This window comes from Athene cunicularia, assembly GCF_003259725.1.
Source record: "Athene cunicularia isolate RWA chromosome 4 unlocalized genomic scaffold, athCun1 chr4_part1, whole genome shotgun sequence".
Lineage (NCBI taxonomy): Eukaryota > Metazoa > Chordata > Aves > Strigiformes > Strigidae > Athene > Athene cunicularia.
The window spans coordinates 7,741,949-7,813,518 of NW_020799098.1; the positions used below are offsets into that span (position 1 = coordinate 7,741,949).

The 71,570-nt window shown below is 42.9% G+C and overlaps 1 protein-coding gene across 3 annotated transcripts; it reads left to right on the plus strand.

Annotated features, from left to right (window-relative positions):
- Positions 1 to 4,439: 4,439 nt before the first annotated feature.
- TACC3 (transforming acidic coiled-coil containing protein 3) lies at positions 4,440 to 20,240 on the plus strand. Of its 3 annotated transcripts, XM_026846763.1 has the most exons (15): positions 4,440 to 4,619; positions 4,759 to 4,901; positions 7,336 to 8,424; positions 9,512 to 9,596; positions 10,055 to 10,244; positions 11,260 to 11,306; positions 12,148 to 12,278; positions 12,363 to 12,474; positions 13,173 to 13,325; positions 15,668 to 15,744; positions 15,832 to 15,875; positions 16,903 to 17,063; positions 18,401 to 18,507; positions 18,716 to 18,836; positions 20,073 to 20,240. In XM_026846763.1, the coding sequence occupies exons 1-15, from the start codon at positions 4,440 to 4,442 to the stop codon at positions 20,136 to 20,138; spliced, it is 2,706 nt and encodes a 901-aa protein (XP_026702564.1). In that variant the 3' UTR covers positions 20,139 to 20,240. The 3 variants fall into 3 exon arrangements, with proteins under 3 accessions (XP_026702564.1, XP_026702566.1, XP_026702565.1); XM_026846765.1 differs by lacking the exons at positions 4,440 to 4,619; positions 4,759 to 4,901 and adding an exon at positions 6,261 to 6,324; XM_026846764.1 differs by lacking the exons at positions 4,440 to 4,619; positions 4,759 to 4,901 and adding an exon at positions 6,285 to 6,392.
- The last annotated feature ends 51,330 nt before the right edge of the window (positions 20,241 to 71,570 follow it).

The following is a 71,570-nucleotide window of genomic DNA, read 5'->3' on the forward strand; positions in this document are numbered from 1 at the left end:
CCTCTTGACTTAGTTCCCTGTCGGTGGTAGTGTATAACATTGCGTGCTGCTTTCTCCGCTGTGCTTTTCCAGTTATGCAATTTCCCCTTTCTCTAAAAGAGATAAATAGGGCAGTTTCTGGTTATTACAGGGTGCAAGTACATGGTTTGTTGTATTCTAAGGGAAATGACAATTCTTGTAGCTATTAGTTATTATTTGTACTTTGATAGGAACAAGAGATCCCTGTCAGGCCTCTCCCTTTACTGTGTTTGGGAGTGTACAAAGATATCTCGGAATCCATTTCCCCTTAAGGCCTTTTAAGATATTACGTCCCTGTCCCGATCATTCCCTGAAGAAATTATTACATAAGGCACACCAGCAAAAACAAAGCCGAGTTTTCCCAGACTATTACATAAACCGGGCCATTTGCCTACTTCAGAAGGATGCTGCCCTCACCCAGGCCAGCTCTTTGAAGTCTAGGACAGGAATTAGATGCTCTGGCCAGGCCTGTGGAAGTTTATAAAGCGTGAGGCCAGGGGGAGGCAGCGCCACCGGGAGGTTCGAGTCCTGGCCGGCTCCCGGGCGAGTGAGGGAGGGGGGTGGGGGGAGCTCCGGGGCGCCCTCTTTGAATTTGGGGGTGGTGTGGGCCTGGAGGGGAGGGACACAGGCTCGGGGGCCCCTTCTGTGAGTTTGAGGGTGGTGTGGGGCTGGAGGGGGAGGGAACACAGGCTCGGGGGCCCCCCTCAGTGGTTGTGGGGTGGTGTGGGGCTGAGTGGGGAATACGGGCTCGGGGACTCCCTCTGTGAGCTTGGGGGTGGTGTAGGGCTGGAGGGAGGCAGTCTCGGGGACCCCTCTCTGAGCGTGGGGTTGGAGTGGGGGACACGCAGGCTCGGGGACCCCCTTTGTCAACGTGGGGGTGGTCTGTGGCTGGAGGGAGACAGAGGTTCGGGCACCCTTCTCTGAGCTTGGGGATGGTGTGGGGCTGGAGGGGGGGTGCACAGGCTCGGGGACCCTTTCTGTGAACTTGGGGGTAGTGTGAGGGTGGGAGGACCCCCTATCAAGGTGTCTCGGGGCACTTGTGTGAGTTTAGAACTAAGAGACTTGGGGGTGAAGCTTCTGTGAGTTTGGGGATCAAGTGGAGCTAGGAGCTTTGAGTAATGAGACGCGTTGGGCATGATGGGTCTGGGGCTCAGGGGCTCCCTCATGAATTCGGGGATAGGGTGCGGCTCTTGACGATCTTGGGAGCATCTCAGTGTGTTCTGAGGATGATATGGGGCTGATGGGGGACTGGGGGGCGGCGAAATATGCGTGGGGGCTCTATGGGGCAGCGGGAGGCTCAGGCAGCCTAGGTGGCTGGAGGGTGTTGGGGGCACCCCGCTGCCTTCCGAGGTGGGTGATGTGCGGCTCCTGTGGCCTGAGGTGACTCGGGAATGTTGGGGACACCCCAGTGAATTGGGGGGCAAGGCAAGGGGTGTGTGTGTGTTTGTGTTTCTTTTTTCACTTAAAGCATGGCTAGGTGCAATAATGGGCAGGGACAGTGCTTCCCTGGAGAGCTTGGAAAGCCTTCCTCGCCCTTGCTGCCCCTCCTCTCCCCTGCCCGGCGCGGAGGAGTCCCCCCATCGCCGGCTGCCTCCCTGAGCGGCTGCTTCTGACTCAGCCGCTGAAGGCCAAGGCCATCTTTTGTTCCCCTGCAACGAGCTGCGGGCCCCGAGTGCCTGCTCCGGGGGTTACCGAGGCCAGCTGGGCTGGGGCTTGGCATCTGCTGCCTCCCAAGCTTGGTTTTGGCTAAAACTGCAGTGAAACCCCTTTTCTCAAATGGTCTGTTGAGAGTCGGGTGACTTAGGTAGTCAGGTCCTGATTAAGAAGGAGCTGGTTAACTAAGAGTGTTTATTTGTTCTGAATTGAGATCTTTGCTCTAAAAAATACAGAGAAGTCAGCTCTTTTATCAGTTTGTATGGAAACATTCACAGCAACATACGGAGTTGCTCAGATCATCTGAGCTGCTGGAGGAGGTCAGAAGGATAATCAAGTAGAAAAATTCCATCTTTGCCCTGCATGTTCAGTGGCTTTTGAGACTACATGGTGTTCTGGATATTGTACCCCAGTGATAATTAAACAACAGGTAATTGCAGTGAAGCCCTCAATTTACAAATGCTAGGTACCAGAGGTTTAATTCTCTGATGTCATTGAATTTATGTTCATTCTCAAATACCGAATAACAAACTGCTGCTTGTGTCTGGATAAATATTATTCTAAAATGTAGAGCTACTTGTATTGGCCATAGTGGGAAAACTTGCTGCCTGTCAGTGCTTTCATGTACTGCACACTGACCACTTTAAAAAACCCCATGTATCTAACAAAGCCTCCCTTCCCCTTTCACTTTATCACAGCAAGTGGCTAATTAACTTGTAAAATAGAATTTAGATCAGATCTTGGTTGAAAATATTTTAAATAAATGCTTTATTACTTCTAATGATTTAACCCTAGAAAGACGTTTGATTTTTAGATTTAATATCTAAAATGCTAGGCGAATGTGGTGTAATGCATATATCAATTTAGTGGGTATTTTAATGATCTCAATTTGTTTTTTTAGCAGTGGTGCACGAGTAGCTCAAAGACAAACCTGAAATGAACCTTCCCTGCTTATGGAGCTTATTTTAGACGGTGTTGACAACTTTTCTGTGTCCTAGGCTTTGTTTCTAAAGCAATTATAGTAAACAACTGCAGTTTGTAAAGATGCACTTGACCTGTTGGTCTCAAGCTTAGTTTGGAATGAAAGAAAGCCATGAAGTTCACTTCAGGTTATACAACTTGTTCATGTAAAAATACTTCATGTATAAAACAACTTGGGCTAAAGCACTGCATATGAAGAATAAAGGAGTGAAGAAATAGCTAATAACAGGCATGCTTTGCTTGCCATGGCATCTGCAGCCATTGTTTGCATTCCATTGATGATTTAAAGTGCTGTTGTCGGGCTTGCAGACAAAGCAGCTGACTGCAGTGGAGAGTATGAAGCAAATTTTCCCATAGGATTAAAATTAGAGTGGGGAAATGTGTTCAGAGGCTTAAGTACAGGAATTTGAGTATGTAAGGGCAATGAAATTGAACATATGACTTAACAAGAACACTCCAACTGAAAATTTTATCGCTTTGACAGTGAAGACATTCATTTGTAATCTTCCCCACCTGATTTTCTGAATTAATCTTGCTGCATGATGAAGGATGAAAAAACAAGTTAAGGATTAGCTGTTTGGTCAAATCAAGCATTTGAGACCACTTGGAATGGTTATCCATTGCAGAAAGCTAGCATCTCTTCCACTTGATGATACTTACCTTGCATAAGGGGTACAAGATAATGCCTCAGTTCCTATAAAAGAAATTGCTTTGTTAGTAGCTTGTCTAGCTGATTCTCTGGTCATCCTTCATAGACAGTGATTATACCTGATCTTGCTTAACATGCCTTTTGTGCTCTGGTACTTTTTGGGTTTTGTCAGTTTCTGTTTTAAAGAAACAGTAGTAGCATCACTGAGAATTAGTGTTAAACCTCTAAGAACAGGGGAGGCTTCAATGGGAATAAAAGGCAAACAGAGTTTAAGTACCTGTAATGGGCTGGCTGGCCTGACATACTTGAAATGTGTTCTTTCTCTGTTTCTAACTTACTTTCATTCTTAATCTTAGATGTGATGCAAGTTTTAGTTTCAAGTCTTTCACAATTGAAATACTTGTAAGACTAAATCAGTCTATATGGTCTACTAAAGCTTGTGCATGTCCAGTGTAAGAACAATATTTAAGAAATACCTTTTTAATTACAATTTCTTTCAGATTTGTATACCACTAATGTTTATGCTGCAAAGGATTCTTAAGTAGTGTCTGTCTTACAAAAACAGCACTTCTCAGACAGCGCAGGAAAAACGAAATAATTTTCTTCAGGACTCTGATCCTAAACACACTCTAATTAACCAAGTTTGGTTTTCCTGCTTGCTGATGTACAATGTAGTAATGAGACTATGTGAATAAAATAGAGAAATGATTGTCATCTGTCCCTTGCAAAAGCTGTAATTTTGCTTTGCTAGGTGCCCTAGTACAAGACACATGACTGTATTTCACTACTGACTTTAAGGGGCTGGGAATGAAGAAAACTGCAAATGACAGAGCTTCCTTTAAAGGATGGGCAGCTTAATTAGGATATAATATTAATAGGAAAGTGTAATATCAACAGTAAACTTCTCAGATCCTGAACAAAAGCAGAGAGGCTGTGCAGTGCTGCATTTAGATATTTTCAGTCTTCTGAGATCTAACTTGTTGTATGAAGATTTTCAATACTTGTAAAACTTATTTTGAAGCTGTTAATCTTTGCTAGCCAGTGCCAGGCTTCCAACTTTTTTGATTATCTGAAAGTGCATCTGGCTGACCACACCCTCTCATTCATGCTGTGATGTTGTATGTGTTGATGTTCTAGAATGAGTCTGCAGATTTTAAGTGCAGAAAATGAAGAAAATGGAGGAAACGTCAACGACGACCTAACAGTGGAAGATAGTGACTTTTTCTTCGCACCACCAGAACCTACAGGGAGACCTTCCATTCTACGGCTGTCCCAGAAAGAAAACTTGCCACCAAAAAGTGTGGCAAAGGCTATGAAGGTAAACTTTTACTTTCGTACTGATAATAGTCTTTCGCCTTCTATAATCTCTGCTGCTGAATGCATGTGCTATTTTGAGCTTGAAAATATTGTGGTGTTTATGTTGTTCTTTTTTCCTCCCCCCTGCCCCTTTCTTAAAGGTAACATTTCAAACTCCTCTAAGAGATCCTCAGACTCGAAAAATCCTAAGTCCCACTATGGTGGACAAACTTGAGTCAACTTTCATACTTGATTGCAGTGAAGCCTTGGCTGATGATCTTCTGCCTTCACCCGTCAATGTCGAGTAAGTAATGTATTCACTACTCTCAGTAGTATTAGCAATCTGAGACATACTCAAGTCAATTTTTTGCCTATATAACCTGTATAGTTAAAATGTAATTTTGTATTTTATAAAAAGATGTAAACATCACAAAAGGACCAAAATTAATGCAGACTTTGATCCACGAACCCTTTCAAAGATAAAATTTTCTTAAAAGTAATGACAGTCATCTTGGTTGTAATATTGAATACTGAGCTCTATTTCAAACTCCTCAGTAACTGATTTCATAGAGATGACTTACAATATGGATAAAAGAGACACATTAGGCAGAGAATACAAAACTGTTTCCTTAACAGTTGCATTAAGGTTTTCATGGGAGACTGCAACTATTCTAAAGCTAATCCTTAAAGCTAAGCCTTAAAATTTCTTCTCTTGTATGTTAAGTGTAGTTCTATATCTTTAGATTTTTTCCTTAAGATACATCTTCTGAAGAGTTAGCTTGAATTGACACCTTGAGTCAATGAGTACTAAGATTAAAGAAAATCTAGCAACATAAAATGAGTAGAACATCAATCCTAACTACAAACAAGTCTGTGTGCCTTTATAGTCTAGCAGCCTGGGTCTCAAAGTGGCTCACAGTAACTGTCTAGAGAAGACCATAAAGTCTGCAGCGTTCTAATTTGAGGTTCTGCAACCCTCCTTTACTAGAAATATTGTTATAATGGTATAATAATGCAATGTTATGAGACAGTGTTTAATAGGCCTCAATGCCTGTTTTCTGTTACAGACTTTAGCTCCTTTTTAAACGTTTCTAAACATCTGACATCTGTAATTCCCAGTGGCAAGAAATCTCAGATTTGCCTTCTGCAAGGATATACATCCTTTTGCTTGTTTAACTACCCAGTACTTTCATTTGACCCCTATTTTTGTTGTAGGAAGGGGTGAAGGAAGAAAGATGCAAACACTTAAATGTTCTTGAAATGTAGAGATTTGGTTCAACTGCTGACTTAAATGTATGCTCTAGTTTAGAAAAGTATTTCTGAGCTAGCTGCCACAATTCAATGATTTGGTTGCATTTATGCCCCAAACTTATTGCCCACATGAATAAATGAAGATTTAGTGCATATAAGGTTCAAGGAAGTTTAAAAAAGGACTAGCACTGAATTGGTTTTAGTGAGGGCATAATTATGTGTCAAGACATTGCTTTTACTGTACATGTCTTTTCTCCTTTTAAAACTTAAGGATTTGTTCGTAGCAAATAAGCTGAAGGACTAGGTGTTGCTGAAGGGTGACGCTTTTGACTAGCATCAAGTAATTCAAGTTTTAAGCAGGTGTCTTGCTCTTGACTGGCATTTATTAGGTTAAACGCTGAAGGAGAATGGGCGGGGCCTGAGTAGTTGAACGAGCCTGGGGCTGAACTGTTGCAGGGAAGAGGCTCTCAAACCGGGTGAGAAGGACTCCCTGAACTCTTATCTCCCGCCTTTGCTTTCGGATTTATCGAAGTGGTGTTTTTTAGTGAGTGGCTTTTAATCATGTTCTGTTCTACAGCAGATACGGAGGGCACATAGAAATAATAACTTTCCGAAGGGACAAAACAATGGGAGGAAATCCCGTTTCAGGAAGTAATGGCTTAACTCTCTGTAGTCTGAGGCTAAGCCTTAAAAGTTGGGTAGTGTTTGGGGAAATAAAGTGGGGAGCAATAACCAGTAGAATGCTCAGCTGTAGTGAATACACAAACTCTTTCTTTAACCTGTTTCTTCTGCTAGAGACTCTTACGTTGCTCTTACTGGAGAAGTATTTTCTTGTATATGTCTTTGCTCTTCAAATCTGCTGTTGTACAGTTTAGAGTGTCTGAAGTCCAGGTTCTGTTTTGATATGTAGGCCCTCATAGATGAAATGCTGGTGCGTACTCAGGGGAAAAATATCTGCCAGAATAACCAGACAAAATAGTGACTAGAATGGGAGAGCCTGAATCAGGACTCAGTTGGTCCTAGTCTTGTGAGTCTGTCATGACTCATAGATGAATACAGGAAGATGTACAACTAGTTGTGCCTGTGTTTGAGCTCTTTACTGTTAATAACTCATCCTAAGCAATACATATTTCACTGTCTACTGAAGGGCAAATATCCATGCTGTAGTGAGTAGAGCAGTAGTCTCCAGTGATGACTGGCGTAGGATTATGTAGCTATGTAAAACAGATAGTTTTAAGAATACTGACGAGCTTCAGGGATTGATCTCCATATAGTTCTTGTGTACCAGAGCTCTCAACTTCTGACTGTTTAGGTGGCAATTGAATTCTTGCTGTTATATTTTTTTGCTGTTATCTGCCTCAGGTTAAAAAAAAATCATGTTACTCTGAGCATGCCGAGCTACTTGTAGAAATATCTTTCTAAAGATGACTTCAAATGATGTCTAAAAAAATAGCTACAGCCTGTATGTTCTCTTTTTTTTAATGCAGCACATATCAACAAAAGACTGAAGCTGAATCAAACAACACAGTGATAAACACACAAATGCCAGAGAAGGTCAATGCAACTCCTTACCCAGATGATGAAATGCCAGTGAAGAGTCGAGGTTCCTACAATATTGATTTTGATAACTTAAATGACATCAGTCCTTTTCAAAGTTCAGTACAGTTGCAGCATTCTCCTGGAAATCTGCAAAATTCTCCTGTAAGAGTATCTAGCAGCCTTGAGAAATCTTCTGAAAAAAGTAATGATTCTTTTCTGCTGGATGATACAGCTCCTTTTGCTTCAACCACAGCAAGTACAGAGCACTCAAGCGAAGAGAAGGCTCTCTCTGGAAAAAAACCTGTGCTGAGAGAGCTAGAGTCTAACAAATCTAAGCTGTCCCCTAAGCAAGCAATCAGTGACTCAGTTCAGGATGTGAAGTCTCCTTCCACAGATGTGAACCAAATTGATAGTTCAGTGGGATTAGAAGAAGCACCTACACCTGTACAATTATCTGGGAATTTAGGTCCTAGTAGTTCTGATGTAACTAATTCTTCTAAAACTGGGGAATCAAAGCTTCAGAATGTTTCAGTAGCAGGAAAATCCTCCACAGAAGAGTCAGCACCTGCAGAAGAGATGGCTATCTCCAAAGGAGGACCTGCAGAAAAGCCTGGTGTCACCAAGGCTGGACCAGTGAAACTGGAATTTGACTTTGATAATACTAGTGCTAGAAAGCCACCTCCTAAGAAACTAGGTAAAAGACCTGGAATTAAGCCACCTTCCAAGAAAATTCCTATTACCAAAACAAAACCAGAGAATACTGAAGTGCAAAATAAAAGTAATGTGGAAGATGAAATCCCTGTTGCCAAAACATCTTATAAATTTGACTGGGACAAACTTGATGATCCAAACTTTAATCCATTTGGAGGAGGCTCTAAAATTTCCAGCTCACCCAAGGATTCAAAACCTAGCCCTCAGAAAGCTCACCTGCAGGAGGAGCAGGATAGTACCTCATCAGGAAGGGATCTTCTTTCAGTGGAGCAAGATAATAGACCAAGTACCTGTGAAACTCTTGAGAAAAGAGAACCCCAAAATCTGTAAGTAAATCTGTAGCTGAATGTAGAAGCACCTTGAACTCCTTGTGAGGGGGAAAAATAGATGTTTTCTCAAAGTAGTTGCTTCCTACCTCTTTGACTTCCTATCTCTGAGGTTGGCTGAGTCTGCACATGTAACCTTTAACGTAGTACCTTGCAACAGAAAGATCTCATTGCGGAAAATAGCTAGTTCTGGGCAAAAGGTTTTCTTAAATCTGGAAGAATGGGAGGAAACAGACGTACATGGGAAGAACATTAGTACCTTGGTCAAATGGCTCTTTCCACAGTCCTCCAAGATTAGAGTAAAATATGGAGAAACAGTGACTGCTGCTGTCTTTCAAAACACATGTAAGTAGGCAGCAGCATTGCATATTATGCAGCATGTGGAGGGACTAGTCAATTCTGTTCTCTTAGTGTCCTGGCTGAACTCCGAGGTGCTGTTGCTTGCTTTTATGCTTTTGGTATCTGAATGCTATTGCCAATAAAAAGGCATGTCATTAAAGCTGTGGTTTTTGGCACCACATAGAACTTTTTATTTGAGAATGGGAGATATTGTCTTTTCTAGAAAGTCTCAACTATTAAAATCTCAGCATTACTATAGATAGGCAGGTGCTTACCAGAACTAGACTGGCACAAGTAGTTAATTTGACAGAAATGTTTACTCTCTTGCTTCCTGTGTAACATGATCAGCTACTCTTTGCCAAGGTGAAAAGGTAAGTTTGTGCTGTCAGCAGTAAGTAAAGTATTGGACTTCTGTAATGAAGTTCTGTGCTTTACACCAATAATCACTGTATTTGGAAAGAATAGCAGACAAATTATGAGTTTAACATACAGCAATAAGAGAATGGTGTTAAATGAGTTAAGAATAAGGGATACTGCTGTGACTTTCTGCTTCTCAGATAGTCCTCCTGATGGGAGAGCTTTCTGTCATTTAAGTTGTCACCAGGCAAGACAGTGAATTTACATCCCCACCCTCTGTAAAGCTTCCTGTACTGTGGCAGTAGAAACTCTCAAGCTTACTCTGAGCGCTTCAGTATATCTGAACTGCCTGTGTGACTTGAATTTTGAATTTTTTTTTTTTTTCTTTTAGGGAAGTCAGCAAACAGAATGTGGTAGAAGACAAGCCAAGAACTCAAGAAGACAAGCCAGGAGTTCAAGCAGGAGAGAGAGCCATGGTAAGGTATAGGGAAGATAGCCAGTGATAGCCAGCCACAGCTTCTTACCAAGTTATTCCATAAAACAAGAGTTATTTACCTTGTCAAACACATTTTTGATATCTTGTCTAAAAGTTAGTGTTTCTGTGTATCTTCAGCAGCTCTAGAATGAATATCAGCTGTGCAGACATGTCTTTTGAAGGTAACATCAGAGACAGCCAAATTGGTACCTTGGTATTTAGTATCTTTTTTGATCAGCAGTTGCATATAAGGACAAACATAAGGGTGTGGACTCATTAAAAAAAAAAAAAAGTGACTCCCATATAATGTGAACTGTACTCAGTGTTGGTAGTTTAGTTTCTGTGCCTGTGAATTCTTGGTTTATTATGCTGGCCAAACCAATGTGATCATTATTGTGATTTTCATTGCATTTAAATCATTATTTTAACAGTAAAAAGGATTGTGTGTTTTCTCATCAGGAGAAGCAAATGAGCCCATCTAAAATGTCTCCAGCTAATGTCCCCTCTCAAGATAATTTGGTTTCTGCTGACAGTGGAAAAATGTCAGTGTCTGCAGAAGAAATTAAACTTAGTTCCTGCAGAACTGAAATAACAGATGAGCAGACAGCTAACACTGAACCTGAAGAGTTTTTCAGACCATCATCAGAAGGTAAGGACTGAAAAGATATTGTTACAATAACCTCTGTATGTATTCCTCTACTTCAATTTTGGCACAATTTAGATTTTTTTTTTTTCTCTGCTCTTCTTAAAGGACTGTAAAACCTACAATGACTAGCAGTGGTGGGAAATGTACTTAAGTGTATTTCTAACTTTCTCTGGATTAAGCTAAATTCAGAAAGCTGGCTAGTAGGCTTCAGCTGCACGGAAGGGTGAAATTTAGGCTGGTACAGAAACAATCTTTTTAGAGTTTCAGTGGCTGAAAAAGTTTCCTTACTGAAAAAAATGCTCCCTTAAAATCACTTCTGGTATTGACTTCCTAACTTGGGAGCACCAGAGCTATGCAACTGCCTGTATTTGAGTCCTGTAGATTACTGCAGGCCTTAGCACTACTGTAATACTGGTTTCATACTGCAGTGTGGATGGTCTTCCTGAATTTACATGCCTGTCTTAAAAGTTTACTACATAGCTGTGACTTAAGCCACCTGGAAGGGTTATCCTTTGTAGGAGCATTGTGTGGAAGGCTGGACAAATGACTGCACTGCAGTGCTGTCTGTCCTTTATCTTCATACTTGAGTGTAATCAGTATATTGAAAAATTGCTGTAACTTCACTGTTCAAATCTGAGCTGTGTGCTGATTTCAATGGTGAGACTGCCAGCAGATCTTACTCTTTCATGGGGTGTTGTATAAAAGGGTAGAATATGTGTGCTTACCACTTTAACCATAAAATATCAGAAGTTCTTCAACTGTGTGTTAAATTCTACATATTTTTACAGTTATTTGAGGACAAATGGGTACTAAATTTGCTTAGCTTAGAAATCTTTGTCTGATTTTTTTTTTTTTTTTTTTAGGTCCAGATAGAAATACAATATTTTTAGCAAATGAAATAGAGTTCATGAGATGGGAGCAGGATTTACTTTTTACGCTTACCTATTTGTTTCTGTTCATGGGTGCTTCACTGTGAGACAATATTGCATCTTCATTGCATAATTTCCTTCTTTTCCAGTTCTAGGAATGGGCATAGACTATCTGGAACAGTTTGGGACTTCATCAGTAAGTATGACATCAAAATGTTTTGTTTTCTTCCCTGGCAGAGGGGAGAAGAAAGGTAGATGAAACTGTCAAGCCTTAAATATTTTCATGAAATCGCTTCACTTTGACCTTGCCCACAGAAATATGGGTTCTGTTCCAAAGGAATGTATTGTCAAGGCTGGGCAGGGGGTGGTGGTGGAAGGAAATGTTAGTTATAAGCAATCCTGCTAAGGGTCAGGGATCTTTTGCTTTCAGTTTGCAAAGGTGCTATTTTTCTTTAATAGCAGTGAAATGGAGATGGATGACGTTTCATCCCCCCTGGTTGCCGAAACTGCAGGAACATAATGCTTTGAAAGTGCAGGATCATGGTTTAGAAAATATTCTCTTCTGAGCTCTTTTGTTTTCTGGGCAGTTTCAGGAAATCTGTCTCTAAATTGGGCATGGCATGTTTTAATCTGTTCAGCTTAGTTATTGTTTTTCCTGCTTTCTTCCAGAGTAGGAGTGACTGAATACATAGTGAATACACTGAATTGAAATTGTTTTTTGATTGTGCTGTGTTTGCTGTATGAGCAAAGACAGAGAATGACATACTCTACTCATTCAGCTTACAATACTATTCCTTTCAGCATCTTCTGTTGGCTTTACATAGTTCAGAAATGTTTGCCCTTTTGAGCAGATTGAGTCCACTTGATATTACATAAGGACTTAAGCGTGTGGGCATGGGTTCTTTTACGTAATTTTTCTCCTGAGAACAATGCTCTGGCCACTGGAGAACAGGCTCACCCTCTCTCCAGAGTATTACTTGTGTGTGTGTTATGCTATGAAGCAGCATATCTGCCAGTTTATGCCTCTTTCCCCTCAGTTCAAAGAATCTGCCTTGAGGAAACAGTCGCTGTATTTGAAGTTTGACCCTCTTTTGAGAGACAGTCCAAGAAAACAAATTTCTGGTACTATTGAAACAAATATGAATATGACAGCTCCGCTTCAGTGTGGGTAGGTATTGACTTAGTCCAGGCTGTAGTACATAGCTTTACAAAGAAATTGTATTGGATATAATGGTGTATGTTAATTTTTTAGTCCTGTTGCTGATTTAAGTAAACCGCCTGAGGAAGCTGAAAAGCCTGCAGTGAGTCTTCAAAATGAAGAAAAACCAAAAGGACTAGATCTTCTGGGAACATTCACAACTTCTGTAAGGGTATCTGGAATGGTGTCAGTTTTCATGCTGATATTTTGGGGAAGGGATAGACAAGGTTCTGAGCTTAAGACTTTTATGCAGATATTCTAAAGATTGTAGAATACTTAATGCTTGTTTAAACTGTTATCTTAAAACCCAGGTTGGATACTCACAGCAATGCTGAACTTCTCTAATACTTAAGAAAATTAAGTCCACTAAAATCTTTTTTTTGTGGAAACTGGTGGTGTTGCACATGGTCTAGGAGAATTTGAGCTGTTTTTAAGAATGCTTTAGTCAAGCAGACTTTTTTCATGCAGCTGAAGCAACAAAATTTTAGTTGAACTGCTGGGATGAAAAACACTTATTTGGTTAAACTTGATGCTATGCAGTCTAAGGCTTATAGTTTGAACAGCCTTTTATGAACAGATCTGCACACAGTGCTTTATCCTGAAATGTCTCTTTTTACTGGTGGGGAACAGTGTGGTGTCATCTGTTTCTGATAGCTATAATTGGTGGACAGCGGATTCTGTTATACCTTTAAAGATAACTACATAGTTCTAAAAGATATATGAAAGCTATGGTAACAAAGTTATGGAGGTAGTTTGGGTGTTTAAGTAAAATGTGTTTACTGAACATCAAAAAATCTGTATAGCTAATCAGTGGCATGAAAATAGGAACCTGTTGAAACTCTAGGGTTTTTTTTCTCCTCACAGGACACAGGTTCCATAATTCCAGACTCCCTGACTAACGATGTTCCTCCACTCCCTTTTGCTGCTTCCACAAACACGGCAGTGGATGCTATTATAGATGTGCTAAAATATAGCCAAAAAGACATGGATGCAGCTGTTGAGCGAGTTAAAATAGAGGTATGATGATTCTTCCAAAGTAGAAATTTGCATAGACTTGAAAGTTCTCCGTATTCAGATTATAAATCTCTATACTTGATAATTCTTTCCATTGTACTTAAGCATCTTGTTCTGAAAACCTTGCTGTGATCTTGATAGGAGCAGTAGGTATAGAACTTTTCAGACTCAATATCTAGGGAAATATGGTAAACTTGACTGTTAGTCAGGTTCTATCTTAGAACTGGTCAGTAGTGAAAAGCATTATCAGAAGGAATGATTAGGTTTAATATTAGTGATCTAAATAGTCTATATTAAACTAGGCAGGAAATACTTGTTCTTGCCAATGGGAGGGAGTGGCTGCTTCTGTTTCCTTAAAACAAGATAAAACTGTAGTGCCAATTCAGTGCAGTGATCAATCTCTTGTGTGATGGGGAGGTGCAACAGCATGTCCGGTTAATAAAGTAAGTGAGATCTGGAGCTCAGTCTGGAGGAGAAAAACTTTAGTGGAGGAGGGTAGTAGTAGTTGGTGGGATTTCAAGCATATTCTGTAACTAAATAAATCATTAAAGAAATTATTTTTGATCTCCAGTTTTACCACTGTGTCAAGAAGAGTTATGTATCCACTCACTTCTAAAATGTGAATACTTGATTCCTGACAGCTTCTGCATTATGTAACCTTACAAATACTGAATAATGTAAGAGGAATACTTAAGCATAAATGCCCTTAAAGCTAATTGTTTTACTTCAAAATTAACGTCAGAAGAAAAGGGAGCATTCAGAATTCCTGACTAGCTGTGCTGCAGGCAGTGACACCAAGGACACCAAACAAAGATGACCTGGGATTATTTACTGCTTAAGTTATTCTTTCCCTTTGGAGTACAAAGATACCAGCTTTTCTAGGAATAACTTTTACTGTCATTTAGGAGGACGTTTTTTACCTAACATATTGTCTAGTACAGGAAAGCAAGCGTACTTTTTTGACAAGGAACAACTCCTAGTGCATTGATTTAAAATGAAGAATTTATATAATAATAGGGGATAAAGCTTGTAATATCTTAAAATTGGTGCTCTAATCTCTTGTTTCAAAGAACTATTTTAAACATGTAAACAGTTGTAGCAAGACAGGTGTGACTGGATGACTCTGTCATTGTGTCACGTAATAAAAATTCTTGGAATCACTATTAACCTGAAAGGAAGACATACTAAATTTTAAGATTACTTTTTTGGTGAAGCAACTCAAGAGTGGGGGGGAGAGGAAAAAAACCCAACAAACTGTTTTCCTTCTGGACAAACACAGCACTTGATGGAGGGATGCTTTTTTGGGTCTACTGAACCATTTCTATTGAATTTGCAAATGAAAGTTTCTAACCTGTTTCCATCCTCACACATTTTTGCTTCCATATAATTTGTTTCTAGCCTAAAAATTTGTAATTCTTTCTCTTATTTTGCTACTTTCTTTTTTCACTTCTGCCCCACTTCCTGTTATCTGAAATATTACAATACATTTAAAATTAGTTTAATCTAAAATACTGACAATCATTGTGTTACAGTATACTGTGCAACTTTGAGGGGAAATCAGCAGTAATGTGATTTCACCATCTCTTGTTAAAAATTCCAGGTTGTTCTATGTATTTTGGGTCTCTGACATTGAAGGCCTGCCACACTGCAGTCAGTTGTGAGGCTTATGGTTCTTAATAGAAAACCAGGGACAAAATAAAGTTTATGGAGTCTGCACAAAGCACTTATCAGAGGTTGCTTATACTGTTTAATACTGTTACTGTGAGCTCTGCTTCAATTCAGCTGATGTGAAATAAGCATCGTTAGTCTTAAATGACCTGAGGTGTCTTTAAATTTGCAAACATGGTAGGAGGAAGATTGGGTGTTGAATATAAATTACTCCAAACAGAAATTTGATCTTTACTAGACTAGACTTCTGGTATTTGCTCTTTCCTGTGATAAGATTAGCAAATTTTGTGGCTTTTTTTTCGGTCTGTCTTGTAAATAAAAGGAAAATATGTCACCTGAGAGGATATTACTTCTTAAAAGAACATAACTGGGCAAGGAACGATGATCTACATATATGATGGGTAAGAGTAGCCAAGCAGTTGCCTGAGTTGGCTCTGATCTTGCCATTTGAAGAGATGTTGTTAGCATTGAGTGGGAATCATGTATGTGAAATCTCCATCTTATTTGTCTCACATTTATAATTAAACACTTTATTTTGATTTTGTTAAGCAGTTAGAACTTATTTTTCTGTGTATCAAATTACGCATTCCTAAGCTGCCCTTCAGACTCTTCTGAGTATCAAATCTTGTATCTTTTCCTGTGCAAGAAATAAAGGTTTACGTTTTGTCCCCTCAAAGGTTCAAGAGAAACAGTTGGAGACTCAGGAATGGAAAAAGAAGTATGAAAAGCTTCATATGGAATACAGGGAAATGGGGTATGAATCTGTTCTGATTTTTATATCTATTTATTTACTCCAGCTGCTTTTTTTAACTTCTGTTCAACCTTTTTTCATGTTTTTTAGAAAAATAGTTGCTGAGTTTGAAGGTACAATAACACAAATGATGGGTAAGTTCCATGTTTACACTCTGGCTTTTGGGTGGGGCGTGCTTAGCCTAAAGTTACTAACTGAAGTGAGTACTATTTCAGTGTTGATGGCATTAATATTTCAAGTGCTTCTAGGGTGAGTGCAAGGTTTCAGACAAGGTAGTTAAACACTTTTATGCATATTCATACAGACATGATAGCATGTGGTAGGTAATGATGACTTCCTGAATCAGGCATGAACATATCTAACCTTTTTCTTATTATCTAGTGGTGAAAGCTGTTGGCTTATTAAAACTGGTAGACCCAGTTGTCTGCACCTTGTGTTTAACTGTTTATTACCTGACCTCATTTAAGTGATAAAATGTCAACACATTGGTTCTTGCTGGACTTATCTGGCCTTTGCTTCAGTCAAGTTTGTGGCTTCAAAGCTAGGAAGACATTGAATGTAACTCTCGTTTATTGGTACATTCTTTTAGTTCGAAGCTGAATAGCCAAATCTGTGCCTTCCTTAAATTTATTTCTTTAAGGAGACTGAATATTAGGTCATCTTTCTTGTGCTTCTTTAAGCCTGTAGGAAACATAGCTCAGGTGCTAACAAAAACTTGTCCTGAAAGTTTGCTATGCTAGTTTGGCTTGTTATCCCAGTCTCTTTCAGGTCTTCCAGCTATTGTATATATTTAATGAAAACAAATATTTTTTGGATTCCTTGCTTCTATAACAACATTTGAGGCTCCTGTTATGGTAAACTCAGGTGTAGTATTTTGACTACACTGCAGGAGAAACAATGCTTTGGGCAAGCACCTTCTAACTGGGTCTTTAATGGCCTTAGGGTTGATGTGAGGTAATATGTAGCAAATAAAGAGAATATGAATGCTTCTTCAAAAGCAAAGATATAGTGTCCTTTCAGAGGAAAGGCTGCATTATGACATCCATTTTTGCTTAAGAGGAAAAACTGAAGGTGTGTGGATTGTATGTCTACTGTGGAACTAATTTTATGCTAATGCAATAACTATCATGAGTGTAAACCTGTTGACTCAAATTTCTTTAGAGGATGCGCAGAAACAGAAGGAATTGTCAAAGAAAGAAATGCAGAGGATGATGGAAGAGAAGCAACAAGTTATTTCAGATCTGAACTCTATGGAGAAATCTTTCTCTGAACTCTTCAAACGATTTGAAAAACAGAAAGAAGCACTAGAGGGTTACCGCAAAGTAAGATGCTGTAATGCAAATGACATCTTTCCAAGATAAATGAGACTTAGTGGAGAGGAAATGATGGCTTTCTAGAGTAGCCATTAACTAGCTAGTTTAGGCACTACCTGTAAAACCAGGTGCTAAGTTGTTTACTTAAAAGATTTTAAAAATTACTGGCTTGTTGTATTTAGTGGCTGGCTTAAAGCATGATAATGATCTCTCTATTAGAAGCCAAAGTTTCTTCAAACAGAATGAGCTGTTTCTTGCTCCAAGCATATAATTTTTCTGTTCATCATAGAGACACTCTTATGTAGCAATTGCTACACAAGGGCAGCTTGTTTCCCCTACATCATGCTGAAGGGGATTTGCTATTACAAGTCAAAATTATAAGTTTATTGGGTATTCTTTAGCTTAAAAAATGCCCAACTTGGTAAAGTCAGGTCTTCATTCTGCAGTGTCTTCAGAGACTGGAGGAATGAAGCTAATGAGGAGCATAAGATATGGTTTCTTACTGCATGAAATTCGTAAAAATTTATTCAGTTGGTGTTTTAAAAAGTACCTTTAGGTTTTTTCCTTCAATTAGTCTTTAACATATCCTATTTACTCAAGCTTAGGGCTAGCCTGTTACAAATTTTGTGGTGGTCTAGGTTTGAGAAACAGGCATAATGTTTATGTTATGGCTTAAGTTTCTGCTTCACTAATCATGTCAGGCTTCCTTTGCCTCGTGTCCCTCCCATCTCTCCACCTTAAATTCAGAAGCCCTTTCCTTAGCACAGAGTTAAATCATGACTTGGAAACAGAGTTGCTAAATTGAAGAGCTGGAATTAGTCTTAGCACTTGTTTCCAATAGCTTGACTTGCTGTAATAGCTAATAAGGTGTCAGTGTACATGCCTACCAAGGTAACTTTCTCTCTGTTAACGTTAGATTCATTTATGTCAGGGCCCAAAGCCTGAATCTTTCGATGGATTCTCTGAGGTAGCTGGTTTTCTAGCTGTTCTTAGGACAATTGCAAGCTAAGGCAAAGCTGATTTTTTTTTTAAAAAAAAAAAAAAGCAACACACAGAGAACTGGTTAGTGGCCTTAGTTGCAGAGACCTTTACACTTTATTAAAAAATTTGCTACTAAATTAATGGTCTGTTGGGAGGAAAATTGGATGGATGAATCTTGGTTTGCAAAGTTGAATTGACAGTGGGAGCTTTAGTCCCTGTGTAGGTCTGTGGGACTTAACAGTTGTTCCTGTTATTGTGATGAGCAAATATGGCCACTTCAGTATAGTCTAATAGCCCGCTTGTGGAGAAGCTCTTCCAACTCCTATCGTATAAAAAGCTGACTAAGCTTCTTGGTTTTGGAACAGAATGAAGAAGCTCTGAAAAAATGTGCTGAAGAATACCTGGCTAGAATTAAAAAAGAGGAGCAGAGATACCGGGCACTAAAGGCGCATGCTGAGGAAAAGCTGCATCAGTGAGTACCATGGCAAGAGACCAAGTACTGGGAGTGAAATATGTATTTTTCACAGTTGCTGCAGTATGTAGTTCATTAATACCAAAACTTGGCTTCAAACAGTTTTATTTGGCGATTAGTCTAAACTGCAAGCATCTAGTGTGGTTCTGTGAACAGCTTTGCTGTTCTGTCTGAAGGGGATGTAAACACCATCGTGCTTCCATTTCAGAGCAAATGAGGAAATTGCCCAGGTACGAAGCAAAGCTAAATCAGAGTCTGCAGCACTACAAGCCAGTCTCCGCAAAGAACAAATGAGGATCCAGTCTTTAGAGAGAAGCCTTGAACAAAAGGTTAGTCTCGTCAAGGTATTGCCTTAGACTAGGCCAAGAACTACCTTGTGCTAGTGCTAGAAATAACCATGCTAACTGTGCTGGTTTTGATGCCAGGGTTTGGGAAATAGGCATTGAAACTCAGGGCACAGCTCTTGTCAAGCCTCATCTGTACACTTAAATTTCTTGGAGCAAAAGGTTTGTTTGCATAGGTAGGTCACAGAAGTGATCATTGCAGGCTGCTGTGTCAGGAGGTTATCTGAACTACTGAAGGAGATGGTGATCTAAAACTTAAACATGTTCCAAAGCACAATCTGGGTATGAATCTTGAATAACTGGTTCAGCTGGTTCATAAACATGATTTGTAAGCTATTAGCACTAATACAGACTCTCTTATATTGACTAAACTTTCAGTATTGTTCAGGCCACTAATCCTTGTATTTGATATTGTTTCATATTGCACAGGTAAACACTTAGAATATTTGTTGAGGCACATAATTTTCCTTTTAGAACCCTTCAGAGGAAAACTTTATGAGGGTTAAAAGCCATTCCTGGAAATGCATGCTATTAGTCTTACAGAATCATGGTTGTAGTTTTGCCAGCACTTAAGATTCAAAAATAGGTAATGCTGACACATTTCTGTTAGGGGGCAAGTCCTGTATTTGTTAGTTTTCAGGCTTATGGCTAAGGCTTTGCATAGCTGAGGAAACAGTAGGCCTGTAACTGGAGAGATGAAACAAGCCATTTAGCACAGAACTAGTTTTGTTCCTGTTATAAATACAGTAGCATTTTATATTAAGAACTCTTATTAAAATGGCTTGACCATGTGAGGAATTACAGAAACTGGAAATTATTGCTGCACGTCAGTAAAAGTGTTAAAGCAGCATCCGACCAGAGTTGTCTGTCTTGTGACAATTAAAATCTAAACTGTCAATATCTTTCACTTCAGTGTATCTTGCAAAGACTGAGTCTGAAAAGCCTTATTTCCCTAGATAATTGGTCCCCAGGTATGGGAAAGTTTGTGAAAGATGCAGAGGCAGTATAGTGGATTCTGGCTCATTTCCCAAGGCTCTTTTAACAGTGCCACATGACCTTCTGCAAAATAGACTGTCCTTTAGAGTAAATTTGCATGAGTCACTGGTGGTAAATGGCCTTTCAATTCCAGGTGTTGGCAAACATGACTTGTGACTTGGCTTACTACATGGATCTAGCATAGTTTAGACATACCTGAAACTCACTTTTTTCTGTTTTCAACAGACTAAAGAAAATGATGAACTAACGAAAATCTGTGATGACTTGATCTTGAAGATGGAGAAAATTTGATATCTTAAGTGTCTTGTAAATATGTCTAGTCTCCGAGTTCCTGTCTTGTGTGTTCACTTTTTAATTATGTATGAGGGGAGGAAATAAAAATCCTTATTTGCACTTGTCTTGCATCTTATTGCTGTATTGTTTGTAGGAAATGTCAGTAAACTTATGTTCAGTTGCTGCTTCCGGTAGGTAACAATGTCTTTCATTTCCATGTGTAAGAACATCAAGGTGCTGTACTCATGACCTGGCTTTGCTGGTAAGGGCACCATGGGCCATGTCTGTTTTGCACTTCTTGTTGCCCCACTTAAATCATTCCAGAGTTACAGGATTGTAATAAATCTTGACCTGTCACAAATGCTGTATTCAGTGATGTAAAATAAAGTTCAAATTCAGATTTGTGGGTTTTTTTTAAAGAGGACCTGGAATGATTTTTTTTTTTTTTCAGATGAGCTAAGCAGAGTACTGAATAGCAGGGCTGATCCCTTGCTACTTTCTGTCCATGGGTTTTTTGTGTGTCATTAGTCTGTCTGATGCTATTGACTTTTCTGTTGCCCTGCTGCTTGCCGATGCTGGAAAGCCTTGAGAGATGTAGGCTGCAGATCACAGGTTGTAATGAGGTCAGCTTTAATTGGGGCAGTAACAGACATCACATAAGCTGTTTATACGTAACAGACATTAACAGGATTGTCTCAGTGTAAGCTACAAATTTTTGTTTCTAATGCTACTGGGATGTTATTCTTAGTAGCTGCATATTTCTTTCTGCAGGGCTGTTGCTGTTTGATGTGCCCTTAGCTGTACTTGGGGCCCTTCCCTTGTATGTAAACGTAGTTTGCAAGGGCAGGTGGAAAAATGAGTAGCAGTACTTAGGAGTCTGGGGTCTACTCTTTGGTAGGTAGCTGCTGAGCTCTATTATGTGCATTGGCAACTGTATGTAGCAGGAACACCCTATAGAGCAGGTCAGGTCTACAATTAACATCTTTCAACTTCATGGTATGTGATTTTTTTTTTTTTTTTTTTTTTTTTTTTTTTTTATTCCTTGATTTCTGCACTAACCTGAGAGTGTCAGTATGACATCAGTAGCAACAATTATGAATGCCTAGCTCCTGCAGAAGTTGCACTGCCGTATATCTTCTTTAACTTACAGCTTATAGGTACCAGATGGTAGCAGGGAAAAAAAAAATCAGTCATGGAACAGTGTATTTTACTCCCTGCTTCAACTTCAGATAGCAGGGATTACTCCAGGCCCTGTCTTGGGATGCTCCTTTGTATGCAGAGGTAACCATTCAGATGAGAGATCTTGTACTTGGTCTAATTTGTGAACTGTCTTGCCTCTGTGTGTGTTTAATTATGGAAACTGAGTTCTATTAAAGATTATTGAGGTTGCAGGCTGATGTTAGCCTGCAATTAGATAAGGCTCAACATACAACCATGAAGGTTAGACTTTCCTCCCTGGTGTTGAATCATCTCAGTGGTATTGATGAATCAAACTGGTTTAGGGGAAAGGGTGGTGACTGGACAAAACTGCTGTTTTGCAGTGGATCAGTGTGCTGGGCAGGTTCACTTTGTGCATCTTGCACGAAAAGGTGGGTAGAAAAGGACAGAGCATTTAGGCAGAATCCCTGGCTAGATTAATGCAAAATTGAACTTCTGTTACCACTATAAACTCGTATTATTAGGGATAGGCCTGCAGTGCTCAATCTTTCCACAAGATGTAGCTGCTGCTCTTTGATATATTTGCTATACTGTACAGGGCTGTGTTTCAGCACAGTGCAGAGCTGGAGATTGTCCTCTACTTTCGCTTAATGCAGAGAAGACAATTGTTTTCATAGATTCCTGTTGGAAAGGATGAAGAGCTGCAAAGTGATGTATGCCCACAGACTGTATGTAAATAGTGACAATGCTGTCAGGAGTTTTTGTGCTATACCTGCCAAAGTATGTGTGTGCCTTTAGGCAACTGCTGTGTAAGGGAGCACTTCCTTATCTTTATTCTTTCAGGGTAAAATGGCTTTCCACTATTCCCTTTGACTTCCTACTATTTATGCAGAAGATCTCTGGTCCCGTAATTTGCTGGGTGAAGGGCAGGGACCCTTTCAGCCTATTTTCTTCTGTTGCTTGAATATAGAGACATTACAGACATCACTGTCCCCAGTCTGCGGATGGAGGTGGATACAGAAGTCTTCCAGTAGAGACCAGTGTACCAGATACAGGCGCTATGTGGATAGGGTTGGTGCCTGACAGTTTCCATTGGGTCTGATATCACACACGTTATCAAGAATTACAAATTATGTTATTAAGAATAACAAAGTAACATGCAATAGGACAAGAGGGAATAGCCTCAAGTTGTGCCAGGGAGGCTTTAGAATGGATATTAGGAAGTATTTATTTTCCAGAAGGGGTTGTTGGGCGTTGGAATGGGCTGCCCAGGGAGGTGGTGGAGTCCCCATCCCTGGAGGGGTTTAAGAGTCAGGTTGACCCAGCACTGAGGGATCTGGTGGAGTTGGGAACTGTCAGTGTGAGGTTCATGGTTGGACTGGATGATCTTCAAGGGCTTTTCCAACCTTGATTCTGTGGATTACACCTTGTGTGGCCAGTTATTGTCTGTTGATATTAGATAATGGAAATTGCACTTCAGTGTAATGTGGGAAGACAGCACACTGCACTCCTCCTGTAATCTGTGACCTCTGCCTGTGAAATCTGCTTGGGGCTCCTGTTTGCTGGCTGTGTCAGTACTTAGAATAAAACTGACAGTATGTGAAAGCCAGTGCTTGAATAGAGATTGCTATAGATGCCTTGGCACTGAAGAGGATGAGTGAGCAGTTTTTGAATGTGGAAGTCCCCAAGGCTTAACTTCAAGGCATTGCTTTGCTTTCAGCTTGGATAACTATCGTGCTTGCCAAAGGTTGGGGGGCTGGGGGGGACCTCTGCATTTTAAACTGCTCAGAAGGGATAGCTTATTTTTCTCTGCAGGAGCGATATGTACCTCTAACTTAAGACTCACACCTGTCAGAATTTAGCATTTTGTCATTCCTAGCTGGAAAGTATGGTTTAAATATTACCTTATTTATTTTAAAGAATTGTTCTTGTTACTATTTTTCTGATGCTGGGCAGTCTCTTTTAGAAGAATTCACCTTTATGTCATACAATATGGGTGGCCGCATGCACATTAATGAACTTCTGTGAGCTGTTGCATGCAAAATACACATGTGTTTTAGTGGGAATACTGTACACTTACTGTGATAGAAATCAAGCTGGCTGGTTTGTTACCTTATTGCCATTTACTTATTGAGCCTCCTCTGATGTCAATTAGCCTCTCTGCAAGCAGATAATAGGAGGGAAAACTGATAGTGCTTAGTGTTTCTGGTCCTTTGATTTTATTTATTATTTATATGAGCAATTGCTAGGTGCTGTACAAACAGAGGATGACAGTTCTTGCTCCAGACTGCCTGTTCCCAGTTCAAGTATATGGGATGATGTATTTTATTTCAGAGCTGATTGGGGTGGAACAAAGGTATTGAACCTGCTGGTGTGATCAAATAGCATTGGTGTGGATACCAAGGGCTTCCCGAGGTCTGTGCTTTTAACACCTTTTCATGTCACTTCTGGGTTCTCAAGGAAGTCTTGAGGATACACATCTATCCTTGGAATCTTCATAACCATGCTACTGTGCAGGCAGTCTGTGCCATGTACCTGCACTGATGTTGGTCAATCTCTTCTGTGATGGGATTTTTTTATTCTTTTAGGCTTTTAAAGCAAACATAACTGTGTAACCTTGCCTACATGGTCCAAAGTCACCTTCTTTCCAGCCATTTCCACTCCCATTCCACAAAAACAGATTTTCAGCAGAACACTCGTCGTGGTCCAAGCACAGACATTAATTTTTTGCATGGTTAAAGGCTTTGCTTCAGAAGCCATAGCTTAAATCCTGTTGCAGTCAGGGAATGTCTCCAGATTGATCCTAGAGTCAGTGGGTTGGATTCTGACCAACTTTCTAGTCCTTTTGTGCTGCTCTGACAGCACTGAGTAATTAAAGAAACGTCATAGTTTGACATGGGGGAATTTCAACAGAGTCATCATGGTGTGAAACTGGAACCAGGCAAGGGCTGAATCAAACTCTGTAACCTCAGCTGGACATCTAAACATGTAGCTTGTAATTATAGGTTGTAATTTATACTTCCAAAGCAGGTATAACTCATCTTTTTTCCCCTCCCTGATGTAAAAATTTAAATTGCACAGAAGAAAACCAGAGAAATAATGGACCATCTCTTGTTTTTCATCAGTTTGGAGGACACATTTATTACCTGAATGAGAAAACAGAGCTTTTTAAAGCAAAAAAGGGTAATTAATGCTATTCTTCCATTAGAAAACAAACTTATAAAGCATTTAACTTCTGTATGCTGTCTTAGGTGGCATGAGGAGCTCTCTGTCTTTTCAGAAGTAATTAGATTGTGACATGACTAATGTTTTTAAGGTTTCGAAAGACCTGCGTGGCTTTTGACTTTGTCAAATGGATCAGTCACATCATCTACTTTCTTACAGATTTCTTTTCCTTTCCAGTATGCCTAATGCAGACAAAATAAATCCTCTGTAGTAGTGAAGGGGAAGGAAGTTCCTTGCGAGTTTTGTACTATATTTTATGATAGTGCCAGTAAAATTAACTGCAGTTTACATCAGGTATTTGCTTTTCAGTGCTTGCTGCCAGGTTTTTGCCAATGACGTCTTGCTTTTTGAAAGTCTCTAGTAGTCTGCAGACTCAAAACCTGTCAGACCCTGATTTTTCTCTCTGTTGGGAGACAATTTCCCAGTGCTGAAGAGTTTCTGCTGTGCTTAAGAAGGTTATGGTGTAACTTTATCCATCTCCCCAGAGTCTCTCCTGGCTCTAGGAGTGTGAGAGGACAGTCCCTTGGCTAGTGTCACCTGTCAGAGCACTACATGCTGGGGACCAGCTTGTCTGACTGTGTAGGTCTCTGTGGCCCAGAGCAGCTGTGACCATTTAATGGGGCTAACACATGTTATGGATTGCAGCAGAGCACCAACTGTGCTCACGTGTTAGGCTTGAGGAAAGAGCCACTGGAGACACAAACATGTGGTGAATCTTCCTCCCTTCCTCTCTTTAAATACACGTAGACTTGCAGTACAAGACTTGGGGGGGAAGGTCTGCAAACCCTTCCAATATGCACTTCTATATTGCCTTAGTCCCAAGCCTGGTGCCTAGCCCTTTTGTACAATGCTACAGTCAACTTCAGACTCTTCTGGAGGAAAGGGTGCAGGATGGCATGGAGCTGTCACTTAAATGATTCATTTAAACCTTTCCTTTCTGTTTTTCAAGCTTGCTGAGCAATATAGCATCCTGGAACCCAGTTAACTGCTTTACCTTCTGTTTTTTCATTTCTTTCAGTGTCTTAAAAATAAGATTGCTTTAACTTGATAAAGAAATAGTTTCCCTGCAGTGCCATGTCATTTTAATTTTTTTCAAGTCAAGAGCCTATATTAATCCCAACACAAGTAAATGTTGTGCTTGTCAAATTCAATCAACCTATTCCCTTTTGTACAAGTTTTTCAAGCCAGTTCTCCGTTATTTCCTCTGGGGAATGCACCAGCCAAACAGAGAACAAAGCTAACAGAAAGGTGATGCTGGTTCTGGGGACCAATCAGCACATATTACTCAGTGTGAATGGGCTATGCATCCTGGAGTGCAGGAGGGTGCCATTCAGGTGCAGGTGGTGAGGGAATCCAAATGTTTTCCATTAATTTTTTGTCTGGAATTTGTCCCCAGTGCAAGTGAACAAGTACCATTAAGGAAAAAAAAATCCAGCAATGGATGGTAGACCCAGGAATTGAACATTTTTTGGGAAGTTGGTTATGCAATGTTTCATCATGCAGAAAATTTCACTGCTTGTCTTTTAGCATTTAAAACAACACCCCCTGCCTTTCTTTCCATTAGCAAAGCCAACAGAAAGTGTTTGGAAGGCAAGTGACAAGTGTTTCCCCATCTTACACTGAAAAGTTGTGTGGGAGCCTGTGCCCAACAGCTGATAATTTTATTTATAATCGTGGCACCACAATTTGCTGTTCCATTTGAAAGCATCGTTGGTATTACAAAGGAGAACTATTTTGGTTGGAAGAGAATTAAATGCTGGTCTAAAAATAGATACTCAGCCTAGCTCCTAAACTGTACATAACAAAGCTGAGGAGACAGGGATGGGATGGCTGCTTTGCTTTGCCCATCAGTATCATCTGCTGCTACCCTTATTTTATTGCTGCTATTCGCTGTGGCCCTGAGAGCCTAGATGCAGAAAGTCATTTGATATAATCCATAATATCAATCAATAATGTTTATACTGGATTTTGGAGTAAAGATGGGCTTTAGTCCATTGCAGGGTATAATGGCCTAGGTGATGAGATCTGAATTTGAGTGGTGGGATCTGAGTGCTGAGCAGTAGCATGCTCTTGGAGAAACAACTTTGGTACTCTGCGCCTCTGTTTCCATGATGGTGGCTAGAGATTAACAATGTCTGCTGCTTTTACACAATGCACATGGATGCTTTCAGTTCCAAAAGCTGACTGTGTTACTAATATTTTCCATCTGATGGGCAGCCCAGAGCTAGAACTTCAAATTTTAGCTGCCCAGATCTCATGATAGGAAAGCTGTTGTTCCGATAGATGAACCAATTAACAATGAAGTGTCACATCTGGTCGAAAAATTTCTGTTGTAGTTTCTACGGAGATTTCCGTAAATAAATAAAATCCTTTTCAAAACAGTGTTTTGATCAGCAGTTGTTTCCAAACAACGGAACTTGTATCTGGGTCCCAAATCTGAAGTCTTCAGCTGAGATCTAGTCCCACTGGAATCTGGGATATCAGGGCTGAAGAATTTGCTGTGGATTTAACTCTCTAATGTAGGTGATGTACAAGACCTCTTCCAAATAGAAACCTGATTTAAACACACCTGGTGCTTTTTGCATTACCTGTGACAAGCGATGTAGGAGCTGTCTCTGTTCATAGCACAATGGTACCTCTAAACCAGACAGCGCAGTTAACATCACCCATTTATGATGAGAAAAACATGCTGCTTCTAAATGAAAATGGAAACACCCCCATGTTTCCTGTAAAACGAGGAATTTTAAGGAGTCTACAAGTGGTGGCCACTGTTAGGACCCCAAGCGGTCAGTGCTGGGAGCGAGGCAGAAGCACCTTGTGGGCATCCCAGAGAACTGGCCACTGCAGAGCTCACAGCAGCTGGTGTGTAATTGCGCACTGTTTATTTAGCTGGCACAGACAAACCCATTGCTCAAACTTGTGACATTTCAGTGCTTGGAGTGACTCAACACAAGCACTGAGTGAGTGTTATTCTCTTTCTGGTGCCCAAGGTCCTTCCAGTGACAGTTATGCACGGTGGAGCCTGGAGTCAGTTTGTCTGCCAGGGATCCATAATTCATTTCTCCACACACTGCTTTCATCTTTTACCATAAAGCCCGTCTGAGGAGCCCTGGGAAAGCATTTGTGCTTTCGGCTTAGATAACAACAGAGTGCAGAGACCAAAGGAGGATGCTGGTGGTGACACTAGCTGCTGATGTGGAACAAGGTGTCAGAGAAATGTGTGTGACTGATCAGTAGCTGGACCAGATGTGAATGTACCATGAAATGTCCTTGGTATGGACTGAGAATATTATGTCCTTTCAGACTGCATGAAAATTTAGAAAGTATCTGTATACTTGAGAGTAAACTTTGATTGTGTTTGGCTGGCTCCTGAAAAGGAAAGACTCTCATCTGGAAGCAAATGAGCTTTCTTTGGAGTTAAGAGTACCTAATCCTAAATTCCAGGATTAGATTAGATCTGAGCATCCATAGTAGCCTGAGCAGGAAAAGAACTGCAATTGGAAATGTTGGCAGCATATTTGTCTTTTTCTCTTTACATTTATGTTTATATATGTATATATAGAGAGAGAGGTATATGTGTGTCTGTGTAGATGCACTTCTCTGTAAATGTCACTTCTTGCTTTCTGATCAAAGCTTCCTAGGACATCAGCAGCAGTATAGATGATGCCAGCATATGTTTGTTGGGAAGCACAGCTAAGGATGATTTTTAATATCCAATTCCTTTTTATCCCAGCAGTCTTTGGGCAAGCTACTGCCTGTTGCAGCAAGTGTTATTCAAAGCTGGAGCTGGTGGTGGTCCCTGGTATCCTTGTTCTATAGGGAATATATGAGGATGAGGCTGGCTGCAGAGAATTGACTACACCCTTGCACAAGAAACATAACTCCCTCAAAGAGAGATCTTTGAAGCCATATATGAGAAATAAACATGAAACATTTATTGCTGTGCAATTAGAGTCAAGTTACAACTGTTTTCTGAGTGCAGAGAGCAAAGCTTTTTGGCCCTACAGGCGGTATCCCAAAATCTTCATGTGCTGAAAGCCACCAGCCTTGAGCTGTGTGCCGTGGAGGAGAGGAGAGTAGTTCACAGGCAGGTGATGATAAATTTATCTCAGAGGTCCCATTAGAAAACAGAAGTGGTCCTGTCATGCAGCTTGGTCTCAGCCACCCATGCCCTGCCCTGCTGGGGATGCAGAGTACCTCTTGCAGCCCCCCTGGGGTTTACCAGCTCAGAGAAATCCTGCCATAGCTAAATGAGAATTCCGATCTACTGAGAGGAAAACACTTTGTATGGCTGCCAGGTGTTTTTCAACTGATTTGCTTGGATGGACAGGGAGCAAAGCAGTTTGATTGCTATAGATGAGGAATTAGGCTACCTGTACTGCCTGTCCAGGCGTGAAACTGCTGTGCACTTAATTACTTGCTTTGCTCACAGGGATTTTCATTTTCTCAGCCTTGTAAGGAATATTATTTACGGGAACTTCATCCTGCTGGCAACCAACAAAGTAATTACTTCAGACTACATCTTTCAGTTGGATTTTGCTGTGATTTGTGGCTGTGAAATCCAGAGGATGTTAAAGAAATGGATAAAAGGGATTCACATTTACATTTTTGCAGGTAATATGAACTGCAGCTTGGGTTTTAGTTTGATTAATAATAAGTAAAATATAAAGGAAAGGGCTGTAACCCAGAGATTGCATGAGAAATTAATTGGATGGGCCAATTAGAGTATCAGGTCTTCTGGTCTGGCTCAGGCAGGGTTGTGAGTTGCTATGTTAGCAGCGAGCCTGTCTCCAGATCCATACAAGTGTGCTGAGAGGGATCTGAGCTTTGAAGTCGTGTAGATGATCGTGATAAACCCCACAGAGCTCAGGGAAGGCCACTGGCAGCATGCTGTGTGTTGGACACAGGGCAGAATGAGCCAGCATGAATTCCAGCCTGTGGTTTGCAAAAGGTTGGGGGTCTATGAGAGGTAAGTACATGCTGCAAGTGGGTTTGGATTCTCCAGTTACTAGTTCATGTCTGCCTTGGTATTCTGGTGGAGGTCTGCAAATAAGAAAAGTTGAAACCAAGACTGCTGCTTCCTCCTTCCTTAGAACAATCAAGACAAGACAGACTAAACTGCAAGGTAGTGTATCCACACCATCTGTAGCAAGGTGGAGGAAGGAGTTTGGTTTTTGCCTTGACTGTAAAAGTGTACGCTCTCAACTTGCTTTATTCCCACTGCAAAATTTATAGGACTGGGTTAGCACCAACAGAAACCAGCGTCATCTCAATAATAATGACAACTAGATCCAAGGCATGTTTCAGCAGGACTCATGCATGGGAAGTTAGAAATGTCCTGATGCTATAAGGTCAGATCCTCAGAGGGGTTTAGACATGTTATTCTCATGGATTTCAATAGGAATGAGGCACCTACTTCTGATGAAGACTTGAGCTGTCTTGCTGCTTTACACACTGTGCTTTACCCGTGGGGAGGTTGTAGAGTTGAGATGCCCCCTGCCATTAAAACTATACTCTGCTGCAATTTCTGTCTGATGAAATATGTTTTAATGTAACTTATAATTCTTAAAGTATCTTTATATGACTGAAGCAAACTGGTGTCACTCCAGTGGGATCAAATGTTTCCTCTGGCTGAGAGCTAACCTGTGTCCCAGCCGTCTCCTCCAGCACAAATGCACTTCTCCAGTGTGGGAGGCTGATGTCACAGCAAATTGTCTTTCCTTTCCTTTTCATCTCCCCCATCACAGCTCTGCAGCTGGATCAATAGACCACGTCCAGCTCTCAGCTTTCTTTTGGGGCCAGTGGAGAGATGATCTCTCCTTTACAAAGAGAACTAAGGAGGTGACACAAGAAATTCTCCTGGATTAGAGCCACTGATGGGCCACAGCAGGAGTGGAGAATGAATTGCAGGAAGGAATTGTTAGGTTTTAAGGACTGTGATTTTAAAGACTGGCAGGTTGGGGCCATGTTAAAGGTCTGCAGAACACATCCAGGACTTTTCACTCCGAACAGTCTCACCTGACTGAGGGCCCAGCACATGAGCCATGAGCTCCATGGGGGGGAAGTCTCAAATCTTTCCCTCTATCCTACTCCAAGTCACACCCATCCTGACAAGAGCAACAAAGAGTCCACACCTTGAACAGAAATAAATGGAGTTAAGAAACCTGCCTTGCTACAATAAGATAACAGCATCTCTTTGAGCCACAGAATGGCTCCACAGAGCCACGTGTGTCCTGGGGCATGTCCCTTGCAGAGACACCACCGGTGCCGGGGTATCTTTATCTCCAAGGGTGGAGAAGACCAAATTGCAGCAGTAAGGGTCTGAGGCACTGTGGTCTCCAGCCCTTGTCCCCATGTCCCTGTGGCTGCCCACAGTGCATGGTGTGTCCCCTGGCAAAGGCAGTTTCTGGCAGGAGGCTCCCAGCCAGGGCAGTCTGGCCGTGGCTGCCATCCACAGGTAACAGGCAGAAGTCCTGATGCACCTGGACTTGCTGAGCCAGGGTGGAGTAAAGGTGGAGAAGCTGGTCTGGCAAGGAAGGCAGACATCTCAGCTCCTGCTTTCTGTTGGAGGTGGGTATTCAGACATTTCCCGAGCCCAAGAAATTCTTGCAAATGAGCTGAATTTTACTTAGACTTGGAATTTTCAAACTTCTTAAACAAGTTCTAAGAGTTGCTCTCAGACCAAAACTTGCTGAGTGAGAGGGAGAACTAAAACAGGGATTCTATTTCCTCCCTAATCTCCTTTTTGCAACCACTGATGAGGAAACAAGAAGCTTTTTTTTTACCCCTTATTTTGCTGTCAGACTTTTCTGATGGGAGAGAGAGAGTGTTTTTTTTTCTTATGCCCATTGTGACTTGGGACTGTGCACACCAGCAAGTGACTGACTCTGCATAATAAATTGGAGGTGACCTGAAAAAAAAAACAGATAAACTGCAGTTTCTTGGGAGTTCAAAAAACATATGCTCCAAAACCTCTTTTTCTGTATATTGACTGTTATTTCCAATTGCCAAGGAACTGTATGTACACTTCTGCTTTTTCAAAAGCACATTGTGTGTGTTGTTGACAGGAGGCACTTTGGCTCCAAAATACTGCCGAATAGTCTTGTCAAACAGGGAGAGATTTTCCTCTCCCTTTCCCTTCTCCTCCTCTCTCTCTGTGTCCCTCTCCCCATGCCTCCCTCTCTTCTGTCCTCTCTGCACCTCTCTCCCTCTGATAGAGATATGGGGCAAGAGGCTGCTCTGTGCAAAGGGATGAATTTCAGACTGTGCGTTCGTCAATGCCATTTGTGTTTCTGACTTTTTAATCGTTGAAGGACCCAGTGCAATGGCAGTGACCTTAACAAGGTGACAAGGCCCTCAGTGTCATGCATGAGCAAAGATTGCCTGCAAAATGGCACGAGAAGGTAGCAGCCCTGATGCAGAAACCCCAAAGGCCAGGAGATCAGCACATGCATTTAAAGGCAGGGATTGTTGATGGGGGCCTTAATCTTTAATTAATATAAAATTCTGAATTAATATTATTGTGCTTAAATAATTTAAATACAAATTTGAGTCGTGATCAGAAGCAGCAAACCTTACTGAGAAAAGAAAGGAGCTGAAATTGTTATTTTGGCTCAGGAAATGTAATATGAAAGGCAAAGGTAGATACCCTTTTTCCCCTGGATTTTGTGCCTCTGGTTGATTCTGGTTCAGGAATGTCTATTAATATTAAATAATTCACTTGGGTGACTTTTGTAGGTGGAAACCAGTACTGATTTCAAAGGAGTCCAAAGGAGGTCCCTCATAAAAGAAACAAATAATTACACATTGTTTTTTTTATTTTGTTATGTTTTTAGCTTATTTGCGTCCAAGAAACTTTAAATAGGCTTTCTTTGTTTGTCCACACTGGAGTAATATAACCAGGGAATTTGGCAGGGTCCCAGATCCTGGCAGCAGCTGCCAATAAAAGCTCACTGAGCAAGTACAAAAAATAAAATCACACAGTATCATTTTTAACTTTGATTAAGTTGTGCTGAATTACTCCAAGGGAGGTAGTGGCGAGCTCTAAGGGGTTAGGACCAGCAAGGGATGTGAAGGATGTTTATCTTGCAAGTGTTTGCTTTGTTGCTGTATATGTAGTTCCCACTGCTGGGGAAACACTTTGTCAAAAGCCCACTATTAAAAGAGTTTGGGGAATAAACATTGCAACAACAGGAACAAATAAAAACCTTTATACTGTAATGTGCATAGCAAGCCACTGTCAAATAAAAAAGCTGAATATGCTTTAAAATGCTCCCTGCCATCCAACGATGGGGCTGCCTTAGATTTGCCAGCAAGTGGCTGAGCAATGCCAGGGACAATGGTCCCTCGGTCTAATGTGCTGCAGTTGATGTGCCGTGAGGAGCAAATGGGTGAAGGGCACGCTCACAGTCTTGCTTTAGGATGACCACAGGGATGCCTCTGCTCCTCTGCATTGTGATGCTATTTAGTGTGGGATGCTAGTGGAACTGGCACCTGCTGTTCTGGCTTTGTGTGCTGTGAAATGTGGGGGACGTCTTCTGGAGCGAGCAGGAAGGAAGGAGTCAGCCAGCTGAGTGATGGGAACCACCGCCAGGTCCTTAGGTGATTATCTGTGTGTCCCTGAGGAGCAGCGCCGGGGACATTTGGCTATTCGTGTCAGCCAGGCTCGTGTCTCATGTTTGACATGGTGGAGGGTTAACGTGGGTCCATGTTCATGCAGCCAGCAGATTGAACTCATTTATGGGGACGTCCCTCAGTCTTGAGGCACTGGGGGCTGCTGGCTGTGCACTGAGCTATCCTTATGCCTCTTCCCCACCCTGGTCCTTGGTTGCTCTGCACTGTTGCAGTAGTTTAGGGCTGGTCTCTTGATTAGGACATCCTTTGCTGGTCTCTCTGTGACACCTTTTTGGGAGTTATCTCTGAGTATCTGTTCAGAGAGCTGCCAGCCTTCAGATGCTTCCCATTTACATTTTCTTCAGGGTGCAGGCTCTTCCCTCAGTGTCCAGGATGCTGGGGACGTCAGGTCAGCCTGTCCCACTCTGTTCTCTTCCATGGGGGAGCAGCACAGCTTCAGAACCATGGTTCAGGATTGCCTCTCCCCTGGCTTATCCTTGTCTTGGAGTAAAAACAACTTTACATGGAGGGGAGAGGACTGGAGGGGAAAATCCTCTAATCCCATCTAAGTCCAGCCAGCCTTCAGACCTGCTTGGACACCTGCCATTACACTGGAGAGCCCCAAAGCTTCAGTCACCAAAACTGCTTTTTTCTTGCCTGACTTCTGCCAGTGAAGGACTCACTGGGGACACAAACTAAGCCTCTTTCCCCCCTGTGCTGCTGTCCAGACTTTAAGTACGGTTTTTTTTTCTACATCACTGGACCGCCCTGCGATAGATGATTTCCTCATTCATCTCCTTGTCCTGATTCCCAACCTCCCTTTATTTGAAGCTGTATATTTGCTCAGCTTGAATGGTTGCCAGTTGCATCTTCTCCCTAGACATTTCTGCTGGCCTTGGTGTTTGGAGGTTTAGCTCTGCTGCCTTCAGTAATTCCTCCTGAAAATCTTGGGTCCCACAAAGCGCTTGCTCTTGAGCCAGGAAGTGTTTGTGCTTCCTGGATCGTGTGCAGATGCCAAAGTTCTCAGCTGTGGAGCAGAAGTCTCTACTCTGTCCTCCATTCCTTGCAAGTGAAAAAAAAAACAAAACAAAACAAAACAACAAAACCAAACCAACCCCCAAATACTAAACAATTGTATTTCTTTTATTTCTTCCAGTTGCTGGAGTCTCAGTGCTCACCAAATGACCCCTCAGCCTTTGCGTTCCTTTGGACACTATTCTCCAATGCCCCGCTCAATTCACATGCTTTTCATCACAGTGAGACAGTAAAAATTGGTTATGTTTTAGTTTCCTCCAATTTATCTCATAATCAGCCCATTATATGCATTGTGCTTGCTTCCACATTGGTCTGAACATTTTTTTTTTCTTCTCTAGAAATGTATCACTCTCAGGAGTCCTGGCACTGGTTTGCTTCATTTCCACATGGTTTGTCTGCTAACACACCGATTCAGATCATCTCTGGCCCAATCTCCATCACCATGTCTCACAGACACACAAGCTAATGTAACAAGCGTTTTACAGTGGTCATTTTTCTTTCTAAACCCAAAGGAAGAGAGTAAAAATTATGGTGAAGACACAGATATTAACTGGGGTTATATTTCACCTTTCTGCATGTCATGAAGATGATTGGGGGGCTGCAGAACCTCTGCTGTGAGGACAGGCTGAGAGAGTTGGGGTTGTTCAGCCTGGAGAAGAGAAGGCTCTGGGGAGACCTTATAGCACCTTCCAGTACTTAAAGGGGGCTACAGGAAAGGTGGGGACAGACTTTTTACAAGGGCATGTAGTGATGGGACAAGGGGTAATGGTTTTAAATTGAAAGAGTGTAGATTTACCTTAGATATAAGGAAGTAATTCTTTACTCTGAGGATGGTGAGACACTGGCAGAGGTTGCCCAGAGAAGCTGTGGCTGTCCCCTCCCTGGCAGTGCTCAAGGCCAGGTTGGACGGGGCTTTGAGCAACCTGGGCTAGAGGAAGGTGTCCCTGCCCATGGCAGGGGGTTGGGACTAGATCATCTTTAAGGTTCTTTCCAACCCAAACCATTCTATGACTCCATGTGTCCTGGCCATAGTAGGACACTCCATGTGGGGCTGCAGGGAGTGTCCCTGCTGACAGCAGGAGAGTGATCCCGTCCCCAGACATGGACATCTTGTGCTGGTGAGATGAACGGGGGTGCCAGCAAGGTCCTGAGCAACCTGCTCCAGCTGACCCATCTTGAGCAGGGGGTTGGATGAGAGGGTCTCCAGAGGTCCCTTCCCAGTACAGTTGTGCTATGACAAGCAGATAGCAGAGGTTAAAGACTATCACTGGGGTGCCAGTGGGTTAGGACTAAGCCTTGCCCAAGCTTCAGGGATCCAGTTGTGAGGAAATAGAGTCCCACTGCAGCATAGAGACAGGAGGTTGGTGAGAATGACACTGCTCGGGACAGAAATCATCCACATCAGCTCATCACTCATACAAACGTGTGTTATTGCGAATAGGGAATGGTTGTACTTATCCCTCTGTTTCTGAACAGACTCCATTCTGATTTTACCTTAATTTTATATCTTAGGCTACCTAAAATGACCTGAACCTCTTTTTTAGTCTTTTCTAGTTGTGGAATTGGAAAGCTCTTTTCTTTTCCCTCTGCCTATACCCATTTCCTTGACACTTTATGCCTTGGCCTCTCTTTTTGACCTAACTTAAAAAGTAAATCTTTGAAATTTTGTCACCATTTCTATATCCTACTATAGCCCCTGTGTTCATTTCCTCCTTATTCTCTGTATTAGGAGAAATATTTTTACTCTGTTGGTGCAGCACTTGGTCTCATCATGTTCAGGACAGAAAAGGAGGGAGCTCTGTGTGGTCACACTGTGTTTCTCAGGTTTGGGGTGGTTTATCACCCAGAGGAGTCATGGCACAGAGCAAGGTGGCCAGCTCCAATCCGGCCCTGTGGAGCTCTCCAAAGACATAGTAAACCTCTGGCTCTAGGCAGTACTGTCCAAGGACTCAGCGCCATGAAAATTGCTGCCAAATCATTATAAAGAGAATTAATTGTCAAAGTGCTGGTTGTAGCTACAACAAAAGGCTTGTCCATGCATGTTGAGTGAGAGCCACCAGCAAGGCCATCAGTGGGTGCACGGCTCCAGGATAGCCCGTGATGCCTCTTGTCCATTGAACCTGGCCAGGAGAGCAAAGGAACTGGGGCTAGTAGTGCTCAGCAGACTCCCATTATTCCTGTGCTTGAGCAACAACTTCTTTTAAGCCTTCACCTAGGGCTTGTTTAGACAAGATGGGTTACGAATGTCTGGCCAGCCTGATGTCTCTGTGGGCAGCCTGGCTGGAGATTTGCCAGCCGAAGGGTGAAGGAGGCACCTGACATGAAAAATTTATCACAAGGGTTTGAATGCAAAATTCTTCTTGTGTGAGCACCGGGGAGACGAGAGACGTTTGCTCCCACTGGTTTTCTTTATGAAAACGCACAGGGTTTTTTTGGCTGCTTCTGTAGCACATTTGAAAACAGAAGAGACCATTTCTTAGGGAGCAGCCAATGTCGGGCAACGAGCCCTTCAACTCCCAATGCGTTTCCATTGACTTTCACATATTTTTGTCATATTTCTTTTGGCCTGAGCTATAATTTAGGCACTTGCTTCTATACCTCTTTGGTAAAGGTTTAAATGAAACTGAAATCCCATGGTGCTTTGCTGTGTAGAGTTGGGCCTGGCTATGTCTTTTAGGATCTTTAGCTCTGCTGAGTGGTTTTTGTGTGCTGCAAACTGCTGTTGGTTAAAAGCTCTGCTATTGCAGTAAGTAGCAGACTGTATTTATTGTGTTTCCTCTTGCAGAAGTGCCAGTAGCCAAGAAAAAAGCTTCACCTGCAAAGGTTTGTGTGGTTGGTAGTTTTGTATATTGGTACTTCTGCTTTCAGTAGTGGTGGATAGGATGTATATGTGTTCAAATAGCATCATTCCTGTGCCTCCTCCAGTGTATCTGTGGTAAAATAATAGCAGAGTGGAAATCTCAGAGGAAAGCCCTCAATTTCATTGCAGAGATCATCATCACAGGGGACAGACACAGGCAGATAGAAATTAAACTGACTTAAAGAGGTATAATATCCTCCAGTACAATACGTTACCCTTGGGTGTTTATGTTGAGAAACATTACAAACAGCACCTGGTCAAGTCTGTGGCTTTGAGGAATCCAAAACTGCCAACCCATGAATATTTAAAACTAGAAACCTATGGAAAAATTGCCCTCCTCACATACATGTATTTCCCATGACTGCAACCAGAACGCAACCAGTGTCTGCCACACATGCCTTGGTCCCTCTCCCAGCCTCTCCCCAGAGAGAATGCTGGGCACACCGGTGAAGGTTTTGTTCCAGCAGAGATTACTCATTTGTTTAAACCTGTATCACGGTTCAGGAAATTTCCAGATGCATCTAAAAACTCTAGAGTCTAAAGAAATAATCAATCTCGGGTTCTTACTGTATTTTTTTGAGCCTTTATGCCCCACTGTGATGTCCTGAAGCTTTTGCTGTTCATCACGAGCTGAGTGTCTCACACATACTTGACTGCAGGGGCTGCATCTTGAGGAGCAGAGCCCCATGTCAAAGTGCGTGTTAAACTAGAGAGCTGGAATCAGTGCGTGGCTGTGAACTGAACATAAATCTGCAGGACTGAAAAGCTGGCATGTTAACCCACCTTGCCACCCCCTTTTATAACAGTGACTGACAAAGCTTGAAAGGATGTTTATACTGGAGCCAGCTCCCATTATGCAAATTGAACTTCTCCTCCCCCCTCTCCCCTGAATCTGGCATCAAAACACTTCAGCATAATAAATATAGCAACTATCTAAACCCCACTATTTACTTTTGACCCGCTTATTTGCTACTTTACAGCATGCTTGCCCAGTTAAGTCACTGGCCACTCAGGGAGCTCAGCTTGTGCTTTGCTGGTGGAGAGCTCAGGGTACGTCTGTGTTGTGAACAGGTCCTGGAGCTGCTGAGGGGGCTGGGGGAAGTGGGGGGCTGAGTGCCGGAGGGAGCCTGTTCTCCGGCTGTGCCTGTGGCAGGGCGAGCTCTTGAAGCTGTGCTTGGAGCTGAAGTCCTTCTGCTTAATGTTTTTTGGCAGCTGAAGTTTTCCTTTGATATGTTGGGAACCAGACACTTTTCAGCTGATGTTGAAGCCGAAGCATGGAGAAATGTGCTAACCTCCAACTGGAGTCAAGTGATATGTACATCTTCCCACAGTTGTGTAGGGACTGCTGGACCTGGGATTTACTGGTAAAGACCCCTCCTAGTGCTAAAAACCTCTGTGGGCTTGTATTCTCACCCAGAATTTGACAAATACCTCCTCCTTTGACATCTCTCTTAGAGGGTCCTTGCACACTCACAGAGATGTGAGGGGGGTTAATCTTGCTGGATGTAGCTTTTTAAAAGTGGGGTACCTGCTTGACATGAGTTAGTTGTCTTGTCCCTTGCCTGGTCACTAGGGAGGGAAAGACATTTCCAGAGGGGGACTCATCCTGCTCAGCATCCTTGTTTAGGATGGGATGAATCACAACTCCAGGAGGTCTAAGGGGAAACTTAAAGCTGTTTTTTGCAATCCCATGCTCCAAGTCAGGGCTGACTCCCATAATCATCTGAAACATCCCTGCAAATAGTTCTTGGAGAAAGTTAGACTGGTGGTGGGAAATCCAGAGCCATCCCAGCCCTCCTTTTGCCCTCTGGCCTTTCTATTCTTATGTCCCCATGGGGCTGTGCCCCATGTACCTGCACCAGTGTCACTGAGCACCAGTGTCACTGAGGACCACTGTCCTGTGGTCCCTGGGGACTCTCTGGTCCCACCTGGATGATTCAGCCAGCCATAATGTTTCTGTCAAAGAAACAAAGCCAGACTCTGCATATACCTACATATCACAAAACCAAAGAGCAAGTTTTCCTATGCATGCATATCTAATGTATTAGAAAATACATATTTTCATACACTGACATCATCAGTGATGTAACTTCCCACCCTGACTCTACAGGGCAAAAGGCTTGCAGAGATTTCCCTGAGCTGATTCAAGTGCACAAGCCTGTTCATACCCCAGTGTTATTACAGGTCCCCCTTAAATAAGAAGATAAACGCTCCATTTGACAGATCTTGGTATGACAACACACCATAAATTAAATTAAGTATATAAGGAAGTATACGCACACCTGGACCTAGTCTCTGAGCCTTTCTGTTAGGAGTAGAGCAATATCCTAAATCAAGATGCTATAAGGGCTCTGGGCTTTGCCACAGTTAAATCATCTTCAGGTTTGAGCTGTGACCTAAGACAGAAGCTCCTGGAGCTTTCCACTCTCCTGACCAAAGCCCCAGAAAGAAAGGAGAATAGGCTATAACAGGGAAACTTGGCAAATTGCTTACTTTCCAGGCAAATGTTTTGGGGTGGCTGAAGGTATGAAGTGCCTGGGACATACAGAAAGCCATGAAGAAGAGACCACATGCAGGTGGGAGAAGAAGAGATTTGGAGCAGTCTCTTGCTGGTGGCCATCTGGAGAAATCAGAGGGAGTAGCTTTGGATGATTCTCCTGTGCTAGTGAGACAAGTGTCTGGCCTTGGGGCTGAGAACTCAGGCAGCCAAAGGCTGAAAAGGACCCGAGTGAGGTACGTTGGAGACCTACAGAGGGTTTAATGGAAAGACAGAAGAAGAGGAAACCATGAGATTAATTAAAATTACTTCCTAAGGGCTATCACAGCTTCTCTGTCTCTGGAAATAATTCAAGCTCAAGAAATACTCAGTCAATGCAAATTCTGATATTATACATTGACAGATGAGAGTTGTGTGGCTTGATTGGTCTCCAGTGGGGTACACCCTCACTCTTTGGGGAATGGCAACCGTAACCAATAAAGTGGGGGAAAAAACTACCGGCAGGAGGATGGCCTGATAGGAGAAAGCAGACTGCACACTTAGACTACACCAAGTAAAATCAAAGCCTGGGAATACTTTATGCAAAGCAGTGGACTGAATGAGGAGTTGTGGTATGACTTGTGGAACTCATTGCTGCAAGACACAAGAAGCAAATGAGCAGATCTTGGAAGGTGGGAAAGGTCCAGAGTGTGGTTTCTCACGTCTGTTCTTGCTTTCAAAAGAGCCCTGTAAGAGACGTTAACCTTCATAACTGTGGTTATAAATCATCCCCTCCTGAGACAGGCTCCCATGAGGGAGAGATCTTTGATACTGGCTTGCTCATACTGTCTTCAGTGGTACCAGATGCAAGACAAGGCTCTGGGCCATGTATAACACTGTGGGTGTGAGGGAAAGTTTCAGTTCTTTTAAATGTCCTTCATGAAGCTGCCTAAAAAGAAAATAAAAAAGTTAAATGCGTTTAAACCCCATTGTAAAGCCCTCCTGGGTTGGGGAAATTGTAATGGGAAAACTAGTAACCCCCCAGATTCCTCTGAACAGGGAGGAGCAGTAATGAAGCAGCACATATATACACACTGATATGTAGGGATTGTATAGTTACAGACACTTCATGGGTTTGTGCTCACTCAAGAACATGGTCACTGCACACAGTCATTGAAATGCCAGTTACTTATCATTGTAGCCAAGGAGAAATGGGAACACAAGTGTATTTCTGCCTCTTATTAAATAAGCACACTTTCAAATACAGGGCCCTAGTCTGACCTCAGTTACTCTGAACAGCTCCTCCACTATAAGGGAGGTAGTGTGGATTGTGCTGTGATATAGAGATTGGGATCTGCTTTGTCATCTGCCTTTATATTTTAATCTAAATATCAAAACCATTGAAAGGATGGTTGGTCTTTAAACTAGAAGTGGCTCTCATGAATTGTTCCAAGCACGGTTCAAACTGGGCTGTGGAATTCATAATTAAAATGAATGTGCAGATTTTAGTCCAACCCGGATTCGGCTGCAATTAGCATCCCCATTGATATGCTGATTTATTCCCATACAGTCCCTTGCTACTCAGAGAGAGAGAGACAGAGTGAACAAGATCAAAGACGTGTGGTTTGGGAACTTCAGCATCTCCTGGGATCTCTCTGCCGCCTCCTGCCAGGAACTTTTGCTTTGCAGTTGTGGCTCTGGGACCTGGTTGTTGCTACTCCTGGCTACCCGACACGGTGGTGTCCTACTACATATAGCAGCTTTTCCAAAGCGTTTAAAGCGATTCCTCAGGAGTGGCAGAGGGTTCCATCCAAACTACCTGTTGGGAAAGCAGTTCCTGGCCCACGTTGCCTTGTGGCCCAGCATCTTGTGGGAGGCTATGGACACCCATGGGACTACGGACTGTGTTTTGGTCCCATCTAGGTTACTAGTATGGATGTAGCCACAGAGTACAGTCTGTGCTCCAGAGAGCTTCATCTAGCGCGTCCCGGTGGGGACTAACTCAGCTGTTGCCAGTACAGCAGATCCTGCTTTCTGCGGAGGAGAGGAAGGAAGAGGAGACAAAGGAGAAATCTATCTGTTCCCTGGGGTTCGCTGGTCCATGACTCCTGTAACAGCAAAGCAAAATATAGATTTGTTGCAAAAACAGATGGATAGATTAGGACATTTTGTTCCATTTTTTTTCGTGCATCCAGATCTTCCTCCCGCCTTTCTGTGTGTATCATGATGCAGATGTACACAGCTGCTGTAATGTCCTCAGTGGTGGCGCGTAGCACTGTGTCCTTGCAGGACTGTCCTTTCCTGTGCAAACCTCGGTGCTTTAGCTAACCCATTTTTCAGGATATGATGTTTTCAGATGAAACTTGCACACTACCCCATACTCATTTCTAGGGTACCGGGTCCCCTGTCCAGCTGAATCCCTAAAGACCAGCCTAGTGAATTTAAAGTGATGGATCATGAGGAAGGGTTTTCCCTTAGACCAGAAGACAGAGGAAAGTAGTTTGGTTTTGGTTTTTTTTTATTTTTCACTTTTGCTCTCCTCTGTGAACATGGGGCACACTCTGCTTGTCAGCACTATCTCAGAGCTTTATCTTACAAATTCTTTCCTATTTCAGAGACCTGCAAGAGGCTACACCCTGGGTTTCTCCCACTCTCTTCCAGTGGTGTCTTAGAGTGATTTCACATGGTTTTCTGCTGCAGATTGTAAGCTTGCTCTGTAAGTGGCCCTTGGAAACACTACAGAGCACCACTGTATGTCAAGGTTCATGGAGGGACTGTGCCATGGGCCCTTGTTCTGAACTGTGTGGATGTTTTTTAGGACACTGATGGCAGTGACCCTCTTTGTTTGCCTTTAGAAAAGTAGCAATGACCCTGCTGTTGGCTGGGAAGCTCCAAGCAGTGGCCACAGGCTCCAGTTCTGGCTCTGTCACCAGCTGCTTTTATAACTCTGCCCAAGTTGTTTCTTCCATTTTACATTGTGGAAGCAGTATACAGGGCTCATATACCCCCTGGCTGAAGACCTTTCTTCTCCAAATACATGCAGCGCTACCTGAGAATAAGATAACAGCAGACAACATATTTAGCTACAAATCACATTATTTTTGCCTCTAACTGTACAAAGCCTACCTCCCTTCTTTTAGTGTAAGACACCACCTTTATATGACTGTATATTAGCTTGTCCAGCCCCAGAGGTGCTGTTCAGTCTGCCACCTTCCCTTTTCCACCCTAACACGGGTAAATTATTTTTGTCCCTTTTTTTCGCAGCTGTGGATGGAAGGAGGAGGTAAGTTCCCACAGGCAGAAGCAGACTGCACATGTCAGAACAGGCTGAAGATGGTGCTGCTGGCCCAGGAAAGCAAAGCTGGGCTCTATTTGCCGATAATAAAAGCTCCAATAAAAGCAGTGTTAAATGTGCAAGTCAGAAGGACAGACAACCAGGATGGCTCAGAGGTGTGGGAGCACCTTGACGGGTAAATCCTGAGCTCTGGTGCCAAATGCTGATGAGTCAAAAACGGGATTCTGAGAGATGGCATTGAGTGATCGACGACCACCACGGGATTCACGGGGACAAGGTGTTCTTCAGCTGTCCTCTGCAGAGCCATGCCTGCCTACTGTAAAGCAGGATAGTGCTTTGTTTAGGGCAGTACTTCTTGGTCAAAGTCTAGAGGCTCTGGCAGAAGATGTAACAAGCCGCAAGAGATGAGGAATAACTGAACCTCAGAGAAATTTCTTCTTAATGCCCATTCATTGATTTAAACCCTGAGGATTTTTAGTTCTTCCAAACCTCTTTTTTTTTTTTGTTTGCTTAATATTGGCTCTTTTGACCAGCTAATCTTGTTAGCCATAAATGCAAGAAATTTTCCCTTTGGATTCCTGCTAGATTTGTTGGTTATGGGAAGAAAATCACAAGCAATTGAATTATCACGGCATAATGAATTATCACTTCTCCACTGAGCTGTGGCCACTGGCCATTTGTGAGATCTTAGCCCTTTGCAATTGCACAGTGGAGCTCAGCAGCAGTTTTAACTGAGATTTAACCTGCATTTACGGAAGGGTAGGATCTCTCCCAGCATCAGACACTGTTTCAACATCATCCAACATAACAGGGAACAAGCCATGATCTGCTTATAGTGAGTTCTTGGTAATGCCTTGTAGCAGTGAGTTTCACAGGTCAGTTGGACAGTATTTAAAGTATTTCCTAATGCTGGTAACATGTCTACAGCTGGCCAGGTGCCTCCAGCTTTCCTGTAGCCTTCTAAGTCCATGTAAGAGAGAGCCAAGATGACCACATGGAGGCTTGGACTTGACTGCTGTGACCTGCCAAGAGGTTTTCTGCCCCGAAACTCTTGCCTAGTGCTGCACGCCCTCACCCCTTTCTGTGTGGAGATGTTTATGGAGCAGCTTTCTGACCCCTTCATCTGTCCTGTGCACAGCACTGGTATTCGTGCCACTACAGCAACAGTTTGGGATGGTTCGGATAGGGCACTTTTTGTCACATGGCTCAAGGAACGCTAGGCAATGCTGAAACTTCAGGGCTGAGTATTTAAGAGCTGGCAGGATTCCACAAACCCTGAATAAACACCTTCATCAGTCCCTTCAAGTAAATCAAGAAAGCCAGTCCTCCTTGACTCCATTTCAGGCTTGCAAAGACTTTTTCTTCTTTGCCTTCCCTCTTTCAGAGGAAGTTTATATCAGAATACTGCTGAAATTCAAGATCCCTCATCTGCGTCCCCCTACAAAAAACAGAGGCACAAAAGAGGCATTAAAGACACTGAACATGCAAATAATCGAATGTTTTCATATGCAGAAGAATGGTTGCTTTTAGTAACTCATCCTAGAACACGATGGCATTAGAGGTTTTGGAATGAGGGCCTCCCAACAGCATCAATAAAGGGAAAAGGTCCAAAAAGTAAGCTAAACAGTGCTGCTGCCTGAATATAGCCTTTCATTCAGCCCTCCCCACACCATTGCAGGCTCATTTTGGAGTTTTTTTGATAAATGATGGAATTTGTATTTTTTGGCTACTGTTCAAGAGTTTATATTTTCATTCTATAATTTTCTTAAACATTTAATTTCCTACATTAGTTGACGGTCTCTTGCATCTGCCGGAAAATTAGTTCTGGTGCTTCTGTGCCTGTGCTGGGAACTTAGTTTTTTATTTTCATTTTTGAAGATGCAGAGAGTGAACCCACCTGTGGGTAAATGCTGTTGTATACAGGCTTGTAGCTTTGCAGATTATATAGAAAGACATCACAGATAAAAAGATATTTGAGTCAAAGGGCTCCACTTTTGAAGTTGTTGGAAGATGTTCTGTTCTATTTAGCTGTAATACTGTGGCCATCTCCAACATATCTGAACTCAGAGGTGACAAATACACGGGAAACAGAGTTTTCTTACAGATGCTGCCATTGACCTGTGGCAGTTGCTGTGAGGCATTGGTGCCACCTTCAACCACTGGGCAGTGTTTCTGTGAGGTTTCCCCATTACTCCTCCATCGATGCTGCTCTTGCTTCCCAGTGTTGCCTCTGAAACCTTTCAGGCTGACCCTTCATATGGTGGTGGAGCCAGCACATCTGTAAAGTGGCAATCCAGAAAAATGATATGAGGAAATATTTTTTTCGAGTGTAATTTAGAACTTAATGGAAAGAATTAACTTAGCATGGAGCATCAAAGACGACACTCAGCATCACTGGAAGGGAAGCTCTGGTAAGGTCTAGGCACAGAAGTAGGAAGCAACTGTGTAGTTAACAAATTAGGGAGAGAATAAAAAAGGTAAAAGGTTAAATTATGCTGGAAAAGTGTAGTTAGGGAGCAGATCATGAGAGTGATTTTACTTGTTCTGTCAGCCAACATGGTACCCTTCTCTGCATGACTGGGTACCAAAGGGGACCCCCATCTAAAGCTGGGGCCAGCAGTCAGCAGGCAGGGTTGCTCAGGCTGCTGTTGTCCCTGTCTCTAACTGTGATTGGACATTTTTTCCTCGAGTTTGTGAGGGGACTTTGCATCTAGAAATCCTGATTCCCACAGTCCCAAGGAATCACAGATTTTCAGAAACATCGTTTGACTCTCTGGTGTCTTCACTCACTAACTGTGTCTCAGGCAAACTTAGACAAGAGTTTTTTGGAGTCTAAACCCCTGAACAAAATGCCACAAATATATATATTTTGTGCTCTTGCAGGAGTGGGAAGTAATCAATTTTTGCCCTGACACCAGAAAAATGACTCCTCACATGGAGTGACTCCTCATCAATTCCTACTGGGCAGCTGTAGGATGAATTTGCAGTGATGCAAAATGACAGGATCCATCCTAATTTAGCTAAATTGTGCATTATTTAAAGGTTACTGGAAGGTTGAGAATTTGTGATTTCCTTGATGCTTGGCTGGAAAGAAAGCCATGTGCTTCAGGCTTTTGCAGCCTGGAGGACTGAGTGTTCTTGGCACTACAGCAAGGAAAAAGAGGTGAAGTCCTGGCCTGACATAGGATCAGACATCTGAATGAGCAGTCCTCACAGCAGTGGGACCAGTTGAACCTACCCTGCCAGTGAGTCAGGTGCTTTCTGGACATATTACAGCATTTCTAGGATTTAGGTCTGGTCAGGCGAGTCTGCTCTTAGGAGCAATCCTGGTTCTTGTAACAAACTGAGCCTGCCACCATGGTGTCCAAGGAAATCTAATCTGAATTAGCATAACATTATAGGAGATAAAGCCCTCTCCCAATTCATATCAACCGATATTTGCTACAACAGACATTTTTCCAGTCTTAAGTAAAACGTTCCACTGATTGGACCTGAGAATGTGTCATATCTTGGTGAAAATGATCTGATAGAAAGCATAACAAATTCTCTTTGTTAATTAAGCCCACAACATGCACAGTGTGTTTGTGGCCATGGAGACTGATCACAAATCTTCCTACACTCTGAAAATACTGGGAAGAGCAAGATCTTTTTGTAAGTAGAGAAAGTGCTTGCTGCAAGAGATGCATGGAGGCCTGTGAGCTCCAAGAAGGAGCTGCTTTTACTGGCAACACCTTTTGCTGGGTGAAGACCTGCCTTCAGAACACAACAATCCCCTTCTGCAAGAACTACATCCTCACAACCAGTTCATGTTGACTTATGAGTTACAGTGGAAATCAAGCCTTCCACTACATCAGAAGGTATGTTCGCAGTAAACGGTTGTGATCCCAACTCAGCAGGGTGTGCAGAGTGCTCGGCCTGACGGGAAACCCACAGGAATGCAACACTTATTTATTTCTAGCCAAGCTTCGGGGACAGTCCCCCCACCCCATCAGGAGCTCTACAAGGCTTTTGGGGCAGCCTTGGGACTGAGCTGGCAGTGAGAGGCTCACCTTCATCCCTGGCTGCCCATGAGATTTTGATCCATGAAGAGATCTGAGGGGAGGCAGTGGGCATACCAGCTTGCATGGTCTGCCCAAAATGGGGGTTGTGCCTGGAGGAATCTCACACACAGCTCTAGGATGCAGATCATGGGCCCCTGTCCTTATTCTGTCAAAAGTTCCATTCAATTTCGTAGTTTTTTTGATCCAACCAAGGGCTTCAACGGTTCTTTCCTGTTGATGGCTGGATTTCATCTCCTTCCTTTCTGCACAGTATGCTGGTTGTCTCCTCCATCCCCCTCTTGTTCATCAGACTGGGATATTAGAAGAGCTGTGTGTGGTCCTGGCCAGCTCCTGATCCATGCTTGCTCCAGCAGAAATTGAGGTTTCAAAGGTAAAAAGGGTGTGTGTGTGGAGTGGGGCTTATTTTTCTTGATACCAAAAATGTCTGGAAGAATGAAGTTTGGCAAGGAAATTCCTACAGAAGCCACAGGTCACCTGAATTCCCAGAAAGGCAATGGTTGGAGAGCACATAACAAATGTGAGAAAGTATCAGACGTGGAAAATGTACAATAGCAATTCTTAGGCCAGACATGTTTGAAAAACTAAAACTCACATTCAGGTCTGCCATCCTTTTCTGCTAGGTGATATGAAATCTGATGCTGAGACTGGCCACAGATAAAGGCACAAGTAGCCCTGTACTACTGGGGGGGGTTGTTACAGCTTTGTGTTGAGATTTTTCCCCTTTTCTCCAAAGGTGACTTTTCTCCTGGTGGCCCCAGTTGCTGCTCTGCTCCCTAGCTCTTATCTCCTCTGGAAAACTCTGCAAGGCTGGACTGGGACAAATGATCACAAAAGGAGGACAGATTTAGTGAGAGACCTTAAGCTAGAAGCTTGATCTCTTGAAGATGGTGATGCAGGGAAGAGATAGTCAGATCCAGCCCCCAGAACAGATCCATCAGGGACCTGCCTGTGGACAGGCGATCCCTGTGCTGGCCACCTCAGCCCCCGTCTCCTGCCCATCTGCGTCACGGAGAAGACAGCAGGGGTGCAGCTATGCGGCTACACGGTTGAGGTGGAGTGCTGACAGACCCATGCACTGTTACAGCTGGCTGAGAACTGTCCATCTTTTATACTAAAAAATAAACAAACCTAACAATACTGTAATGGAACATTTGGGCTCAGCTGTGTTCAACATTTATGTATGCTCAACTCACATGGGGTGGAGATCTGATGGCCCATTCTCTTAGATAGACCTAATCATTAGCTGGACTACATATCCCATGATAACCACTGCCTTTTGCCTCTTTGCATTTTCTGTGCTGTGGGACCTGGTAATGTATTTCGGGTGGGAAGTCTGAGATGTCCTAAGGCTGGTCCATAAATCAGTCTGGGACCACGAAGCTCTTGCATGGTGACCTCTCAGCAGCTCAGCCTGGTGCAAATTCAAGTCTGAAACACATCACAATGATGTACAAAATACTGCTTCCCAGAACATTTCATTCTGTGAAAATGCTTTGAGATTTCAACATTTTGTCCCAAGTCATAACGGAAACAAATACTAAAATAGTGGAAATTCCTGTGGAATGAAATTCCTGTGAAGTTCGTTTTTACACTTAGTGAAAGTAAACATAAAAATGCCTTGCGGGTGGTTTTCTGTTTTTGCTCCTTTAATTAAAGTTTCCCGATTTTTCCACAGTGTCAGGGATGGTTTGAAGAGCTTACTCCCTTCAAGAGCCATTGCACGCAAATACGCCTTGAGATTTCCCCATGGTGGGGAGGGACATGTGCATGGAAATCCAGATTATTAGTGAGCATAATCCGAGGGTGGGGAACAAGCCTCCTCCTTGAGTGGCTGTGGGCACCTCTTCGCAGAGTGCTGATTGTTGGTCTCGTTTGCTCACTGCTTTGCATCAATGGGATACTGTCAGAAAGAAACAAAGATATGCATTTTTAATTCATTTTCTTCCTGGCATATATAAAATGTGCTGCTTTGTTGGAAACCTTTTGGGTTTATTTTTAATAGCGGTGTGGGATGTCAGGAAACATTCAGATTTGAAGCCTTGCACAGTGGCAGAATTCACATTTCAGTGAGGGGTGAGGGAAGGCTTCCTTGGGCCAGCAAGGTACTCGCCAGCCCTAACCTTCATCTGTGGGCCTCTTCCTTCTCCTTCCTGATCTCCAGCTCAAGTGATGGTGCCTAGTAAGATTATTACTACCTTGTTTGGCAAGAGTTTAACACCAGACTGGGGTTTTACAAAGCAACTGGCATTTTTGGGGTGCTTAGGACGTCTGCCCCCTGCAATCCCTAGCTGAGGTCTAAACTTCAGTTTTTGTTCTGCTTCAGTGTTCACAAATATTACTGAGTTGTGATGTCACCTTTTTCTCCAGAATATGCCTTTCCCATCAGCCAAGGACTGTTAACCTCTCTAGCAGCAGCAAGGCTGTTACCCCCTTTGCTCCATCCACCAAACAGCAAAGCATGTAACAGAGGCATGTGGTTGGCCATGTCCTAACTGGCAGTGTGTGCCTGTCTGGCAGCTGGATCCCAGCTGTTTCTGGCCAGTCTTTTTCTTCATGCATCAGATACTCTGATCTGCTGATTACATCTTTACTGAGTGGTCACATGGGTGGGGAGGGTCTCTGTCACGGCATCTCCATCTTTCAATATCCCACTCAAACTTCTGCATTTTTGCTGTGTTTGGAGTTTGCAGGTGGTCCACTGAACAGGGTAAGTTTTGGGATGTCTGTGCTATCTGGGTGGATTGATGCCATATGGGTCCTCTGCTTTCACCACTCTTCCAGCATGACAGCTCCCCAGCATCAGCGAATGTTTCCCAGCCTGGAGCCAAGGGAGCAATTTAGGATGGCCAGCACTCAGCACAAGTGGACTGTTATCTTGAGCACAAACTCTTCCCGAGCATTTTTAGCATGTTAGAAACCTGCTTGTTATGTTTTTCCTTGGAAAGGAAAATATTACATATGAGAACAAAGTCCCGGGTTCATAATAGCTGCAGGGTATAAGCACAATATTTACAGTGTGGTGAGCATGGGGAAACACAGAGCGAAATGAACTTAAAGCTCTTTGTACATTTGGTGGGGCCATGACCCCACACCAGCACAGGTCCAGAGAGGTGACATTCTCAAGTGACTTTCAATCCACTTGCAGACACAGACTCTCTTGAAAATTGCTGTGCTTCCTCTGTATCTAAGTTGAGATTAGTGGATCAATACTGCGGTAATTTGAGCAAGTGGTTTTGGGTGTATGGCCCTCTGAAGGAACTGGGGTGTCTCCAGAAGGCACAGCTGCTTTTGAGCCCTTCTCTGCAGACTGGTAGGGGACTGACTGCAGCTCCTCACATTGGCTATCGCTGCTGACAAACTGACCATTGCAAAGACAAGTTATTCAGGGGAAAAGCTGGGAAAGGGATGTGTCTGAGTCAAGGAGACAAGCCAGAGAGTCTCTTTTGCAAGGGCAATGCCTGCTGCAAGTCAGAGCTTCTATGCCAATAGTGCAGCCACAGGGGTGGATGGTTCGTGGTGATGTCTGCCATTCAAGTCTCCATAGCATCCTCCTCTCCAGCAAATTGCAGTCTATTTTCCCAGAGCAGTTGGAGCAGTGTCCCCTCAGGACCATCCCATCATCAGGTGACAAAGTTGTTTCAATGCACACAAGCTATTTGTCTTGTCTTTGCAGAAGAGCAAGCAAACACTGTTTTAATAAATGCCATTGTGCACAAGGAAGGTGCTGGTTTGAGAAGTGCACATCACGCAGGACTGTCACTGAAGGACCAGTGTATGTTTGACAACTGACATGATGCCTCAGCACTTTTATTAGCCAAAGCAGCAAATTCAGTAATAAATGACCCCCTCCCCATTGCCACTTCAGCTTCCTACAATCATCCTTCCTCTCTACACCAGTGATGAACTTAAACCTGCCTGTTTCTATACCTTTGGTTCTCAGGAGGAATTAACTGTACGAAATGTCAGGCAGCAAAAAATATTTAGTCATGTGGGATTATTTCACTGCATGGTAAAATAACTTAAGGCACAGACTTATGAAACTTAGATTTTTTTTTTACCCTTGATCCGCATTAAAATGCAACGTGTTAAGCACAAAATAATTAAAACTTTTCCAGAGAATAATTGTACTTCTCTGAGATCCCATATGCATGGGGAGATTTCATCCTCAGCTCAAGCGTGGTAGAGCCAAGAGTGTAGATCTGATAAATGAGTGATCCTGGGAAAACTTGTGTCTGCTGACAGCACCTTCACACACACCCTGAGGTCATTGCTGCCATGGTCCAGCCAGTGAGAGAAGTGATTGTGTCGAGTCCCTTTCAAGGCACTTCACTTATTTGCATTTTTTTTTATTCAGTGTCCAAGAACTAGTTGGTCTTCTGTGCAAAAAGCAGTGTCTAACATGTTAGGACTCTAATTTTGATTGACTCCTGGAGAGATAATGTTAACAATAATATTGATGTTAACTAATGATTCAGAGTAGGGACACATTGCAGAAGAGATGACTACAGATTAATAGAAATCACATAGACATGCTATTGAAGATATTTTCATTATTTTCTTGAGACTGCTAGAATTCAGGTTTTGATGCGTTTGCCAGACACAGGAGTAGTAAATAGTTTAAGCATCAGAACAACATACACATTACAAGAGTAAGAGGAATGTAGAGGTGGCTTTTAAGCTGGGTGGAAGTGTGAGCTACTGGTGTGCTGAGCACAAAAAGCTCATCAGCAAATTCAGAGACCAGGTGGGGGATGGCTGATATGACCAACACAGCTCTGGGATCACATACTTCAAAAGGTGAATGCATGGGATGCTGCCAGGCATGGTGAGAGAAAACAAGTAGCAGCAGCTATTGCTGTCTGTGAGATTTTCCTAAGGGGACCAGACGGTTGGGAGGTGAACGGTGATTCCTCAAAGTCTTGCTGGCACAAGCCTTTCCCAGGAGGATGGCCTCTCTGCTGCCCCCACTCTCATGGGCACAAGGTGTGCATGTCAGGGGTTGTGATCAAATGCATTGCCCTGAAAATGTGTTTCCCTCCCCTGTGTATGGACATGCCCAGCTGAATGAAGCTATATAAACTGACTAAAATATGTAAGGGTGGAAAAAGTGAAGCTGACACTGATGACTGCAAAAGAAACTTTTTTTTTGGGGGAAAAAAAAAAAAATAGTCGTCTTTCAACATACCTGTTCCTCCCTCAGGCATTGAGGGATTTGCTCCCTGCTTCGTCAGCTTCCCGCTCTGGTGCATGATTCAGAGCAGACCTGTCCTTCCACGTACGCTTCACCCTACTCCAACCTGACGGACTGAGCAGTCCATGGGATGATGGAAACAACTCCAGGAGAGACTGTCCCACCCAGGGAGCTGTTCCTCCTGGGCTGGAAAGCTCTGCATCATTCCCTGTGTTAGATTTGGCTTTGAGAAGCCACCCACCGCCTCTTGCAGACTGCACTGACCGCACAGGTGCATCGTCCAGCTGCTTCCTGGGTTCACAGACCCCCCTGTCAGAAACCTCCATGTGAATCCACACCTGGAGTGTGCCTGCCCCTGCAGTCAGGGTGTGTCCCTGCATCTCCCTCACCTTCTGCTGGTGGGTTTTGAGCCATTGGAACCCGTCCTGTAAGAGCTGGAGTGAAGTTGTTATTTTTTTCATGGTGCAAGATGCTGTGCAAATGCAGAACAAATAGGAAAATAAGCAGAGGTCAGCTGGAGCTGAGCTGGTTGAATCAGTAACTGTGCACATTTTTCTTTGTTGTTTGTGTTTCTTTTTATCACAGAGAAGATGGTTTTTGTTCCTGAAGCAGGGGGAGACTGTCTATAGTACTGTTGGTATTTGCTTTAACTACCTTCCTGCGAGTGTAAATCTGTCCTCTTTCTTTCTCTCTATGGGGCTAAAACATTCAGCAAATCCCCTTTTTCAAATCAGGGGTCAGGTATATCAGCAGGCACAAAATGAATTTTGCATTGAGTTTGGATCTCCTCCTCTGCAGGGGTCTCGGGGTCTGCTAAACTTTCACACTTGATAGCCAAAATCTGCTTGTGATTAAAGGAGTAAATGAAAAGCAGACGGCTGAGGTGAAAGGTGCAGATTGCTCCATTTTACTGCCCTGGATGTGAAGGGGGTTGGTACGCAGGCCACTGTAGAGAAGCTCAAAAATTTATTTTCCTGTTTCAAAGACTGAAGGGAGCATCACATTTTCCAAACACTCTTGATGAAGGGCATATTCAAACAGTCTAGCTACAGGATATGGCTTTAGAATTGTAGCAGCTTATCTGTATAGGGAGCTGGGGCAGAAAAGCTAGGTAATAAGTGCCCTGAATTGCCCATCACTGGCTGAATATTGGCTACTGTGATAGATAGGCACCTATGGCGGCACTGTGGTCTAAATCTGATCTATACACCATTCCAACTACTTTCCCAGGTGGAAGTATGAAAAGAATTAATAAATTAGTGATTTGTGCCTGCTCAGGGTCCTGTTACTTCTTCCAGAGGAGGTACCTGAGCCCCTGGTGCAAAGGCATGACCTCTTGCTGGCATTAGCAGCCCTGGAAGGAACCAAGGAGGCAAAATTGGCTGATGCAATTTTGAAGCTTGGACCCAGGGTGATGGAGTGGGAGGAGTGGACACATGAGAGGTACTTTGGTACCTGATGAATCCGCTGAAGTGGCAACATTTGTAAACAGAGGTGGAGAACTGGTTCCAGCCTCCACTTCTTTCCAAACCCTTCCCCTCCTGATTCACTTCTCCCAACTTGGCCTTGTGCTGAGATCGAGTTGGGACCTGCGCTCTGCCTGGGCTCAGCGATTGCTGCTCTGCACTGCAGACTTCAAACCAAGCGCCGAGCAAAGCCGCCCTATCCAACCCGCGCAGCCTCCGAGCCCCAGGGTCTTAACACATTCCTGAAGGAACATCTCTGGCCTGGGGAATGAGACAGAGGCCAAAATACAAGGGGGAAGGTGGGAAGTTTGGATTAGACAAGTGAAGCGAAACTTTGCCTTGACTTTTGTGCTACACATCTGTCTCTAAAATAGATGAATAATGTTTTTGCATGAGTTAGAAATTGTTACTAAACCTTCCCTGACAGGCACTGACGAGCACTCATGCAGCACAGTCATTGCTCTTGTCTCAATCAAAATAGACGGGCTCTTGTGGTGACGCGGGATGTCTCTCTGGCTCTCTGTTCAGCTGCGGGGGATTTAAGCGCATTAAACCACTGTGTTTTTACGGGCTCTCTGAAGTGCACAGACACTCTGTTCATGTCAGTAGATGAAGTGGTGAGAAATTATTATGAGGATTAGCTGCGGGTCCAAATGCGTGTCTGCTGGAGCAGCCAGAATACTGCTGTTGGTTCATAAACTTCCTCTTGTATTGTCTACACTTTCCCAATTTAGAGATTCAGAGTTCATCGGGGAGTTAAAACAGTGAAGCAGAAAAAGGGTGGATTTCTATAACAGACCCTTGAAAGATAATAAAATATGGGATGTTATCAAAATGTCACTTGTTGTCACTATCCACAGAGCCCAATCCTGGAGAAGAGTCAGTCCAGGACTCTGCCAGGTAAATGCAAAGGCACAGTTGAACAAAGCAGCACCTTCTCTTCCCTACCCCTTGCTTCAGCTATATTTATGGAGGGCTAAACTGATATCATCCAACATTTTCTGAGGCCCTGAAATATTTGCAGAAAGGGTATTCTGGCTGAGTTGGGAAAAGTCTCACAGAATGGGCTTCAGCTCCTCTTCTGCCCACCTTTCCTCCTCCTGCCTACAACCTTCCCCTTCAGGTCCTGGGATATATTTGCTCAGGACTTTGTCCCCAACCCAGCAGTATTCCTCTGAAGCCTTTTGCTTCTGAGCCAGTCCATATTTCTTCTTCTCTTATGCAATACAAAACCAAGAGTGCAATTTATTCAAGTTTCCACAGGGGTTCCTTCCAGAATAAAGACAGGTAAGAGTCACCCAGTTGCCTGACTGCTTGCTACAAACCTGAGACCCCAGGTCTGCATTCCCTTAAGGGAAGTGGACACATTTAGGTCTAATTTTTAGCTTAAATTGTGGTTAAAAAAAAAAAAAAAATCAGATCTAGGCTGCCTGACACTTCAGAATTCAGGACTATGAACACCTCAAGGTTTGGTTTCTTAATTACACGTTGCCCACATATGAAGGTAAGACAGGAATCAATGAACATAAATTATGGCAGAAAACCAATTTGGACATTAGGAATAGTGAGAAAGGCAGTGAAGCACTGACAGTGTTAACTGTGGGATCTGCTGTGGGTATCTGTGGCAACAGATTTAGATCTTGACTTTATAGAATCATAGAATGGTTTGGGTTGGAAGGGACCTTTAAAGGTCATCTAGTCCAACCCCCCTGCAATGAGCAGGGACACCTTCCACTAGATCAGGTTGCTTAGAGCCCCGTCCAGCCTGGCCTTGAATGTTCCCAGGGATGGGGAATCTACCACCTCTCTGGGCAACCTGTTCCAGTGTTTCACCACCTTCATAGCAAAAATTTCTTCCTTATATTTAGTCCAAATCTACCCTCTTTTTGTTTAACACAATTGCCCCTTGTCCTATTGCTACAGGCCCTCCTAAAAGGTCTGTCCCCATCTTTCTTCTAAGCCCCTTTAAAGTACTGAAAGTCCACAATAAGGTCTCCCCAGAGCCTTCTCTTCTCCAGGCTGAACAACCCCAACTCTCTCAGCCTGTCCTCACAGGGGAGGTGTTTCAACCCTCTGATCATTTTTGTGGCCTCCTCTGGACCTGCTCTAACAGGTCCATGTCCTTCCTGTGCTGAGGACTCCAGAGCTGGATGCAGTACTCCAGGTGGGGTCCCACCAGAGCAGAGTAGAGGGGCAGAATCACATCTCTTGTTCTGCTGGTCACATTTCTTTTTATGCAGCCCAGGACTTGGTGGCTTTCTGGGCTGGGAGTGCACCCTGTCCAGCTCTTTATCCACAAGAACCCTCAAGTCCTTCTCCGCAGGGCTGCTGTCTTGGGGCAGCAGAGGTGGTACATGACTCTCAGGATTGTTTTCAGCCCTTTCCTATGATTCTGTACCAAGTTTTTTCCCTAGTTTCAGCTGTGTGCAAGTTTTTTCTCTACTTGTCCCAGTGATTCTGTTATTCTCTCTTGACATAATGTAGGTTGAGGCAATTTTTTTTCTGAGGAAGGTGAAAATATCTCCATATGTTAATTTGTAATCCTGAATTCCTTTGGGATTACCATAATGACACAAGTATAGCTATGATTTATTATCCTCTGTGCCTAACACATAGATGTCCCACTGTACTATTTGGAGTTCATTCATGCCATGCCCATGCTTGCTCATAACAAATTTGATTCTGGATTTGGATTCACAACATTCAAGGACATCCTCTGCCTTTGCAGCCTTGTGCAATTTTCTTCATCAGCCCTTTGACTCCCTCTGGATTTATTTTATATGTAAAGCTTGTTCTGCAGTTCTAAGTGTGCCAAATATAAGTGGGGAGAAAAAGCAACAGGCATAGAAGAACAGAGAGTAGAAAGAAAAACCTCTTGTTGAATTGTCAGGACTCCTTGTGTTTTTATACCAAAGCTCTGTCTGAATTTACGACCACTACCCAGATTACAATGGAAAGAGAAAACACATTTTCCATGTTTATCAGAATTAATGAACATCTGCCACAAAGAGACAGACAATATTTCTTAGTCTTAACCTGGTCCCTGTGAAGTTGTTTTCCAGCCTGAGAGGTCTTTTTATGAGTCTGTGAGTAATCTGATGTCTATCAGAATTATTTGTACTATTGCTATTAATTGTAGCTACCCAACTGCCATTTTAACTGTCTACTGTGATATCCTTGCAGCATGAGATCGTGACAGCTATGGAATGCTGGAGGAGAAAAGCTCTCTGCTCTCAGGAAAAAACAGTGGAATTAATCCTGATGCTGCTGAAGTCCACTTATTACTGATTTCAAATAATCTGGTATCCACACACGCCTTCCTTCAGGTCCATAGGACCTTCTTACAAATCTATATTTGTTCTACAAATGGGTCTAGAAATGTTCATTAGCCAGTGACAAGGAGTGTCCAGGGAGACACTTTGAAAGACAATAATTGCTTAAAAAGTCCCAAGTAATAGTATTTGGGATTTCCTCTTTATCCTGAAAAATAAACTGTTTAATTAAAAGGAAGAGTGGAGTTAAAATGATAAAGATGAAAAGACTCTTCAGTAGGTCACGTAGGCTATAATTTGGAGCTTGGCTCACTGGTTCAATGAACTCTCCTGCATAGTGGCTCAGTTAGTATCTAGAGCAGTTTTGCAGCATTCCTAGCTAGCATAGTGAAAAGGTTTAAAATACTAATTAAAAATATCTGGGGGTTTTCCTACTCAGACTCAGGGTGAGGCTATAAGAAGAAGACAAAATTGGGCATTTTAATTTCTCTCTTGGAATGTTGCTGTTTAAAATTTTGCTTAATCTTATCAGGCCAGCTGGAGCGTCTGCTGTCTGTGTTTCCTTACACAACTACAGGAAACAGTCAGAGTGGTGGAAATTCTGAGATGATCCTACCAGAATCAGTCACTGGCTGAGCTGGCCGTTGAAGACTACCCTACAGTTCCCCTCTGCCTCACTTCTGGTTTCCAACTTCAAATGCAGGTGAGATTTGAATGTGATCCTTATTCTCTAGAGGCCCACAGAGGGGAAGGTTTTGGCTTTCTCTGACTTCAGTGGGGGACTTCTGGATCCACCAGCAGGAGCATCAGCTCAGTATTCCCCTCACATCCAGGACCTTCTCATACGATGTGACAACTCTGTGTTTCTCTGAATTGTATCTGCAGCAAAGTGTGAGACTGTGATTATGAAAAGCAAAAAAAGAAATCCTCAGGTATTTCTAGACACATGCCAGTGTCTTTCTCACTGGACTGAAGACCTGGCAGCAGAGAAATCATGATTGCAACCAGTGGAGTGCCCCAGCCTTCAGTGCCTCAATAGCTTTTGTGGTTCAAAATCAGGGTCCCTATGTGCCTGAAAGGTTGAGAAGTGATAGTCTTGTTGTCATAAGAAGAAACAAGTTTGTAGGGTAAAGGGAAGTTTTTTTATTAGATTATCAAGATAGAAATATATCAATAACTAGTTGGACACACAGGTCCCTCTTCACTGCAGATCTGAAGAAGGACTCCAAAACACGTTGTGTCAGCCGAAGGGCTGTGTGTCCTGCAAACTGATGTTTAATTCCCCCTTTACTAGTTACTACCTTTCTGAAGTTTGCCCATCACTGGCTATGACAACTAACACAATGACAAACTAACATGTTGTCTTGATCACTGGAGAGGTGCATGTGCTCACAGCCCCCCATCAGACAGTGAGGAATTAAAGCAAGCAGAGACCTCGGTGAAAGCACACTGTAGGACGTGGAGAATAACAGTATTCATTGCTTTGAGGGAACCTGCCAGGATGGTCAGTTCCCCTTGTATCTTGGCACTCCTGCTCCTGATCTGGGGACCCTGAAGAACTGAGGGGAAAAGAAAGGAGAGGAACCCCCCCCCAAATCCTTGTTATTCAGACTTATAAAAACCTCCATCAAAAGTTTGGTTTGTATTTTGGACATGTCTCAATGTAGGTTGTCATTAGTGACTGGCTAGCTATATTTTAATAGATGCAAGTGACAACCTAGAGACTTTTCCCAGTCTTTTTTTTTCACCCTGGTATGTAGGGAAAAAAAAGGTTCATTGCAGTCTAAAATACGCCTGCAGATGGTGTGCGCTTCTTGGCTCCAGTTGGGGCTCAAAGCGAAACACCACAAAATGCCTGTTGTTACTAGCAGTTTCTGCCCTGCTATGGTAAGAAGCCCTGTTTCCTCTCAGCAGATTTGGATCCTGGTTCCTGTCCCTAACGTTTTCTTATGAACTTTTTTGGATGGCACACCAAACCTTCTGAGGTTTGCCGGTTTCTGATTATAGGCTGGTTCTTGGGAATGGGAAAAAGGCCATAGTACCAATTCGCATCCTGCCCCAGATGTGGGCTGTATCCCAGGACCCCTGAGGTCAGCAGATCAGCAACAGTGGATATTAGAGGGAGTATGAAACCACAACAACCCTGATGAAGCCCTTGGAAGGTGGATAAAGTTCATTGCTGTTATACTTCCAGTAAGTCAGAAATTTGGATCTCGATCCACAAAGGCATTTAGGCCCCTGGTTCCCGGTGGTTTCCTAGCTATGGTGCAGGTTGGGCGCTGAGTCCTTAAATAGCTGGTGTCTGTGAGCCCAGTGCCTCAGTGTGTTCAGATCTATCTAACATTAGTTGTGTTACTGTGGTATACTGAGGTCCTGGCTGGAATCTGGCTCCTTGAAATAGAGACAGAGACATACAGGCTGGGATTTAGGTGGCCAAGTGTTGAAGTTTACAGTGTGGGTGCCTACGCTGGAGATATAAGCAATGGAAACAGTACAGACAATAGTTTCAATAGAGTTTCAATTTCAATATCATGAAATAATCACCTCAAACTGATCTCCTGAGAAAGCTTCTTTCTCTTCACCACTGCAAGGGAAGCTGGAGTAACACCTGTGCTATTGACATCCAAATTTAAGTAGGAAGTCTCCCATCCAGAATGGGAGGCAATTCCTTCTTCAGAGAGGATGTCACGATGTATAGTCAAGACAGCTTGGGCTGGGAAGTGAAAAGCAGAATTTTAGATAAGACCAGCCAGAAGAGCCATGAGTTGGTACGAGCCATGCTGATTCTCAGGTTTGCTATCCACTCCCCTGATGCTGATCCCAGTGGTAAATCTTTACCGATTCATGTGTGGGACAATCTGGTCTGCTTCAAGCTGAGGTCTTTAGAGATAAGACGTCCAAAGTCATTAGCCACTCCTGAAATCTTGGTCTACCCGGTTTACTCTCTGATTCTCTTCCTTCTCTCTCCTCTCACACACCGGCTCAGTTGTTTTGATTACATAAGTGCAAACTTTTCTCTCTTGCAGCCTTTGCCCCAAACTCTATCAGGACACTTTTTCCTAACTTCCAACATCTTCGGAGCAGATCAGCAAGTTTTAGAAACGTAATTCTCCAGTAGTAGTAAATTGGAACATTTCACCTGGGCTCAATAATATTTTAGAGCAGCTGAGACTGCAGACTTTTATCTTCTGTGATGTGCTTTGAACGAAGATGGGAAAACATGAAAACATTTTCTGAATTTTGCTTTATGGATCATAGGAGGCTTTCCATTCATTTCTGAGTTGTTCAGGGGAAAAACCCCAAACCATCAGTCTTTGCATATTCAGTTCAGATGCTGTTGGAGCAGATGGTGAGAGAGTCTTTTCACTTCAGTCTCTCCCTGTGCACTCATGCAGCTCAGCATAATAGACCTTGATCCCAGCCCGGGCCTGTGGCCATTCCTGCAGTACACATGCTAGATGATAGCACATTTTCTTTTCTCACGTCAAATGCTGGGTGTGTTTCCTTCCCCTAGATAAACTATAGTGTTTCTATTTCCCTTTCTCCCATGGTACTGATTATCCCAGAAATAGATAGGAGCTGGAAAACTGTTCTGGATCTGAACTATTCCTGTGTTGCATCTGGCATTGTGACTGGATCCATTTTTGGGGCTGTGATAATTTTGCATTTGCCCTTGTGCCAGCTCTTCTGTCTTTAAGTCATGATTTTTTTTTTTCCTCTCCATGAACTGGATTGATTTTTTTGTCATTTCAAGCGCTTCTTGTTTGAAGTTTCTTGTTCTCTTCATCTTTCCGCTTCTGCATCTTCTTGACTCTCTCATTTGTTAACTTCTACTGGATTGTTCACCCTGGTCTCAAAATAGGGGCTGCCTGAGCTGAGCTTCCTGCTCAGCTGAGCTGAGCATCCACACAGCCGCAGTGGGACATGATGTTCTTTAGGGAAAAAAACAAGACAAAGGCTGTCTTTAAGCTTAGCCCTGCCTGAAGAGAAGCTTAAACCCCAGGTGTGTTCACCTGTTGATCACACAAAGATTTCAGCACTCTGAAGTTATTCTGGAACAACATGAAACTTCACAAGAAGGATGTATACTGAATTGATACAGAAAACTTTGGTGTCCTTCTGAGGAGAGCAATGCTTCAGTGGTGGCTCTTTTACCCAGACAAGTATGAGATGTCTCTCTGAAGCTGTAGCCCAGTCTGTAGATGATTGCTGACTTTGGTCTGTGTGAATGCTGAGCGGAAAGACTTTATGTGTGGCATGTGGAGGGAGTGAGGACATCAATAAATGGATGTTCCTTGTTTAAAGAAAAGCAGATGAGGAAAATATATACATGAGAATATATGTAGCTCTATTTATAATGCATAGTCTGTAGCATGCCACATGGAAACAGGATGTGTAAATATCACACTGATCCTTACGGTCTCTTTAACGGGACACCAGGGTCATCCAGCCAAAAGGAGACCACTGGTAATACCCATGAGGTTGGGATGAAGAATGCTTAACTGGTTTAATGGATTAAGGCAGAAGCTGAAGGGGAGGGCTGAATGGTTTCCTAGTGATGTCTGGGCATATGGCAAATGGATGAACCATAGCACAAAAGGGGAGAGCACTGGGAAGAAAAAAAGAGAGGAAATACCTAGATCAGGTCTTTGCACCTTTATGTTCATGCCGTTGGGGTTAGCTAATGCCTGTGTAGATGATGGCATAGATGTTTCACCTTTTTTGTTTGTTTGTTTCAGGAAAGACGTATCTTTGGTTAGTACAGAGCCAGAAACCAGACATGACACAGCCAAAGTGAATGCCCAGTGGCCAGAATGGGCTGGAAATGGAGTGATCACAACACGGCAACAGAGCACAAAGTGGCTCCAGAGTCCTGGACTGTGGGGATTTACTGTCCCTTCCCTGCACAGCATGCAGCCATTGCCAGAGCACCACGCTGTCTGCCTCGCTCGCCAGGGTTCAGCCTAACAGTTGTGCCTGCTTCTTTTGCCATTGTTTTCCCCAGTTTGGTACTTCCCAGCATTTAAAGCCAGTTGGGCAAAAACATAATGTTCCAGGATGCAAAATGTTGTGTCATGGCACGTGGGAACGGGAGCTGGGTCTTCTTGCTCCTCTGTGCTGCACTAAAGGGATGTCAGGGAAGAAAGAGCTTCTGCCTGAGGTAGGGATACTGACCCCTCTAAACAGCTAGTGCCACCACAGATACATAACCTGCAGCCCTTGGAACTGGGCAGGGTGCTCCAGCTTTCTGTTTTGAGATGTTTTCCTTCTCTAGAACGTAAGACAAAAAAAAAAGGAAGGCAACCTTTGCCATATTCCCAAATGATCTACTACAGTTCAGGAAATTGGATCAAAAGGTGAACAGAGCTGAGCTGTGTCTGCCTCTGCTTTGTCAGCATAAAGGTCCTGGGGCCATAACCTGCAAGTGTGTGGTGTGGGGCAGTGAACCCCCATGGGACTGTAGGGCAATGACACTAATAGGGGTTAAGAAATAATGGACTGCTTCTTCAGGATGGTGACCAGGGGTAATTTCTAGAGTATCTTGCCACCTATGAGCCAATACTAAATTTTCTGTGGATAATTTTAGACACATGAGATTTTCCAGTTGCTCCTTGGGTACCTGGAGAGCCACATCTCTCCTTCTCCTTCCCTTCCTATGGAAAGGTAACTTCAGTCTCCAAGGAGACTGCTACTTTGGAGGCTTCATTGGTATGAACTTGGGGCATCTCCCGCCAAAGGAGGCAGGATCTTGTTCATGATTTGCAAAGCTCTTTCAGATCCTTGAGATGCAGTTATTATTTCGACACTATTGTGAAATCTTGAGGGTCATGACTCAAGAAATAATTGGCCATATGGAAATAAGGATGAGTTATTTCAGTAGATGACAGGACTATCCAGCATTATAATAATAACACTTTAAAGACTAGATAAACAAGAGCTATGGGAAGGACATAAACTCTTATGTTTCAGAGCATAACTATTGTGGGTCGGGAAGCAATTCTCCTTTCAGACCATTTATTCTGTGACTGGTGGCTGCAACTGGAGCTGGACACAGTCAGAATCAATAAACCACAGCAGAGGCACCTCTGATTGTTTGTTACTTCCAAGTTTTGCAATGAATTCATTGGGATAAACAAACTTTTGTTTTCCTTTTGCAAATTCGACCACCTCCCCACTTCTTGTATTCCCATACTTTATATTCTTCTTGGCACTAGTTGCATGCTTTCAGTCAGTGTGTTTCTGCTTTCCAAGACCGTAAGCCATGACTTGGGGGCACAGTCACATTTACATCCCTTTGCAGATGGCCTGTTTCTAGCACTGTCAGTCCTTGGGTTTTATTTTTTGCTGTCTTTATGCTGAAGGACAGACACTGCTCAGTGAGTCTTTGTGATTCTAATCTTTTTCATACAGTTTGAGGAGCAATGAACTTGAAAAACAAGATCCCTTTCTCCTGGGAGAGAAGGCACCTGAATTTAGGCCTGTCTTTACCACCCACTAAGGATGTGTGTGACAGTTTAGAGAGGGCTGAGAGCAGTGTTTTAGTCGTCACTGTAATGCCCTTTGTTGTTTCCATATAGCTCCCATTTCTGTAGGCACCATCTGTTTGTTGGGAATTTTTTTTTCACTCCGTCATTGCAGGCTTCAGGAAATGCCATCTTGCCAGGTGGCATCTCTATTTGCTACTGCTACAGCAGCTCTAGAAGCAGGTGCAGTTTGTGGCATAATGTAGCTTTGTGCCAGCCCATTACAAGCCATGGCCCATTCAGGGACTTGGATGGGGTTATTGCTTTAGCTCAGCTCCATTCGAGATGTGGGCATTGCATCTGAAGTGCCACTGGCAGCTGACTTCTCACTCTGATTTATGCTAACCTTAGGGCTGCTGGTAATTACATGCATGTTCTTGTATTCAGGAAGTTTATGCAGTCACCAAGGAGCAGGGACTTCTTCATGCAACAGCGGGAGGATTAATTGTTCATTTCGATGAGCATCTCAGACACTTTGGGGCATGTGAAAAGGCCTGCCTGTGTGTTTCTTCTTGTGATGGTGGAAAGGCTGGTAGAAGAAGAATTGATAATAATACTGCAGCTTTGCTCTCTGAGAATTTCTGAACTACTTTGGAGATATTTCATCAGCCAAAATAATGTGTGTGGAGAGCAATGGATTTGCATGGTGTGATTCTGTGGCTCATTAACCAAGTTGGATGACCAGCTGGTATTCGTTGTCTTCTTGGCGTCACTTATAAGTAGTGCCAAGGGAAGAGTGGTCAATACACATTTTTTCCATGGCGCTTCATCTACGTGCTTCAACTGAACCCAAAGGGCCATATCAGAGAAATGATCAAAAATTCTTTTTATACAAGTGCCTCTTCTCTGAGTGTCCAAAAGGTATCATTTAGCTGGTGTCTTACAGGGGGATATCTGGTCTGGTCTGGGCAGTGTCCACTAATTTCCTCTTCTAAGCTACCAGGCATTTCATATTTTATATAACATGTCTTCAAATGAGTTTGTAGGCTCTCACTGACTTTTTCATTTTCACGCATTGCTGGAAAAGACCAGATGCAGCCAGGTGACTAAAGAAGAAGTGGTTTGTTGGTCTTAGCACAGGGTGATGTTGTAAGTCTTTGGGTAGCAATATCCTCTTTTCTGCTGCTGCTGCTGAAAACAAATTTGTAAAGAAATATGAAGAATGTAGGCCAAATTCAGAAACGAAGTGGGAAGGAGTTTCCTTTTGAATTACCTACATATGCTCAGGTGAAGAGCATAGGAAGAGCTTTTCATATGGTGAAACTCAAACAGCGAGTAATCATAAACAAGAAAATCCTTGGTTTCTCTCTAGTTCTGCTTTTTACCTGTTGCACATCCTTCCCACTATTTGTAAAAAGTACAGTATGAGTCCCGAGCTGTGACGTGACAATAGCTCTTAATGAGACCAGTTATTCCTAATGACACATAGCTTGCTAAAGCTAGGAAACTTCAGCATTGGAGGAGTGACCCTTCCCACCTTCCCCTCACAATGAAGTGAAGCAGGTGTTGTGTTTGTACCTCATCCTCACCTGCCTGGGCAGTCGGGGCATCCTATATCTGCTTTGCTCCTCCTGCTCTGCTGCAAACATCAAAAATGCCAAAGTGGGTCCCGACCTCTAAGCAAAGGTGAGGTCTCCTCTGACATTCCCTCAACCCATCAGCACTCTCAGCCTCGTTTGCCACATCCAGTGTAGCCTCTCCAGATGCAAATGAATACCAGATTGCTGGCTCTTTTGTCCTGCCCCAAGTCACCAGGTGAGTGTGTGCAGCAGACTCCAGGGGCTGCTGTGTTTTAATGTGTCAGATTAACGCCTTGCATCGACCACCTAGGCTGGACTCCTTAAAGCCATTAAACTTGGAAGGCAATAAATACCCCGATTTTCCCCAGAAACTATCTCTTCTTTCACTGTCAAGAATATCCTCCCAGTCCCTTGTGGGTGCCAGCAAAGCTGTAAACATGAAACCTGTTACAGACCTCTAACATCTTTGTTTACAGCTGTTCTAAATGCATTCACCTCAGCACCTTCTCCACCTTGCCCCAGTACACATTGCTCGCTTTAACGCAACTCATTATGCTTGTAGAAATAATTAGCTGGATTTTTAAAAAGCATTGCACAGAGTGGTTGTACCCAAGGGACAAGGATGAGCCTAGAAACACTGTGGAAAACATTGTCTTTGTAGAAAATGCTGTTTGAGTTTTTTTTTTTTAATTGTTTTGTTTCTTCAAAATAAATCCCAAATTAAAGGTACCTGCCAAGTCTTGTTTCTCTTTCTGGTCCTCCACAGAGGTGTTGAAATAATTGCCCTTGGCCCAAAAGTCTTTGGATTAGGTATTTTATTAATTTTCATTTCTCCTCAGTATTGAGGTACACATTTAATACACAGATGTGCTATTAAATGGGCTGTAAGCAGAGTTGATAATGCCACTAACCAAGATCCAATAACGATTTTAATTTATGTGAAAAGGATTATGTGATCATTCACTCTGTCCATCCACCTTCATTTTTTGAAATCACTTGGCTAATTGCAAATCAGTTTTGAGAGAAGGGCGAAGATCTCCAATACAATGAATTCTTGCAAGTTCTGTGAAACATGATGGCTGAGAAGAGGATGGAGATGCGTGTAAGTGTCCTGAAAATGGGGAGAAGTCAAACTCCGGCATGTCTAGTCTGTCTGTAAGCACATGGCTCAGGACAAACCATGGTGTATTTTGTTGTTTGTCCCGCGGGGCAGAGCAGAAGGCATGGGGGGGGACAAGGGGGATTGCAGGGGGGATTATGTTAGCAGCCAAAGGCTGCGTGTTGAGGTGAAACCACATTTCCCCAGTCACACTGTTCAAGGAACAGCTTGCTTAATGTGAGCAAAAGAATGTATTTTTTCCCTTGCCTTGTGCACAAAATCTCCTGAAACGTTTTGTCTCAAATTGACTCGAAACATTTAGCCTGCAGCAGATATCCGGAGCATAACATTTCAGCCCACATAGTTAAAGTCTGGCAAAATAGGAAGTGATTGAAAGTAGAATCTGTTCCAGGAGGAGACTGAGAGCTGAAGGGGACACGCTCTGCTACCTGTTTTACCCATGCCTGACCACTTCAGCAAAATATCACTGAATTGCTGGCTATTACAGCCATCCTCCACTCCAGACAGATAGGTCTGAGTTCAAGTAATAGAAGCTGTTTCCCAAAAGAGTTGTACCAAGGCTTTTCAGAAACCCAGCTGTATTGCCTGAGGTGTTTCACTGGCATTGAAGGCAAACCTGAGGTCAGGATATTGTTTTGGATGAACTTTGCATGTGTAAAAGCAAATGTGCCAGAAACACCAGAGAAGGAGAGATGGTAGCCAAAAGCCCAGAGCTGCCACAAATCAGCTGTGCATGTAACCCCAGCTGACCGCAAAAAGCGTGTTTTGAGTATAAGAGATGACCAGAAAAAGAGACCAAGAAGATAGGGAGAGGCTCTTCTTTGATTCTTACTGTGTCCAGAGGAAAATGAGAACATGATCTTTCTCTACAGATAAGCAGGACTGCATCAAAAACACTCAGTTAGCATCTTTCATAATGGGAACATTCCCCATGATCCTAAGTATCAGCTCTGTACTGTGGCCAAATGATATTGTACTACATTTATAAGTATGTGAAAGATATGCGTATCTGAAATAAAAGAAAGCCACTCTGGACTAAGCATCATTTCATGGGTTTTGAGAGAATTCTGCTTAAATTTGAGTTTATACCCATTTGTCATGTTGGGTGAGAAACATATTATCAAAAGTAGATTCATGGAACATCGATATTTTCGTCTGAGCTGGACTCTGCGGCTGCATTTTCTATTTTTTTATATCCAAGGTATAATCCTGCTTATCTTAAAACAGACCTCTAAAGTAGGCCAGACAAGTGTCTCCTTAAAAATCATCTATCGAAGAGCATGAGGGTGGCCAGCTCTACCTTGTAGGCATCCGAAATTAGGTGAAATTAATTCCTTCCCTACTGATCATCAGGTATGTGGTGCCTAATGCCTGCGCTGGAGTGGGTGGTCTGATCTATCAGGTCCTGGGCTGGATGACAAGGCTGTTTGCAAGTGGTTTCCATGAGCTGTCTGTGTAGTTTCCTTTGCAGCCAAATTTTAGCTTTTTATGCCTTAGGTGGTGGTGGGACACTCCAGCCCTGACCATACGCTTGCCTTTCTGCAGATGTGTGTGATGTGTCTTTCTTCTGCATTTTAGCAATCCAGGTGCTGACCCTGGGCACCCTTTTGCTCTCTGTGGGATGACTGGTGCCACTGGGTTTGAAGTGTTGTTCATTAACCCAGCTCTAGCAGGCTTGCAAAGGAAGGAGGGTGGTGTGGTGAAAGCACACCACTGGGTGGCAGGAGATCTGAGCTCGACTTTTCACTCCGCCACAAAAAAAATATCACTGTTGATCTTGGGTGCATTTCTTACACTCTGTGCTCCACCACAGTTTCCCCATCTGTAAAATGTGAATGATTTTTACCTACCTGGCTGAAAATATAGGACTTCATAACTGGAACTCGAGGAACCTAAAGGGAAACTCTGGCCTGGATTTGCTCATGACAAAGCATATACTAACATATTTTCAGCCAGTGCCTGGCAGAGCAGAAATGTTCAAATTTCTGTTTAAATAAGCTCTTTCATCAGATGAAAGAACATACCAGGAACCGGTCAGCAATATGCTCAGCAGAGTGGCCCCTGAAAGGGGAGCACAGACCGGGCAGTGAACAGCTTCCAGGTAATGAGACGGGCGCAGAGCTACGCTGAAATGAAGTCAGTAACGGGGGACTGACCCAGAGAGCTCCTTACTTCTGAGTAATCCCAGTCATCAGCTGCTGGTCACCTCTGCAGTGGGAGGTCAAGGGGAACAAGGCCATTGCACTTCACCAGTGAACATCAAACAATAACCAGCACCATGAGACTTTTGACTTTAACTGGCATGAATTAAAGGCTTCGGTCAGGTTGGCCTTGGAATTGTTTAGGATGAAACTGATTCCTTTTAGCCTTTCAGAGGGTCCAATTTAAACTGTTTAGCTGAGCAGTGTGGAAAATACAGTAGTTTAGCTATTATGTGGTCAAACTGAAGAGCAGACTCCATTTACCGATATTGCTGGATCCATAACCTCACATCCTCTCAGAAACACTGTACTTATTACACTTTCTATCATGTGTTGTTATGGCCACCAGCAATGAAAAATCCAGCCTGTTTTATCCATCATGTTTCTTGGCTTCCATGTTGCTTATATGTCTTATACGTCCCTCAGCACATTTGCTGCAGGGCAGCACATGTTCATCGCAGGGTTTCCCCTTCAGGCAGAAATGTGTGTGTTTTGAGACAGAAAGGCAGGAAATGCTTTTGGTACATGTCAATGGCTTTACAGTTTGTAAGGATAAATGTGGCCACAAAGACTCTTATGAAAAGAAAAAAAACAAAACAAAACATTTCTGAGAGACTGATTACTTGTTCTTTTAACCCCAGAGCTTTTTAGGCTGTCTACAAGAGCATCTTGTTTTACTTCGGTTGTCTAGAGACATATTAATATATATATAATGCCCAGTTTGTGCATCAGACAGTCTCTTTGTCCATGTTACCTGAGAGGTGGTTTCTTCTAGCAGCACAGAGAGTGGCTGGTCTGTGCAGCCAGGATAGTCCAAAACCAGAGGCTTGTATTTTTTGCTCAGACACATTTTATAAAAATTCTCAGCTGCCATGAAATGATAGAGAGTAAGAATTTGTGAGCTTTGTATCAGCTGAGAATCTGAACTAAATTTGGGTCATATAGACAAAGGAAAATATTAATTTGAGCTGCTTTCTGGAAGGAAAAGAACATTTCTCTCTTTACAGCTTCCCTCAGGAGCTGTGAAGGTACATGGAGGAGCAATGAGAAAAAATTAGGAAAGGGAAATTCAGGCAACTGCTAGTAAAGTGAGGTGTTAACCTTTTCCCATGAGGACATGATGATAATTTCTCAGCAACATGCAGAGGGAAGAGAAAAGGGACAGAAATGGCAAAGGAATCGAAAAGGCTGCTCGGCTCAATGGGCATTGTCTTCACTTGAGTGTAAAATGAAGAAGCACAGGGGAAAACAAATAAAACATAGGTCCCTTTCCAGAAGAAAATAACCCTGTGAGGGGACTCTGAGGCTGGACTGCCAGCACTAATTGCTGCTCCAAAGGCATAAACACCACTACTTTGAGTGGCTGCCCTCCTCAACAAGATGAGGACTTCTGCTGCCCTACCAAAATAAGCATGCAGGTTCTTTCGTAAGGAATTTTATATCAGGACCAGGCAGAACAGATCAGAGGCATAATCCTATCCCAACAGGCAATGAGCATGGGTGATCTCAGAAGCATTTTCCATTTCTGTTTCCCCCATTTTGTACCAGAGTGGTTAAACCTGAAAGCAGTCAGTGTTTATCAGAACACTTCTATTCTGAAAAACTAGGCTTCTTGTGAGTTTTCCTGCCATCCCTTGTGCTGGTGGTTGGAAATGCTGTGAGGCCAGGATGGTGTGTAATGTCTCCTTACTACTGCTTCTGGCCCAACCTGTAGGAAGTGCAAAACCATGCAAACAACAAACAAACAAAAATAAAAGCCCTCATAATAAGACAGTTCTGACAAAGCCAGTCTGAGAGTCTACAGAAAGGTCTACTTGAAGCTCTTTGTCCTTGGTGTTGAAGCTAGACCCTGTCCCTGCTATGGATGTTGCTAGTACAGTGCCTGTGACTGTTTCCCGTGGAGCAGACCATGCCCCTGGCTAAATATGGGTGGCACTTCCCCATGTCTTCTGCCCCTACTGATGGAAGTGGGCTTTCCTCTGAACCCCCATACACTGGTCCAAAAGTCACAAGTGCTGCTGGAGTGATGATGCAGTGATGGCACCGTCCTCCCCAGAAGTATTCGTGAGGGTCTCACCTCTGCAGCTAGTCTGAAGTCTTCCAACAAACTTTCTTCCATTGTGCTTCTTTACATCTTCCTCTTCTTCAGGTTGGTAAAAGTCAGTTTGTTGAAGCTATGTTTCTTATTAGAAAGGTTTTTGTGGCCCAGGATGGCCCGTCATATCTTTTCTTTTCTGTGAGAGAAACAGATGGGGTTTTTTTTTAATTAGTTGTAGAACAAAAACAAATGTAAAAAAAATACACAAAAGATAGACTTGTTTATTGATATAATCACAGCACAGCCCCTATGGCAGGACCCAAGCCAGTTTCTATCCCAATAATGTTAGCATGGCTATTATGAAAGACAAAGTTCAAGACTAACTGTGACAAGACACACACATGATTGTAGAAGTTTCTAAACAGTCACTTAATATGGACATTCCATCCTTTAATCTCCTGAAAACAAACATAAGCTTTCCCATTTAGACTGCTGGAGAATCTGGAAAAAGAATGTTTGGCTGTTAATTAGTATGGATGGAGTTAAAATTAGCAGTCTCTCCTGCAATAAAAACCATGTTATATCATCACGAAGCCTAAGCAAGCACTCCCATCACCCATGTCTGTCTTTATTTAGTACAGGTTTTGGAAACATCAGCTTAATCTTTGGCTCTGCCAAAGCAGATCTCCACTAGAGAAAGATATGGCTGCTCTTTGGAGTGCTTTGAACTAGATGGATGTGCTCATACCAGTCTTGTCTCCAACCTGGAAAAGGGAACTTGTCTGTCCTAGTCACATTTTTCTAAGAGCTACGGCTTGGTGCCATGGGGAATTGTCTCCCCATTCCCATAAATGATGACTTGTGTGAATAGCGGTTGCTCATCCACAACCAAGGATGTGCTATACCTAAAGCTGATTATGTGTCAGCTCTGTTAGAAGAGTTTTCACTTTATGAAAAGGTTTATTTTATAGAAATTTAATTTTAGTTGATATTTAAAACAACTGAACTTCCATCTTGGTTGGGACCTTTGATCTCAGTGGAGCATCATGACAATAACAACGTTCTCAGGGAGACAAAGTGATGGCCATATGGGTTCAGCAGATGCCAAGAATGGCTGACAGGGATGATGCACCATAGCAAAAGAGTAGGGTTAGGCTAAAAATGTGTATTTGTTTGGGAAAAAATCTATGGAGAGAAAAATGGGTCTTATTGATAAAACACTGGCCTGGGACAAAGAGCTGGATTAAATACTGTTGCTGGCACAGACTTTGGGTGTGCGTCCAAGAATAAGTCATGGGACCTTCTGCCCCGGTTCTCAGCCCACAAAATGGAGATGTGGGGGAGGATAATAATGCCCCTTTCCTTTACCCTGGCTTTGTATGTGTCAGACCAGAA

Excerpts from the sequence above, each read along its gene's own strand:
- TACC3 (XM_026846763.1), top strand. The coding sequence starts at position 4,440 with ATGAGTCTGCAGATTTTAAGTGCAGAAAATGAAGAAAATGGAGGAAAC. Across the intron at positions 4,902-7,335 it reads CCTTCACCCGTCAATGTCGA|CACATATCAACAAAAGACTG; the intron begins GTAAGTAATGTA and ends TTTTTAATGCAG. Across the intron at positions 12,279-12,362 it reads ACAGCTCCGCTTCAGTGTGG|TCCTGTTGCTGATTTAAGTA; the intron begins GTAGGTATTGAC and ends TTAATTTTTTAG.